The sequence below is a fragment of the Ambystoma mexicanum genome, chromosome 7p (genome assembly GCF_040938575.1).
Source record: "Ambystoma mexicanum isolate Mex_15411 chromosome 7p, UKY_AmexF1_1, whole genome shotgun sequence".
Taxonomy (NCBI): domain Eukaryota; kingdom Metazoa; phylum Chordata; class Amphibia; order Caudata; family Ambystomatidae; genus Ambystoma; species Ambystoma mexicanum.
Genome location: NC_090939.1, coordinates 617,082,492 through 617,154,580, shown reverse-complemented (window position 1 = coordinate 617,154,580; position 72,089 = coordinate 617,082,492).

Genomic DNA, 72,089 nt, shown 5'->3' with positions numbered 1-72,089 from the left:
AGATTGGGCGTTGGGGGTTTGAACAACCTTGAAAAAGTATATTGTGCATGAATACCATCTGATAGTGAACTTTGGCCTAAGCACATTCACATTGCACTGTAAATCGCATTTGAATGAACCTGAAATAGGCTAACTATGCCGCCATTTTAAGTTATTCGCCATTTTGATTAACTCCTGTTTCCTGTCCCATGTTAGAATTTGTGTTTTCGGCTCCAGCAGAGCAAAATTAACTTTGTACTGTGTCAACGTAGATAAGCATGCTAAAGCTGGTAAGGTGGATTGTTTGTCCTGCACTAAGGAAACCTTGGAGCTAAAACAAGAGCCATGCTAATCAGTAATTCAGATGCCATCTGTACCAACAGTCCCCGTTCAAATAGCAAAACAGAATGATGAATAGCTGCACGTGTGCTTTTGCAGAAATCTTTGTTTTCGGTCCTTGAAACTTAGCTGACTTTAAACTTAAGAACACATGGTAGACAAATATAAGTAAATGAAATAAGGACTGTTACCTTTGTGTCCAATGCTTGAAAAACATATGAAGTGTTTAACAGAAAACAACCAGCTATTCAAGGATGTTTTAACATGTATTAGTTTTATGGAAAGGCTATTTACCCTAGGTAAATGTGTTACATGAATACAGGCTGAACGATGTGTGAGAACACTGTATAAATACTCATGTTTTTGAAATGTCCAGCACTCTCTCATCTCACAGTGTCTGCTTGCACACATTGTGGGGTGTTGAGAGCCAGACAGCTGTTCTGTTAAAATAAAGTGTACTTGTACCTTAGTAGTCGTGACTGGCGTATTTCTATTATGTGGTATTAAGCCTCGATATTCTTTTAATCTATTAACGTGGCATCTTGAATTCTGAGATGATTCTGTGCAGTTCCTTGCTTGGGTTGCGGGAGTTCAGGATTCGGTTCCCATAAAAGTTTTTTTTTTTGCTTTTTCAAATTTTTGACCGGTAGGCCCTTGTCAGTTTAGAAAAAGTCTGCTCCAGTCAGTGTTTAAGAATTTTGATTGATTTGAGGTAGGTTGCGTACTATTTGGGGCTGGGGCCCAGTCTCTGAGGGGTATGTTTTGTTGGAGTGAGGGGGATGAGGTCGCTGGAGAGCTAGTGATGAAAGATTTTGATGGGGGGGAGGGCCTTTCTGGAGTGAGAGTGCTGGGAGTGAGTTGAGGAGGTGGGTGTCGGAGGGAGTGGTTTGTGATGTCAGGAAGGGGAGCTGGGAGGGGGCTCGATGAGTTATATCTTGGCTAAGAAATTTGTATTCAGCCAGCAGGACACAGGATCAAATCCCTTACAATACAATATAATAACAGCAATAATCATTTTAGTAGATCATAAAACATAGAATAATAGGTGTATTTGTAGAGCCCACTTTCACCCCTCAACTGTCCACTTTCTGGTGATCTAAATTCTCATTAATATATTTTCTTTATTGTATGTTAATTAATATAGTTTCATTATTGATATGATTAATTTATGGATAGAATTATTATCATTGATATCATCATGATAACCAAAATATGGAAATTATACTGTTATGAATTAACGTTTATATGAATGTTATCTATGGATGTCTAGGTTGAGAGTTTCCTCACTGAGCCACCTGTGTGTTGTAGCCTGAAACAGTAGAATTGCTCACTTAAGAAATAACCTTGGCTCTGGCAAAACAGCAATGGAAACAACTTTATTCCCCATTCACCCCGCTGTGCTCTGGCCTTGTCAGGGCAGGATGAAAGTCTTCCATTACAAAGCCAAGGAGCGCAGACACTGTGCAACTTTGGTTCCTGAGTCCTGCAAAAAATAGACCTTGTTAGCCGCCAATGCATATGAATCAATGAGCTTTAGGTTCTTCACCGATTTAAACACCATGCACACTAACCAACTGAGCTATGCTAGTCAGATTTTTCTGTGAATTTAACACTTTCTGATGTGATTCGTTTTTAAACTGCAGTTAACGAGTTTGGAACATGTCAAGGAAAACTCAGTCTTCGTCATTCTGGGATTGTTTGATTTAGTATCATTTATATTGTGTAATAGTAACATAAGTAATGTATTGTGTTAAAAAACAGCAAAAACTGCAGCAGCAAATAGTGTATAAAAGGCCAGTGGCGGCTTGTACATAATGAGTGATGGGGCTAACTAAAAAAATTAAGCACTCCCTCAAATCACTTCAGGTCGAAGTATAAACTTAAACTGGTGTTAGAAAAGGTTCACTAAAATTTAGCTACAATTTAACTAAATATGCTTTCTTAATATGTTTCAACTCCAAAGAGGTAATTATAGTATCAGATGCTTCTCCTAAATGAGTTAGGCCCCAACAGCCTAACTGGCTTCTATTGTGATTAAACCAGACGAAAGATGTGGCACCTTTCAGGGCTAACACTTATTGCAAATTGATGGTATTACCTGTGTCGATGTCGGCAATCCGAATTGTATCCCACAACAAAACCCACAACAAGGCAGGTGTAAACTCTACGATATTGCTCCTTAAACTCAGGCTTAACTCCTCATGCACTGAAATAGTAAAGGAAAACAAAGGGATTATTAATAATGTATTGATGCAAGTATGTATGCAAGTAGTTTCAGCTGTTTGAAGGCGCTCTACCTTTTCCTGCACCCATGGTTTAATAGTGCTAAAGCAAAGGCCATTTGAAGGGGCTGTAGCCTTAAAGCCTTACATGGTGCAAAAAAAGAATAGTGCCAAAACTTTAATTAAAACACAGGTTGCCCAATGAGGAAAATCATATCCCCAGATAGTTATACTACTGAGCCACTTTCAGTGGTGTCCCCGCCTAAACTATCTTCGGAGCATGTTTTGTCGCCAAGACAATCGGTTGGTTCTTGGAGCTAAAAATCTCTGGTCCTTTGCTGCACTTTACTATTCAAAGCTGCCCAAAACTTGATAAAACCATTTTGTGCTTGTGAGAGAAGCATATCATTCTCCTCAAACAGAAGGATGGGAAACTTAACGATGCCTATCACAGGAACATCAGAGCAGGCTTCCTGCAGGCATGCATCTAAATTGTTGATGAACAGATTAAGCAGAATGGTGGCTAAAAGGTTTGAGGGGGTTTGATCATATGAAAAGTGATCGTGGCAAACTGATGGAAAAAAAACAGCCTGCATGCGATCACTTTTCATATGAGCAAACACGCTTAAACCAACCCACCCGCCCCCTCGACCCACCACCCCCCTTCCCTTCTTACCTCTTTCCTGCCTGCCTGGTGTACTTCAACCCTGCAGCGTCAGATCTGTCCCTCTAACGTGGGTCAGATCCAATGCAGCGGGTCCCTTTTTCTTTTTTTTTCTTTCTTTTTTTTCAATATTAAGGAAGCGAGGCACACCCCCACAAACCCCCAAAGCGAATACATACCGAACATAGGGAGCAGGGGACACCCACGCAAACCCTGCTCCACATGCTCTGTATTTATTAGGGTAATTGTTCGGTTTAATTCGATCAAATGTTATTGACCACATTCGGTCAAATGTAACATTCGGTCAAATAAAACCAAACAATTATACTAATACCGGGTAAAACACACTCCTAGTCTACTGTCTTCTTGACTGAAAACTTCCCCCAAACCATATCTTACTCGGTCCTTGGTAGTTTCATGAAAGGCCAAAATAAAGTATAGTTTAAATGAGCCCTTATTTAAACTCAATTTAGCTGAGCCTACGGAGCTTAAGGTCTTCACCACTGTCCCCACTTCCTTTCCTTACCTACTCTGCAACTATGAAAGACAACAATCATCCACCAAAGTCTCCTTAAATGGATAAACTTGCAGAATATTTTTGTTACAACAAAAAGGAGTTTCCAGATTTGCTCCAATCACACTTTTAAATATGGCAGGTGCTTCTTCCAAAAGAGGGAGGGGTAGGTTTAGACTTAACTTTAATACTGCCATCGCTGCTTACTTTAATCACTGCTAAAAGCAGGCGTTAAAGTGTGAATCAGGCGTTAAGGGCGCCGTTAAACCATTAACGCCTGACTTGTAATGAGGGCCATGGTCTCTTCTTTTTAAATGATTAGGTGTTAAATTGTCTCTCATTTATTTACCTTTCTTATAAGTGATTGAAACATTTCAATGTAATAAAGATTTTAAATCAATATTGGTTTGAAATATGTGCCATTGATTATTGAAGATATTTCTAAGCTTACAGATTTAACAGTATATGTAGCAATACATCTGATTTTTTCCAACTGATTTCAGAAGGTGATTTACTAAAAGGGCAATCCTATTCATCTTAATGATGCTTCCTGTCACAGACAGTATTTGCTGACTTTCTACTTTGTAAAAATGAATTCTCATTTTTACATCAGTTATATCTAAAAAGGATGTATTATTCATATAGGATACTCCATTTAAAGTGTTTGCAGTGACTGTTGTGTGCATCCAACACAGAATAGTAGTAGTGCTTCTTTTGTACAAAGTACTATTTAATTTGCCCTTTTCAATATATTTCTTTAGATGTTTTCAAAAAAGGATATTGGTAGAAGTTTATTCCATAATACATTTCAAATTCAATTTATTGGGGATCAAAATGGTCACAATTTGTTTCAAATTCTTCTCCATTTTGCAATATAATGAACAAGTCATCAATATATTTTAACCAAAGGACAATCTCATCAGTGTATATTTTGTCTCAGAAATTCATACCTATTCTACATCACACCAACCAAGCAATAACTTCACATATGCTTGTGCAATGTTACTGCCTCTTGCTATGTCCTTCTGTTAGATATGGATGTTGCTATCGTTCAATATTAACCACAATCTTAACATTTGTATTATGATAGGCAAATGTTGTAATGTAATCATGAGTCTTGTTTTAAAAAATATTTTAATTCTTTTATCCCACCCTAATGTCTGATAATCAGATGCAGTGCTTCCACAGCCATCATAACCAAAGTGTAATCATTATACCACCTAATTTCATCAATGTGTGCCCATATTTTTTTGTGTCCCTTTCACAAAGATAAACAGAAATTGGTCAATATGCTTGATGCATTCTCAAACAATGACCCAATAGAGACCACAATAGTTCTGCTGGTTGTCCAAGACTGGTTTTGTGAAACTTTGGTAATAAATAGATTACTGGAGTAATTGTATAATCTAACTTTAAGGACTTTAATTCTTCAACAATAATTAACCCTCTCATTAACCATTTTTGGTGCTTGGCAACCACATATCTTTTAATATCAATTGTTGGCTCTATGTCTACCTTTAGGTAGCAGGAACGATCTCTTAAAGGTCTTTTTGGTTCTATTATATAGTCTTTAGAATCTAGAACAACTGTGTGGACCACTTTACTAGAGGGCTTAAGGAAAATACTATTGTCCATAATAGTGTATACAACGGGTTACTCACTGCATCTACATGTTATGCAAAAAGGTTCTTCTTAATGTTTTTTTAAACAATTCTTTAAAAATGTCACATTTATTATTCAGGAGAGGATTACATGTAGTTTTTCCTCTATGACCACTCAGTACAATTTCACTTTCAATTCCATAATGGTCTTTCATATTATGATTATGCTAGCATAATCAAATCAATATTATCATAAACATCACTAGAAATGTGACTTTTGGGATCAATGTTGTCCTCTAACTCAGATGATACTCGAAGAGTAGGAACATCAGCAATCTGTAAAGTACTGCAAGTGGGTACTGGTTTGAACGCATACTGTTACAGAAAACATTCGATAACATGCTTTTTCAACCTTAATTTCAAAGCAAAAAGCTGTAAATCAGTTCTTGTTTGGGCATAATCAAATTCATTTGTTGAACAAAAAAAGTAAAACTAATATTATAATATAAAGATGTTCATTTCTAGATCACTCAATGACAGTACAGATGATCAATAATATTAATGTCCTCGGTTAGCAGATTTGAGGGAACTTTTTTGCACTGTCTCTTTAATTTCATTTGTTTTTGCCAAGGACTTAATGTCCGGCTGATTACATAATAAGGGCTTTGGCTGATTCTTCTGAACCCTTACTGCAATAAATCTATTTAGCAACTGTATATACATGCCCCATCTAATAAGCTTAAACTACACACATATATGTTATCTGGTGGTGGTCACTGCCCTATAGTCAAGATACATGTGCATTGACTTTTCCCAAAATTCTATTTTTCATAACCTTTGAATCATAGGACGGATCAGGCTGACAGTTTTCCCAAACATATATGGCCAAGGTCGCCTCCAAATTGGACAATTACAAAAACGCTGCTAAATAGTTCAAAATGTATTAACCTAAGAATAAACAGCCCCTTTTGGCCTTCTGCCATTAATTTTCCCGTAGTGAAAAATAGGATTACATTGAACACATGCAATGCAAAAAACCCTGGATTGATTTGTGACAAATAATAAAAGATAAGAAACAAGCTGGGCATCACAGATATTTTAATTTGGTGTAGATTTTTCCAGTAGTTATTAAAATTATGATAGAGAAGGGGCTGCCCGGTCCTAAAAAATCTTTATATATTTCCCATGATGCAGTACACCACTGAGGCTTTAAGAAATGAAAAGCTGTATTTTATTTTGTTCACTGCTGGGGATTCTGATGGTAATCCCACCAGAAGCTGAAACAGACCCAGGCATTCTGCCCTCTTTTGTGCAGTGTGAACATTCTGGTTGACAAGAGAGGAGTCTTCTCCTATAAGTCAACATATGTAAACAATTAGCACAATAATGAGAGGCAGTGGGGCCAGACTTCCTTCCAGCCTCTCATTATTGCGACCTACATTTTTTTTGGCTGAGCCCTTCAGGTTCCGTATCACAAAACAAAATATTTAGCAGTGAGTTGTACCCTTACTTGTGGGCAGGCAGCACTGTTCCACATCTAAATAAAGCACCAGGTGGACTGCTCTACCTGACATTCAAGCAAAGGGGAGACACCCCTTCACCCATATACAGGAGATGCCAAGAATCTATTTTCAGTCAGATCATTTTTGTCTTAATTCTGCAATCCCACAGAATTCTTGCAGGATTTGCATGGCGATACAGAAAGATGCAGCCGGTAAATAGAAGTTGTGTCATGGGAAAGAGCCAGAGGAATTGAATAATAGGAGATGGTCATGATGGATATAAGAAGTGGGTTGGGAAATGGGGCCACCTAAAATGGAGGTCAGGTACACATGGAGAGAGAGGCAGTGGAGATGGGGAACATATTTTAATTTTCAACCGTGTATGCATTACATGGAAAATGCTGCATGAATACGGAAATGGTTATCTGGGCAAAACAACTTGTCGTTAGGGTGATCACAGGTATCTTAACACAGGAAATCAAAGAATGGAGTACAAGGGGGGCATGGGGCAATGGCCAGTACCATGGTCAGAGGTCCCTGGCCATTTGACCTAATTGTGGCAATAGGGACAGAAGCCAATAGTCATGGTGAGTGGGATTTGATTATTTACTAATGAGGAAGGAGCATGTGGGCCATGACCAGAGCCTGTTCTTTTATACTAATTGTAGCAATGTCAACAGTGGAGACACCAACCATGGCCATGGCCAGTGGGATCTGATTAATTGGTGCAACGCTTACATTGGCCATAGCCAAAGGCCCTTGATACTTGGCCCTTGCGGAATGACAAAGCCTGTGGGATCAGGCTATTTGCTCACGAGTGCGAGAGAGAGCTGAAGGCCATGGCCAATGTGTATGGCCAGTATGCCACATTCTTTTTGTCCTAATGATTGCAGAGTGGACAGTGGGCAGGCCAGGGTCCTCGGCCAGTGGGCCCTGGCAAAAATGTAGCATAACCAAAACCCTTGAAATTTTGTGAAATAATTTAGTTTTGAGAAAGGTAAGATGATACAATTTATTGAAACAAAAGCCATGAAATTCGGCTGGTGTGGGAGACGATGACAATGGTAACTTGGAGTCACCCCACCCACATAGTCAACACATGAGCACATACATGACATCATAACAGGGAACAACTGTGAGATCCAAAATGGCATCATGGGTGACATCTACAGGAGAGACTTTGAGTCAAGATTGTTGTCACCTCTCACACCCACTGATTTGCATGGGTGTTGTTGCAATGCATTGGATCATCTTTTTTAGTTTGGGAGGATCCATTACAGACAATTGTTTTAAAATGTTTGTGGCAGATCCAGGCAACATGTTAAAGGTTATTAGCTACTGAATGTTCACAAAATTCCATGATTCATAGCTTTTATCCTAACTATAGGGTGGTGACCACTGGCCTATAACTTCTGCATATCTTACAGTGCAGTGGTTGCTTAATAACTTTTGATCTTTGGATGAATGTTCCCAAAAATATTCAGTATGGGAGGACCAGTGGCAGGCAAAGGTTTTCAGACATTTCAGCCAGATTCATGCCATGCAGCATGTTAAAAGTAATTAGCAAAAGTCAATGGATCATAATAACATATAAATATATATTACACGGCCACGGTAGTGGCCGTGGTGTTATGGTTAAGTTGCTGTTTCCATAGGAAGAGCACTTTTTGGGTGGCTTATAACTTCCCTGGACGAATCCTCACCAAACATTGCAGAAAAAGTATATCGCCCACTCTGAATTGTTTTGCAAAGTTTGGTGAGGTTTGGTCCAGGGGGGGCAAAGTTATAGGGGGGGTCACAAAATGTCTTTTTTTCCCATAGACTGAATGGGGAAAAAACTTTGCTCACGCCTACAGCCCAAACCGCTGGATGGATTTTCACCAAATTTGCAGCAGGAGCAGCTGCTTGGTCCCGAAAGCGTGCTTTTGTAAATTTGATGAAAATCCGTCCAATAGTCTTTTTAAAAATGACCAAAAAGTAGGTCACAAAAGATTAGTGATATCTATGTCCGGTCCGCGGACACACTTCCCTGTTCGGTCCACGGACAGTGTCTGATTGGTTAATCGGCTTGCGTCATGTCCGCGGACATGCAACGTGTTCGCTGATTGGATGGTGAGGAGCGTGAAGTGCGTCAGATTTTTGGAAACGCCCACCATCTTGGATTCGCGGACAGCGGCCGATATCCGCGGACATTGCAGTAAAAACATATGCAAAAATACAGCATTCCACTTGTCAAACTTATCAAATAATCTCTGGGAGGTGAGGGGTGATGAGGATGGGATGGGATATGGCTGCAAGAAGCAAAAAATACGGGTGTTCTTTGCCGCGAAAGTCCGCAAACAGTTCGGATGTTCACGAACAGTCCTGTGAAAGTTCGCGAACACCTTAGCATTACAGGGTTGGTGAAATGCAGTTCTTGGATGGCTTATAACTTTGGCGCCATTTAATAGAACTGCATGAAATTTTGCATGTATATTCCTGGGCTGATTCTAAGCGGCTATGCAGGGATTGGTGGGATGTTTGTGATGTCATCTTTGATGTCCTGGGTGTTAGTCTTAGCAGTGCACAGTGGTGGCGCTAGTTATGGTTGCTTAGCTTACCATAACTGGCAAATTTCAGGGGGTTTTCGGTTTTACTTGGAACCATAACGTCTGTTTAACAATGTTTTTTCGTTGAATTTCATAGGTTTTTATTAGTCCAACTTAATCATAACGTCCCTTTAACAAAGTTTTTTCAGTGAATTTCAAAGGTTTTTATTAGTGTAACTTAACCATAATGTCCCTTTAACAAAGTTTTTTCATTGAATATATGTATATATATATAACACAGCCTGCAGTAGCAGCAGTGTAGTTATGTTTAAGTTGCTCAACTCATAGGAAGAGCACTTTTTGGGTGGCTTATAACTTTGCTCCCCGTGGACGAATCCTCACCAAATCTTGTAGTTGGCCCACTTTGAATTGTATTGCCAAGTCTGGTGAGGTTTCATTAACAGGGGGCAAAGTTGTAGGGGGGGGTCTCAAAATTGTTTTTTTTCCCATAGACATAATGGGGTAAAACTTTGCTCTAGCCAAGCCTACAGCCCAAACCACTGACAGATTTTCACCACATTTGCGGCAGGAGTGGCGGCTTGGTCCCAAAAGCGTACTTTTCTTAATTTGGTGTACATCCGTTCAGTAGTTTTTAAAAAAAAATACCAAAAAGTAAGTCAAAGAATTTAGTGATATCAGTGTCCGGTCCGCAGACTCATTTCCCTCTTCGGTCTGCGGACCGGACTCTGATTGGCTTAGAAGGCAACGTGGTGTCCGCGGACATCGGACACGCCCACTGATTGGATGGTGAAAAGCGTGAAGTGCGTCAGATTTTTGGAAACACCAATCAATTTGGATTTGCGAACAGCAAAAAAAAAAGGTGGTTTTTGCCGCAATAGTCTGCGAACAGTTCAGATGTTCGCGAACAGTCCTGTGAAGTTCGTGGTCACTCCAGATGTTCAGGGGCAGTTATTGGATGGCTTATAACTTTGGCACCACTCAAGGAAACTGTATGAGATTTTGGAACTCTATTCTAGACCTAGTACCGAAAGTTTGGTGGGATTCTTTAAAGTGGGGGCGAAATTAGAGGAGGGTCCCAAAATAATGTAAAGGCTTATAAATGTGGTGCCATTTGACAAATCTGCACAAAAGTTTGCAAAACTATTTTAAATCTAGATATAAAAGTTTTTGTAAAGTTTGGTGGGATTTTCTCAAGAGGAGGCTAAATTACAGTGGCCCTCATTACGACCCAGGCGGTAAGGGGTTTACGCCGGCGTAAACTTCACCGACCCTTACCGCCTGAGTACGAGTTCCCGTAGCGCCATGGTGATTTTAACGCCTGCTTTTTGCAGGCGTTAAAATCCATGGCGCTAAGGGACCTTGTTGTTAATTACGCCACCGTAATTTACGGTGGCGTAATTAACGCCTTCCCCACTCCCATTATGCCCTATGGGGCAAAAATGGGAATGGGGAAGGGTAAATGGGGATTGGGGACTTACCGCCCCGCCAAGGTCGGAATGGGGCGGTAAGTCCGCCAACCACCATGGCGGAGTTGGCAACTTAGCGCCATGGACCATGGTGCTAATAGCACCATGGTTCTCCGCCAAGGTCGTAATGAGGGCCAGTGTGTCTCAACATTCTTAGATGGCTTATAACTTTGTTGCCGCTTTATGAATGTGGACAAACGTTTTCAGAATGATTATAGACCCCACCTTGAATGTTTGTGTAAAGTCCAAATAGATTTTGTCAAGTTGGAGGATAAGTTATATGACTAATGTATGTATATACATTTTCACACTTTTGAAGAAAAAAACATGGGTGGATTTCAAGCAAGTTCGTGTAAGAGCATTGGCAAGGACCTGAAATCATGGTTTTGCAAACGTGCCTGTTTTTTATTCATAATGTAGGTATAAAGAATTGTGATGTACCTTTGGTGACTGAGGGATAACCTGTGGCCATGGGCAGTGGCCAGATTGTCCGGGTCAAGGTATAAGGTCATGACCCAGACAATTTGGCTACTGGCCTTGACAGCGAGGGATGAAAAATGGTGTTAAAGTGGCCATGTCCACCTGGGACCGGCTATGTGATAAAGTTATTCGAAAGTAGGATGATTTGAAAGGGAAAAAAAATATGCACGTTGTAATATGGTCATAGGGTACTGACTTCGCCTTCTGCAGGCTGCCATGGAAAGGGAAGAGGGGCTCTGTACTGAGCCCCACCTTCTCTTTCCATGGTAGCCATCTTGGAAAAAAGATTTTCCTTCCTACAGCGGGATGCCTATGGCGTTCCGCTGTAGGAAGAAAAATCTATTTTTAGCACCCCAGGTTCTCTCTTTGGGAACCAGAGGTGCTAATGGCCTTTATCCACCATTGCAGGGGCTGCAATGGAGGATAATGGTCTGGAGCCCTCGTTATTTATTTATTTATAATGCACCGAAGGCCGCAGGCATCAGGGCTCACACAGACACACTTCGCTTGGGCCGATAACTTGGGTTGCCAGTCCGTTATCACAAGTTCCAGTCCCTCGAACAGGGGATGAACAACACGTTATTCCCATTAGCATAACAAAAAATGCTAATGGAAATGTTGGAAAAATATATTGAGTCTATGTATGGTCACGTGGCACTGTCCGGAAGGTCCACAGTGACGTCAGACATTTGCAAACGAGGACGGACCAGAAACAGTGGAAAAAGTATAGAAATGTTAATAATGATGCTAGAAGGTGGGAAATGGCAGAGTTTTAAGGTGAAATGTTGTAAATTGGATACAAATGTTGCTATATTGGGGTAAGTATGATATTAGTAAGTTGTAAGAAAATAGCATGCACTGGTAAAAACCCATGGAGTTCTCTGAAAATAACTTTGTTAAAGAGACGCTATGGTTAAGTTGCACCAATAAAAAACTATGAAATTCAATGAAAAACCTTTGTTAAACACAGTCACCAACAGTCACCAAGGGACCGGTCATAAAACAAGTGGCTTGAAGCACGGGACAGGACATTTCGGTGCAACCAGTTAGGCGCATGCAATTATCGTGCAACCGTTTCACCGCAGGACACGTTTGGCACGTCTAGTTAGACGCAGTCAATTGGGCACAGGGACCTCTCGGAGCAAGGATGTTTTGGCATGGGAGGTCGCAATTGGCGTGGCATGAACCTGTAGGCACTTTGCATTTTGTAATATGGAGTAAACGTGAAAAACATTTATTTACTGCAACATCATAAAGCAGGATGGGACATGAATTACACCGTTGTTGCAGAATTGAACACGTATTAAACATGAAACACATTTATCTACTGTACATTATAAAACAGAACGAAACATGTATTACACCGTCTCTGGGCAACATTATAAAACTTAAAACACAAAATAAAAACACATTTGTACTGAACGCTGCCTTCAAGAACCCTGCCCTGCAGGAGTTCAAGATGCAGCAGTTAATCATTATGCTACAATTACATTATTGTTTGGATTCTCACAAGTTTAGCCTTTTACAATTGGATGTATTAAATTATAATCTAAATATGAAATGTAGGCACTATGAAGCACTAAGCCATTGTGGCATAGTGGTTGAACGCTGGTCCTTGAACGCTGGCAGACCAGGATTCAAGAATAAAAAAATAAAAAAAATAAAACACTATGGGCCTCATTAGGACTCCGGCGCTAATCCATGGTGCTATTAGCACCATGGTCCATGCCGGAATCCGCCATGGCAGAATGGGGAATTACCACCCCATTCCGAGGTTGGTGGACAGTAATTCCCCATGCCGCTATGGCCCTTCACCATTCCCATTTTTGACCCATAGGGCTCAATGGGAATGGGGAAGGCGCTAATTACGGTACCGCAAATTGCGGTACCGTAATTAGCACTAAGGTCCCTTTGCGGGTCCCTACTTTAACGGCTGGTAAAACCAGCCGTTAAGGTTGGGTCCTGCAAAGGGACCTCGTAATTAGGCGCTAGGTGTTTAATGGCGCCGCAGCCTTTTACGGCGCCGTTAAACACTTAGCGCCTGGGTCATAATAAGGCCCTATGTTTTGGTAAAACCTCTGTGTTCTGGACTATGTAGTCTCAAAAGGCATTCCTTTGATCAATGTGGCCTCCTTCATGAAAACATTCACCCAATCAATGCATGATTTTAAGAAGGTCTTTTGACCTGCACTACCAATGAGTTAATAATAGTTGTGCCTCTTCCATTTTATGTGAGGCAGTGCAAACAATGCTTTCTTTGCAGCTCAACGGAGGGGCTTGCCACAAAGTCCCATTATTCCCTTAATATATTGCACTACTTTTAAACTTTGAAAATGACAGGGGCAAGTAGACACCACTCCTCTCCAGCCCCTTATTCTCACTTTCCCGAGCTGAAAAAAACATATTTTACTTTTTCCCACTCCTGTAATTCTACACTACGTATCTCCTACTTCGACAACTTACAGATCTCCTACTGCCATTCAATCCAAACAAATAGAGGTGCAGGAGAAATCATGATTATAGCCAAGTTACATGTTTTATATGTATTGTCATATGCCACACATCCCTTGGTATTTGGAAGATTATCATTCAGATTTCCTGTTTACTTTGCATTTTGGGACTTGTAGTAGAGGACACTTGATGGACAAACCAAAACTACAAGTCACAAAATGCACACAAAAAAACAAGAACTGGATGGGCATCTTCTGAATTATATGGTGACATGCACACACACATACACCAACACTGAAACTGAAAACTCACAGTCGACATGTCACAATGCTCACATTACCAAATGGGTACACATGTGTGTGCACACACTAACACTCGCATTCACGGAGCAAATGCACACTGCATGCAAGATCCCTTGCATACATATTCACACCATGTACACACATGCACACGCTCACATAAAAAAATACACACATTGCATGCACACCCTCTCAGGCGACATCCACCCTCACACCACACATTCCCACTTACACTGTGGCAACATTATAAAACCGAAAAAATGAAATAGAAAAAGCACATTTATGCTGAACGCTGTCATCAGTGAGCCCTGGCCTGCAGGAGTTTGAGATGCAGCGCTTAACCATTATGCTACAATGATGCTATTGTTTGGATTCTCACAAATTTCATACCTTGTGTTTTAGCATTGAACATATTAAATTCTAGGCTAAGTATGACATGTATGCCCTGTAAAGCAGCAAGCCATTGTGGCCTAGCAGTTAAATACTGGGCCTTGAACTCTGGCTGACCAGGGCTCAAGCCTGTATATTTCTTTTTTATTTAACTAATTTAATTTAATTAAAAGAAAAGCAACACTGAGAGGTGGTAAGGTTTGATGCAGTGCAGTTCTGCAATCTTATTTTGCACGAGGGAGTTTAGACATGGCTGCATTTTCAGTCACATCCAAACATCCCTCAGTCCAAAATAAAAGGGCTGTAATGGCTTCACCCAAGGTGCCAAAAAGTGGGTGGGGAAATGGACGCTGAAGTGCAATGGGCATGCCAAAACAGCACTCAGCAAAATGATGGCGCTGAAAAGGGGTGTACCGCTTGGAGCACGCTGCTTGACCAAAGTATGTAATGCATGGCAAATGATTTAATCTCACTGTGCATTGCCTAAAACATTGGGGTGGTTGTCCCTTCGCCTCAGTGGCAGGGGGCCGCTCTACCTGCCACTGGGGCGATAGATGAGATTAGAGATACTGGGAGCATTTATTTATTGCAGGGGGGTACAGAGGAAGATGAGGAGGGTGTGGTCTAATGTAGAACCTACACCAAGTTAAGGCTGAAGGATATGAGAGAAGGGAAGGAAAAGAGTGAGGAGCTCATGTTTTTGAAAATCGTAATTTAATGGCTGGGAGCTTTGACATATTTATATACACGTAGGCTGCTCCAAGCCTCCACATTTTTGTCATTTGCAAGGCAGAGTGCAAAGGTGCAGGTCAAAAGGCGGTATATACGTGTGGGTGCCACCTTTTGCACTGCACCTTTGCACTCCACCTGGCAGGTTTGAATTTCAATTGTGAACATGATTTATCATGCGTGCATGCTAAGCAGTTTTTACAATCACAATTACATTTCCGGTAGGGTTTAATTGCAATTGTACATGCTGCCTGCCACCCGTGTGAACCCTTATGGCCCTTTAAATGAGGTAGCACTTTATTAGATCAATGGGGATGCAAAATGTACTGTTACACCAAATAATAGAAATGACTCAGGAAGTTGGTAAAACAAATCTGTTTTAATCTCAATTGTCTAAAACAGGGAGTACAACAGACATCAACGGACGTCGCACAGCATAATCTCGAAGCATCACATGAAAAAATACACTTTTATACTAAAAACTTGTCATCTGTGATGTCATACTACGTGTTAAACTAAGAATACCTACTTTGGATTGTGATTTGTCTATGTGGAACATCTAGGTATACTTTCTATAAGGAATTGGATGGTGATTGGATCTCTAAAGTCAGGTGGACAACTATGCCCAACCCTAGTGCAAATCATCTTTATAGTCATCAAACACACAACATTTCATTGGCTCTCAAAGTACAGGGTGCTTTGCTACGTGGCCCCCTATAATTGATTGGCACTCTAGTACCCTTCTGGAATATTCCACTCGCTAGCAGCACGAGAGCTGGTATGCCAGGTGTCAGTGGGTGGATTTGACCATGTCTTGCCACCCAATTAGCCCATCATCCATCATCCCTCATGCCTTCTCCCACTTTAATTGTCTTTGAACTTGGCCTTGCAAAGTATCACTGCTCCTGAGAATAGAAGGGGGTGCGAGCATGTTCTTATCTTCAAGTCTCGGTGCAGCTTGCCCATTTTCTATTCTCGCGCCTTGAAACACTTGTGTATAGGCGCGTTACAAATGCCATATCATATCATATCATATCATATCCACACCATGTGACAGGAGACCGTGTTTGAGCTCCTTTTTTCCTTTAAATGAATAATACTTGCCACTCATGATGTCTTTTCTTCACACCTTAACAGGGGCTTGCCTACTCTTCACTTTCTCTGTATCTTTCCAAGATAGATAACCAATTCTCAGCTGCCCCAACCCTTAACACTGGGCCAGGCAGCCTTCTCAATTCTTCCATGATCCTCAGTTGTTTTCCTTCTGCTGTGCCACACTTTTAGCCATTCTCTTCATGGGCCCTGGCTTGCTAAAGTTGCGGAATTGAATATCCAGATTCTATATAATGGGCGGCACAGGCTGCAGTCTATTCACTACGTATATCCAGCATTCATGATTACTTAGTCTACTTTCATTACAGCCTCTGTATATTTATAAAATGGCTTTCATTTTCTTCAGTGCTTTTTATATGTGACATCTTCATTCTGTGTGCTAAAGTCTTCGCAATTCTTTACATCATCATTAGTTTCTATAAGGTCTATATATTCTCTCCTTCGATCACTCTTCTTAGTGCGTCATCCTTACTCTATGTGACATCACCAATCTTCTCTTTCACTCATCTTTACATGTCTTCAGGAATCTCCCCTAAGAGACGGTCAGCTCTCAGAGGATACATGAAATAAGGTTTTCTCAATGGATACCTTGTCTCAAAGGCTTTCTGTGATATAGGCATAATTACCGGTGTTTTACTTGTCACAATTTCACATTCCCAACATATAGGCAAAATGGGTTGGGACTTCTGGTAGAGGCATTTGGCTCCTCCTCTACACTCTCCCCTCTGGTTGATTCATCGAGCGGTCCTTCATCAGTCTTTACATCTAGACATCCTATCCTGAAGAAGTGTTTCTTTGGAGTCCATGGGCCTCATTCCGAGATTGGAGGTAGCCATGGTGCTAATAGCGCCATGGTTGCCTCCAATAACGGTACTGAGTCTGCCCTCATTCAATGGGGACTTACCGGTCTAGTCGGACCTTTGCGGGACCGGTAAGTCCCCATTGAAAATGCCATTCCCCATTCCCATCTGAGCCCCCATAGGGCTCAATGGGAATGGGGAAGGTGCAAATAACGGTACCGCAATTTGTGGTACCGTTATTTGCTCCCTGGACCCTTTGCGGCTCCCGCTAAGGCCGCCTGGTAAAACCAGGCGGCCTTATCAGGACCCCGGAATAGGGCGCAAAGGGATTACCGGCACCGGTGTCCTTACTGATGCCCTTAATCCCTTTGCGCCAGCCTCGGAATGAGGCCCCATATCTTCATTACTCCTTTCAATGATCCTTCTGATTTTACTTGATCATCAATGCACCATGTCATGTGGCTGCACTGTCCATTCAAATTACAGTAGATCCATCATCCCACATACTTCTTGTGGTTCCTTGGATACAGGAACTTCATTCCCTCAGGTGCTAGAATACTGGTTTCCATGTGTTTTCTGTCATCTCCTTGGGTCTGAACCCTGACTCAACATCGATTATGACCTGCATTCCTACTACCTTCTTTGCTGTCTTCTTACATTGCATGATTATTATCCTGATCATACAGAATCCAAACATGATCATCACTAATTGTGCTCCAAGAAACTTGAAGATATTCGCCATCCATTGTGGAACCCTTGAGAAAGTTGATGCAAACCAGCTGTCGTCTGCAATGTATTCTACTTCATCTTACATTTTGTTGTGCATGTTTGTCAGCAACGTTATGCCTCTGTGAAAGCCCCATTCTCGTCATTGTGAGAAGGTATAAACGTGCAACATGATGGCCCGAGTTTGGCGCAAACACCTCCTTCAATAGCTGTGATCATGTCAAGGACTTATCTGTTCTGGAGAGTCATCAATCTTATGGCTCTCAATTCTTCCTTGATTGCATTGAATCCCTTTATGGTACTGTAAATGGTCTGCAGAAGCTCCCATCTGGTGATCTGCAACCATTTTGCATTCGCCATCATCTGGATCCCTGGCATGAAGATAGTAGTGAATATTGCTGACATCTGATTGAACAACCGGTGTTCATACGGAATAGCATCAAAGGCTTCTATTGATTTACCTGAAAAGTAATTCTCCCTTCTTGTTCGATTGAGAAATCCAAATGATCTCTTCTTTCTCATGTGAGCATCTGCTTTCAGAAACTCTCCAATGTTCAGGTCACTCTTCGGAATTACTAAAGCTGGACATGAACGATTACTATGGAACATGTCACTCCACAATCTTCGGGCAACTTCATATAGGCTCTGGATCCACAGGCCCAATTTTGATCCATTAGTACTGCTGTCCCTGCTCCCATCTTAGAGACATCAACTGTAGTATTGCACCCTACAGTAGCTCCCATGTGTCTTTTTCCTTTTCTCTGAAAGCATAATGTTGCATTTTCCAATGGAACCACCATCATTGGACCTGATTCATCTTCCACCCATGACAGCAGTTTAGCATGTTCGGCCCACGACTTCAAGCACTCATTATTCACCTTTTGCACTTCTCGCACGTATTCTGACTTTAATAGATGCGATGCACAGGACATCAGCCCTTGTTCCCATCCCTTCTTGGTGTTCACTTGTCCATAGACAAACATCTGAGATTGTTCCCAACATTCATGTGCCCACGGTTTTTCTTCCCTGTCAGGACCATTCGTTCTCTTCATTTCCTCTGTGACTACTTCATCTTGTCCTGTCCTAGGATACGTGAGCATCTTGCTTTTCCATGCTGGCTCCTTTTCCATCTGCAGTTTTGATATAATCGCCCTGGAACAGAAATGACCATACATCGCAAAGTGGACCAGCTCCTTTGAAACTAGCCTCTTGTCATGCATGCAGCAAGATGAACAAGACATCTGGCATCGTATTCTGGAATTTCTCTGGTAATGAAAGTTCAGGCAGCATTCATAGCATAAGGTTTGAGAGCACAAACCTAGCAACTTTCTTTAGATGTTCTCTCTCCTAACTTTTTCATGTGTTGATGCCACATTTTTTGACCCAAATGTGCTGTGCTGTCTAGATAATTATTTATCCCATTGCTGTCTTCCTCTGCACTCCTCTTGTGTCTCCCTAATGCACGATCTACATTATACTCATGTAGCATATCAAAAATAGTTCTCTTTGTGGGAATAACCATAGAAACATTTATCTCAGCAATAGGCAACTCTACGCTTGTCACTCGAATGGGGAGAATCAAAGGGACTGTTGAACCATGAGAACAAGGATGGATGCTAAGCATGCATATATTATTCACCAGTGCATTAACCAACACCATTTACGATTCTCTGGACGTCGTTGAGCTAGCTCTTTTTCCAAAACTGTGCCACTTTCCACATTCCTCATTTTGCCTGTGTACTGTTTTAAGGAAGGAAAAAACCTTTTTAATTAGGCAAGTCTGACAAATTAGGTAGCTGCAGGATCTCCTTAACTATTGCCACCAGTAGCCTCCTTATCGCATGGCCATTTTTAGAATCATGCAAAAAAGTAAGTATGTCAACACTGCGCCGATCAAGAGCAGGATAAGCTCTAAGAATAAAGATGAAAACAGCGAGCAAGAGCCTATGGGCATCATCATCTGTCAAAAGCATAGACTCAACCAAACAGGTATGTTGTAAAGAAAGAATCAGCATACTGCTTGTGCTTCCAGTTTCTGATCACGTGTTGTAGTTAAAACATACTGATAGGATACCAACAAGTTCCTAAAGTTAATTTTCAAGAGATTCCCGTGGCTCAAGAACTGAGTTGCACTCCTGCTATAATCTCTATAAGGAGTGTCCAGGAAGAGACAGAGTTCAAATGCAAATTTGCATTTATTTAAACAGAAACCTTATCGTCCTTCTTCCTCATCATCGATGGACTCTGCACACGCTGAACTTCTTCTTCTTGTCTTGCTTCTGAATCGATCGTTAGGGGTGCGCCGGCCTCACCAGTATAGAGTTTGACGTCATTAAGATTTATCCAAGCTCTCCTTCCCTGGACTTTTACTGCTGAAGGAGTAACGTTCTCCACAATGTAAGGTCCAACAAATCGCTCCTCCTGCCACTTCCTAGTAAAATTCAGAATCAATATTGTATCTCCACCAAAAAGTCTAGGTACAGGTAATAGTTCAGAAATTCCAGTTGCTGAATGCTCTCCATCTGTGTTCTGAGACCGACCCCACTGATGCTTGAGTTGCTCTGAAATTACAGAGATACTAGTGTCCATACATGACAAATGATCACATAACTAATTTCCTGACATTTATGCAGTCTTCTGGGCATCACTTCAGCTCCTCCTCATTCATCTCCCTGTCACTAGCTCGTAGGGCGTGAGGTGATGGTCCGATTCGGGCTGATTGCTTAATGCATACAAGGCTAGGGACAGGCATTATAGCCATCCCTTTTCAGTGTCAATTTAAGCTTTCCGATCCTCTCTTTAAGAAGACTGTTGAGGCTCTCATATATCCCATTCACTTACAGGTGATAAGCAGAAGAAAACATATGGTTAATATTCAATAATAGACTAATCGGTTCAGATACTTCATTAACAAAATGGGGCCCATTATAGTATCTCAGCACCACACATACTCCCCATCTTGTAAATATTTTTCGTACTAAAAACTTTGCTGCGCAAGTGTCATAATGGTGTGTCGATCCACCTGGAAAAGGGACACATCACCACTATCATACACCTGTATCCATTACACACTTGCAACATGTCAACATAATTGGTATGTAAATGCTGAAAAGGACCAATCGGTTGATAAATCACTCCTTTGATTGTTCGCAGTGTAAGGCCAGTGGTAAACTTTTGACATTTGATGTAGTTTACTACATAAAATGAAACGTGTTCTAGCAGGTTCGGTACGAACCAGTCCTTTGCAATATTTGCATGCAGACTCTTCCTAGTTATATGTGCAGGGTAGTGCAGTTGTTCAGTCGCTACCCTTAACAATGGTACGGGTATCACCAGCTTTCCGGTACTGTCCTGTTGCCACAATGCTTCCCTGGGGGACAAGGAGCACGCCCTTTGTTTCCATAATTCCTGCTCTTCTTGTGGTGCACTGCCTTGAATTTCCATCAACTGTGTCCTCGGTAAATGATTAAACCCTTCATTTACTATAATAAGCATGTCTACTTTCTATTTAACATCTGGAGTATACACACTTGAAATATCTGGTAAACATGCAACCCTTTTGGCTTCTTCGTCTGCGGCTTCGTTCCCACGTAAGTGCTTAGTATATGCTGTGCATTTAACTATTGCTATTGCTACTGGGAGTTGTAGTGCCTTAATCAGCCTGTCCAATAATACTGTGTATTGCACTGGAGTGCTGTCCACTGGGAGGTAGCCCCTCCTTTTCCAATGTGCTAACCCTGCATGTACCCTGCATGTACGGTTCATATCACCTAAGCAGAGTCACTGTACACCATCACTTCCTGCTCTGCACGATTTTCAAGAGCAACCATAAGTGCTACCAATTCTGCTGCTTGAGCTGAAAAGTGAGACGTAGGGCCTCATCACGAGTTTGGAGGTAGCCATGTCCTTAATAGGGCATGGCTACCTCCAAACTCGGGTCCGGGTCCCACAAAAGGGGATTTACCAAGCCATTCCGACCTTGGAGGGCCCGGTAAATCCCTTTCGCAGGACCCGGACCCAGTACATCCCCATTCCCATTTGAGCCCCTATAGGGCTCAATGGGAATAGGGAGGATGCTAACAACGGGCCCGTTAATGACGAACCCGTTGTTAGCATCCTGGTCAGCTTGCGGGTCCTGCTAAGGATGCCTGGTCTGACCAGACGTCCTCAGTGGGACCCGCTGCAGACCTCGTAATGTGGCGACCTGGAATGAACGGTGCCGGTCCCTTACCGGCACTGTTCATTACGCAGCCGCCACACTCCTAATGAGGCCGTAGTCTTGCACTTGCTACAACCTCGAATTACCCATTTTCTCTATGTCTCACTACAGCTGCACCAGAATGCCTTTCTCCACTTGTTTGATCAATTTACAAAGAACTATCAATAAAGACAATTTCCCATCCTGACAATGCATTCCCTTTTGCGCGTGGTATGTCATCATAGAATTCTTCGTAGTTTGCACAGTCGTGTACATGATTGCCATCTGCCACAGGATCAGCTACAAACGTGCCAGGCTTCACTATTTTACACCTGACTATTTTAATCGCTGGGTTTGATATGATCACCTCATAAGCAGAAGCTCTCTGGGATGTCAGTGTACCCTTAGGTTTTTCCAAAATAGCAAACAATGCATGCTCCACGAAAAGTGTCATAGAACAACCCATTACAATACTGGTAGACTTCTCAATTGCGAAATTGGCTGCTGCCAATGACTGTTCGCAAGGAAAGTGTTCTTTCATAACTGGGTCTAGAATCCTACTGTAATATGCCAGAGGATTATACCCTAATGTATGCACTGCTGTAAGCACTGCTGTCATGACTGTCCCATTTGTGTGTGAAAAAAAGAATAATTCTTCAGCATAATTGGGAATGCCCAAAACAGGAGCTGTAAAAATTGCTTTCTTTAGTTCTTCAAACCCTTTTTCCATTTCCTCAGTCCATTCTATTTCTTCCTTATTCACTTGTGCTTTCTTTAGAGCCTGCAAAAGGGGTCTTGTGTACGAACTATAATCAGACACCCATGATCTAACATAGTTGCATAGTCCCAAAAACTGCTGCATTCGGTTTACCGTGTGCGGTTTTGCTGTTTTCATAATCGCATCAGCCCTTTCAGGTGTAACCCTCTTTCCCTCGTGTGAGATCAACTGACCTATGTACAACACCTCTTCTTGAAAATACTGTAACTTTATCTACCTTGTATCCCTTGCCTGCTAGGATAGCCATTAACTGAATCAAGTCTTGCCTGCACTCATCTTCTGTTGTGCTACAAATCAAAATGTCATTGATGTACTGTATCATGACACTCTTCAAATTAATATTAGCTTGGTCCATCTGGAGGACTCTATTAAAGATCGATGGAGACTCACAGTACCCTTGGGTCAAATTCAAATTAGTACTTTTCAATCTGGTTTGGCAAAACGTAAATTACGTCAAGTCTTGTGAGTCCTTATGCATGGGATTGAGAAAAACGCATGTTTCAAGTCAATCACCGTGAAATATTGTGCTTCTACTTGAATGCTGCACAATATTGTCACCGGATTAGGAACTAAAGGAAACTCTGCCTCTACAATCTGGTTAATCGGTCTCATGTCTTGTATGAATATCCACGACCCTCCTTTTGATTTTTTCACAGGGTTCAATGCGGTATTGCACAATGATTCTGACAGTACTAGAATACATTGTTCCATCAGTGCTGAAATAGTCTTAAAAAAACCTTCATCTGCCTGGACATGGGGTATTGTCTTGCTTGAGGTAAAATTGCTCCTGGCATCAGCTTTATCTTAACCTCCATTACCCCCTTCAATAGGCCTATGTCATAGGGGACTGTAGTCCATAAAGCACTTGCCACCTTTTCTAAATCCTCGTCAAAAATGCTGGACGCATTATCATAATTCGCTGTGGGATCTCTCTTTTCTCTATCTTGATCCAATATGTAATACTCATCTCAAATATTACTCCATCATCTGATGGGTCATCTCTAAACATGTCATCGTCAGTGACGTCAGTCAGTCTGCACCCTTCCACAATGGCAATCACTGTTCTACATGGCCTGCCCTCGTCATCTGTTCCTTTGAACATTGCCATTTACCCTCATACTATGGCTGCATCTAACTCTATTGGGAATAGTCTGTCCCCCCTCTTCATCCAATGGTATCTTTGGCCTAAATAAGAACTCATCAGGTATCCTCATAGTCTTTCCCACTAAGCCAGGTAGCCATGTTAACAGAATGCTCACCCCATAAAGAAAAACATCTGGTTCCATTGACACTCCTCGCAGAGCCATTTGCCCTGTAAATGCCAATATAAATTTGCTGACATTAATATAATGTATCCCAGGAGTGGAGCACACTATGCCTTCATCATTAAAAGAAATCATCATGTTAATCTTCGTCATTAAATCTCCTCCCAGAACATTAACTGGTGTCTGCCGTGAATACAATAATGGAACAGACATGTCAAACTCTCCTATAGAGACTGGTAATTTGTTAGTAAAAGGAACTCGGCTAATAGCTCCAGAGAATCCCTAAGCATTAATGGCAATTCCCGACATTGGGTACTTTCCCTCTCGTATACATGAGAGAGTTACACCAGTGTCTACTAAAAAATTAAAAGATTTGCCTCCTATCGTCACGTCAACCCTTGGGGTTCTGGTGTCACTCACAGTACTGAACACATGAAGTCGCCCTGTGAGCTGTCCTATTGAGGATACATACATATCCCTGTACCAGTAAAAGGACTTCCTCCCACCACAGTGACACCCCCTACTCTAGGTGTCAATAATTGTTCCATGTTTGCGTTCTGTTGTATCTGCATGGGTGCATGATGTGACTGTCCTTGTGGTGGATTCAACGGTGCTTGCTGTGGTTGCAATGCCTGCTGCATTTGCTGTGATTGTGTTTGATACACTGTCTGATCTTGGACAAACCTATCCCTAGCTTTTGAGCTAAATGCTGGAGGATAAGCTACCCCCCTCTTGAGAATTGCCCATTTTGCACATAACCATGGCTCCCGCATGTGTGTGCAATGTGCCCTGTCATCCCACATGTCCAACGTATAGGAGGAGCTCTTCTGACTAGCCCCCATTGATTAAATCCTCCTTGTGCATTTTGATTACCATTCTGCATATTCACCTTGGTTAATCTGAAACCACCCTTTCCTCTGTAGCCCATTCCTCTGCCTCGTGGCATAAACCCATTCCCTCTTTGGTCCTTCTGGCACTGATTATTTGCCTGCGATATACCCACTGCTTGTTGTATTCCTAGTCCTTCTCCGCTTGTCAATACCGTCGCTTATATGGCGTATTTTGATAATTTCTTATGGACTAACTTGGCTTCCTCAATTTTTCTTTGTCTTCTTTCATCTTACGTGCCATGATTGCACCTCTGTCTGATGTGTTAGGATACTGCACCCTGAGAGCTCTCCAGACATCTGCTCTTCAATTATTAAATGACTCTCTATCATGCGCTGTGTTTTGTGCTGTGACACTCAAATAACCTGCTCTTGTCCAAATGTCATCAGCTCTTTTCCCAAGAATGGATGCTAGGAGACCCTTAATGTCCCCTATTGCCAGAGTATTTACCCCTGTCATTTCATCTAGCTCATAGATCCATTTTCCCGCACCCGCTGTTAAACTGGGAAGTTTACATCTTAAATTATCATTATCCATCTGTGGCCATGGAATATACTGTGGTCTTGCTCCTTCTTTTTCCAATAAAGGAAACTGCGTAAATCTCAACCTGCAATCGGCTCCCAGCGTCTGCCTATCCATAGTGGGTACAATGGTTCCTGATCATTTTATACCTGGCAACGACTTTAATCTGTTCACATATGGCAGTAAATCACCCTTTTCTCTGTGTGGTGCTCTGGATACGCCATGGGATCTGGTGTTCTATCTTTAGGCTGCTCTAGATCAGACTATCTTACTTCCTTGTCTGTCTGCAGGCATCCCTTGGGCCGCATGTGCTTCTCCCCTCCTCCCACGGAAATATTCTCTCTCTTCGTCTGACATATCTAGCCCCCAGCTGGTGTGACTCTCATCCCCTTCACCCTTGTTTATGTCAACTGTTCTAAAGACAGTGCTCTATGCTTGAGACTGAATAGGTCTCTCTCTCCGCTCTGTGGCTGGAGGACCAGGGATTGATCCCCCTTCCCTTGGTTTCCTAATTTACTACCTTCCCTTATGTCTTGGTAGGCCTTATCGATCCTATCGCTGATGCTCCCTATGCCACAATTCTCTTCCAGGGCTACCCTAGATAACCCTGGTGTTGCCTCCTTCAATGGAAGAACCTCCTCTATATTGCCCCATTGTATTACTGGATTCAGTTCCATTAGTTCCTTTTGAATGCGGTCAATATCGCGTTCCCCCTGTCTCCTTTTTCATTCTTCGTCTAATTCTCTTCTCTTTTTCGCATCCCATGTAACTCTTTCCTCTTCTTGGCTTCGCTCCTCTCTCCTTTCCCCTACTCTTCGTTCTTCTTCATCCTTTTGTCTTTGCATCCTTTTATACCTTAATCTCTGCACTTCCTCCTCTTCTTGCTTCCTCTCTTGTCCATCTCGTTCTTCGATTCTCTGCCTGTTGTCATACTTTCTTTACTCTTCCGCCATTTCTTCCTTTCTTTTTATTTTACCCATTTAGCTTAAGTAATATCTGTCCTCTCATCCATTTGTTCTGTACAAGCGCTATCTCGTCAACTCTATCTTTTTCTCCTTTCCATCTCTTGATCTCTTGTTCAATGTCTGTTTTTACATTCAATCCTTAATTTTTCTCCTCTTTATTCTGCAGGATCTTAAAAATCTCCTCCTTTCTCTTGCCTTCTTTTGGGCTATCATCACTGCTATAAGCAGGTGGTTCATATATCAGATTACTATACCATGTCACCGCTTTTAGTTCCTTTAACGGATACAGTCCTACATCTTGCATATTATCGCTGTTTACTTCTGGCGAGGTAAGGATTGCAGAAGGCTTGACACCTTCCTCCCTGCACTGGTTAAGCATCCACTCTTCAGGTGGCGGATCCTCTCTCTCTTCTTGGTACATAGTCCAAAGTCCTAAAATAGCTAGCCTCTTCTCCAATTTCTTCCCCGTGTACACAACATGCAAATATGTGGTCATGTGTTGCAATACCGCTTTTGGCAACGATCCCCCTTGTGGCCATGAGATGAAAATGTTATCTGTTGTGCTTTTACCCATTCTGCACTATACTAATTGAGCTTAGGCATATGTTTTGGCAATGTCTTTCATAAATGCATTAGAGGAGGTACCTCTCCCATTGTGACAAGTCTCAATTGACTGTCAATATTTACCAGTATTTACACAGATACATTTTAAGATAAAAACAAATATGAACACGCACCAACAATCGTCGCTCAAAACCTCTATTTTCACTAATCTCAATTTACTTTTAGGTTGGCGCCAATAATTACCCTAGAAAAGTGATAGCATTTTGTCTTTAATTTCAACCTTTACACATCTTATTTGTGTCGCTCTCCAACACCTTCTTATCAATACACAACACACAGACAGACAAACTAGTAGACTCTTTTAACATTAAACAGTGATACTCCTTTTCATCTCGCCCCTAAAAATACCCAGACTAGGCTGTATTTCATTTCCTAACGTGAACCTTTTCACACGCAGCCTGTTTTCCTCTCATCGGCGTGTGAGATGACCTCTTCTGAGCTCTCTTGAGCTAGGAAACCGGGCTCTCACTTCTCTCGTCTTACTTTTACTAAACAACGCTCTTCATTTTTTCTAAACGACTCCCGCTACTTTTCTAAACACCCTTGTTATTTTTACAATCACCACAATCCCAACCCCTCAGTGTGCCATTCCCCTTAGTCTACTCACCATTTGTTCGTTCAGCTCAAGGCCTTCGGTATCGTCTCTCACCTCCAATCGACCACTTTTGCCTTCTGTCTGCAATGTGCCTGTAGAAATCAGGAGTGATTTTGTCCAAGAGGGACCTGTCCCACCGTCTCAATTTTCTTGCAAGAATTCAATGTCGGCCGCTCTCTACAGGAAACCTCACAATCTTCCGGCTAGGCGGCAGAGGGTGTCCGATCGTCTGAAACTCTCTAGAGACCGCCTAGTCGATGGGTTCTAAACCATCCTCTCTCTGCTACCACTTGAACCCTTATGGCGCTTTAAAAGAGGTAGCGCTTTATTAGATGGATGGGGATGCAGAATTTACTCTTACGTCAAATAATAGAACTGACTCAGGAAGCTGGCTAAACAAATCTGTTTTCATCTCAATTGTCTAAAACAGGGAGTACAACGAACATCAATGGACGTCGAACAGCTTAATCTTGAATCATCACTTGAAAAAATACACTTTTATACTAAACACTTGTCATTGGTGACGTCCTACTACGTGGCAAACTAACAAAACCTGCTTTGGATTGTTATTTGTCTAAGTGGAACATCTCGGTATACTTTCTATAAGGGATTGGATTGTGATTGGATCTCTAAAGTCAGGTGGAAAACTATGCCCACCTCTAGGCAAGTCATCTTTACAGTCATCAAATGCACGACACCTCATTGGCAAACTATAGGGCTCTTTGCTACGTGGCCGTCAATAATTGGTTGGCATGCTTGTACACTTCTGGAATATTCCACTCGCTAGCAGCACTCAAGCTGGTACCCCAGGTGTTAGTGGCTGGACTTGACCATGTCTTCCCACCCAATTAGCCATCATCCATCATCACTCATGCCTTCTACCAATTGAATTGTCTTTGAACTTGGTCTTGCAATGTATCACTACTCCTGAGAAAGGAAGGGAGTGCGAGCATGTTCTTATCTTCAAGTCTCGGTGTAGCTTGCCCATTTTCTATTTTCATCCACCCCATGTAACAGGAGACCGTGTTTGAGCTCCTTTTTTGCATTTAATAATATTAAATGAATAAGACTTGGCACTCATGATGTCTTTTCTTCGCACCTTAACAGGTCATCAAACACACAACATTTCATTGGCTCTCAAAGTACAGGGTGCTTTGCTACGTGGCCCTCTATAATTGATTGGCACTCTAGTACCCTTCTGGAATATTCCACTCGCTAGCAGCACGAGAGCTGGTATGCCAGGTGTCAGTGGGTGGATTTGACCATGGGCCTCATTACACGGACGGCGGTAAGGGTTAACGGTCACCGTTAATGGCAACGGTGACCGTTAACCCTTACCGCCGTACTACGAGGTCCCTTTGCGGGTTGGAGGATTTAACGCCTGCTTCTTGCAGGCGTTAAAATCCAACCCGCTAAGGGACCTCGGAGCTAATTACGGCACCGCAAAATTGCGGTGGCGTAATTAGCGCCTTCCCCATTTTCATAGAGCCCTATGGGGCAGAAATGGGAATGGGGAAGGGCAATGGCGGAAAGGGGATTTACCGCCCCTCCAACCTTGGAATGGGGCAGTAAATCCCCTTTCCGCCAAGGCGGTGCCGGTATTTTACCGGCATGAGCCATGGCGCTAATAGCACCATGGCTCACCGCCTACCGTGTAATGAGGCCCCATGTCTTCCCACCCAATTAGCCCATCATCCATCATCCATCATCCCTCATGCCTTCTCCCAATTTAATTGTCTTTGAACTTGGCCTTGCAAAGTATCACTGCTCCTGAGAATAGAAGGGAGTGCAAGCATGTTCTTATCTTCAAGTCTCGGTGCAGCTTGCCCATTTTATATTTTCATACACACCATGTGACAGGAGACCGTGTTTGAGCTCCTTTTTTCCTTTAAATGAATAATACTTGCCACTCATGATGTCTTTTCTTCACACCTTAACAGGGGCTTGCCTACTCTTCACTTTCTCTGTATCTTTCCAAGATAGATAACCAGTTCACAGCTGTCCCAACCCTTGACACTGGGCCAGACAGCCTTTTCAATTCTTCAACGATCCACAGCTGTTTTCCTTCTGCTGAGCCACACTTTTAGCCTTTATCTTCACGGGTCCTGGCTTGCTAAAGTTGCAACATCGAATATCCTGATTCTGTATAATGGCGGCACCGCTGGCAGTCTATTCACTACGTATAGCCAGCCTTCATGATTACTTAGTCTACTTGCGTTACAACATCTGTACATTTAAAAAAACGGCTTGCATTTTCTTAAGTGCTTTTTACATGTGCAATCTTCATTCTGTGTGCAAAAGTCTTTGCAATTCTTTGCATCATCATTAGTTACTATAAGGTCTATGGGTCTCATTACACGGAAGGCGGTAAGGGTTAACGGTCACCGGTAATACCAGTGACCGTTAACCCTTACCGTCTTACTACGAGGTCCCTTTGCGTGTTGCTACTTTAACGCCTACTCTTTAGAAACCAACCCGCAAAGTGACCAGGTTGCTAATTGATAATTTGCACCTTCCCCATTCCCATTATGCCCTATGGGTCAAAAATGGGAATGGGGAAGGGCAATGGGGGAAGGGGGAATTACCGCCCCGCCAACCTTGGAATAGGGTGGTAATTCCCCTTTCCTCCAAGGCGGTGCCAGTATTTTACTGGCATGGACCAAGGTGCTAATAGCACCTTGGTCCACCGCCTACCGTGTAATGAGGCCCTATATATTCTCTCCTTCGATCACTCTTCTTCGTGTGTCATCCTTACTTCGTGTGACATCACCAATCTTCTCTTTCACTCATCTTTACACGTCTTCAGGGATCTCCTTTAAGAGACCGTCAGCTCTATGAGGATTCATGAAATAAGGTTTCCTTAATGGATACCTTGTGCTTTCTGTGAAATAGGCATCATTACTATTGTTTTACTTGTCACAATTTCTGGTTCCCAACATATAGGCAAAATGGGGGCGGGACTTCCGGTAGAGGCATTTGGCTCATCCTCTACACTAGCATGGCAGGCAACCTTTACAATGGGCCTCTTTATGATCCAGGCGCTAATGGGTTAACGGCGCCGTAAAAGGCTGCGGCGCCGTTAACCTATTAGCGCCTAATTACGAGGTCCCTTTGCGGGACCCGACCTTAACGGCTGGTTAAGACCAGCCGTTAAAGTAGGGACCCGCAAAGGGACCTTGGTGCTAATTACGGTGCCGGAATTTGCGGCACCGTACTTGGCGCCTTCCCCATTCCCATTGAGCCCTATGGGGAACAAATGGGAATGGGAAGGGCCATGGAGGAAGGGGGAATTACCGCCCCGCCAACCTTGTAATGGGGTGGTAATTCCCCCTTTCTCCATGGCTGAGTCGGTAACTTACCGGCATGGACCATGGTGCTAATAGCACCATGGTCTTCCGCCAGGGTCGTAATGAGGCCCAATGTATCACTATGGGATTGTCTGCAGATGGAGGACCCCATACGGATCTCCAGCGTTTGCATCAGCATGAAAATCCATACCAGTGCAAATGCTGGAGTATTTGTATGGAAGAGAGGAAGCGAGGTGGTCGAAAAGCAAGTCACATTCTGCCCCAGCTCGCCACCATACACATGATGGAAAATTAGCAGTAATGTAAATGAATGGCGTAAGACCGTGAAGAAAGACTGCAGCCAGGCTGGACGGGCCCACCAGGACACCAGGAGTTTCGCTGATAGGCCTTGGGGCTATAGGGCCTCTTTTCTTGAGGGAACGATACATGGGGACTCAAACTAGCACTCAGAGACATTCATGATCCATCCAGGCCAACCTGAACGCTGAACCTCAAACAGCATGGATGTAGTTCGTGCTGGCATCACTGCATGATTTGTCTGCCCGCCCGGCCCAGCCCAGCCCCCACCAATGGATTTTGGAACTTGCAGCCTCACGCTCGCCTGGGCATTGAAGCTGCACATGCCCTAGTGTGCTCCGTGCAGTCATGCACAGGTGTGGCTAGGCACGTGATTGAACATGGCAACCGAGAGATGCTGCGTCTGCTGAATGACAGTACAAGTGCCCGTGCCATGCCCAAATGCCATGTGCTCCGTGAGACGAGCTGTACTGCATCCATGGCTGCCCATCTCGGCTGTATTTGTCTCAATGGGAGTGGGGGGGCAACCATCAGGTTGAGAATGGGCACCCAAACCCCTTCATTTGGGACAGCCTCCTCCAAATGGTGCAGGTCATGAGAGTCACAGAATAACATAATTTGTGTCTAGCACATTCATGTGAATTGTGGAAGCTGGATATTAGCAGCCAGGACCTACGGTCTCCCGGGAGGTGGCCTGGGAGTCGGTCTCCCGGGAGGTGGCCTGGGAGTCGGAAGCCCTCCTCTAGCAGAAGTGCCTAACTGGCCGCATGGCGGTTTGTAAAGCAGGGACTATCCTCTGCTCCTTGCAAATAGGCAGCACCATTTGCACAGCAAACTCATACCCACGAGACTACATATGGTGTTGACGCGTTAAGCATTACATTAGTGCACACACAGGCAATACATCTCGACAAGTGGCAATTTTCTCGCTGATAGCCAGATTTACTCGAAATACATCTCAATATCAGTCGTTGTCCCGTGTTATTTTGTATCTTTGGACATCTTTCACAACTATGGGTCAAATGAATTACCAAGGTTTTGTGTATACAAAAATAGAACAACAGCACATTGGCTTGTTTTGTAAACACAAAACAAATCAATGTTCGCAACGTACCAAAGCAAAATTGCAATGCTCGATCAGGAATTCTACCCTTAATTGTGCAACTGCAAAGCACTGGACGGTGGCCGACTGCACTGGACAGGTGGGAAGCTTGATATTAGCAGCCAGGACCCAAGGTCTCCCGGAGGTGGGCTGGAAGTCGGAAGGCCTCCTCTAACAGTAGTGACTTACTGGCCATATGGTCGCTTGTAAAGAGGGGAATGTCCTCTGGGTCTTGCAAATAGCCAGCACCGTTTGCGTAGCCAGCTAACTCCCACAAGTTACAGCAGGAATAATACCAAATGTTGCCCCAAAAATTGCAACTTGTTCATTAATGCGCTTTTGCGCAGTAATAACATGTCAACCCCACTACACCGACTAATGGGACAGGGGGCTTTGGGGGCGTCCCCCACTCCACTTTGTCAACGTTTATTTTAATAAGCCCCCCTGCGATGCCAGTTCAGACCCACGCTAGTGGGTGAGAACTGACGCTGCAGGGTCGGAGGAGAAACTGCGGCATACTTTATGGTGTGCCGCAGAAAAGTTAAGTGAATAGGTGGGAGGCAGTTATGGGGATGCAGGGCACAGTGATCTACGTGATCATAATGGGAGTCAGCAATTTAATAGTAGACATTATGGGCGGCACAGTGATCACATAGATTCGTGCCAGCGTTACTGCAGAGTCCATAAGGCAGGAGTGACAGGTGTACGTCACCAGAATGGAATGATGGAGGAGAGCCAGGGCTTCATCCAAGAAGATTGAGGTTGCGTGCTTGGAGAGGACACCATTGAACTCTACCAGAGACAGGGTGAGTGAACATTTCACCATTAGAGGATGCAAATCGAAGGTCTAGGACAGAGAACTCAGCTCTTGCAAGCTAGTGGTAACATTCTCAGGTGGTAGAGGCTTAACACATGAGCTACATTTCGGGGGGCTAACCCATCAAATGCTGGGAGAGGTGCTAAGTTCAGAGGAAGTGGGGGAGTGGCAAACATATTTGTGTGAGGGCATCTAACGTCTTTACACATTTTAATGAGTCTATTCTAGTGGAGCTCCAATGTTACAAGCAGTTAACTCTCTCCTTTAAGTCTGGAAGCACCCCCTTAACAACTGCTGTGAGAACGAGCTGTCCCCTGCTGACTCTAACTGTCACCCTATGCTGTAAAACCTTGAACCATGCACATAATATTCTCTCGCCATGCTGTGATGTTCTCCCTGTGTTGATATCCTGCATGAACGTGCTGAACATTTCGCTCACTATGATGCCATGGACTAAAATATTCTCCACCTCTGCTGCAATGTGTTCATTCTGTGCTGTAATAGTTTATCCAAAGTCGTGTAATATGTTTTCCATAGGCTCTAACATTCCCCTCCCTGTGCTTTAATGTTCCCTGTCTGAGCCATACTGGAAAATACCACCCTGTTTACCTAATATCATGTCCTTGTGCTGTGATTCCCCGGCCCCATGCTGAGAATGACCCCCTTGTGCTGAAACATTTACTCTGTTCTGTAACTTTCTCAATGGGGTAGTGTGCTCTCTCAGTTCTGTACTCCTCCAGCCATGTGCTGTAATATTCTCACTGTCTGCTGCATGATCCACTTCCCGCTGTAACATTGCCCTCTTCTGCTGCCTGGAACAGTGACTTACTATGGTGTGCACTTCTCTTCCTGCTCTTATTCTTATGCCCACCCTGTGTGCTGTAATATATCCATCCATGTGGCGTGATTTCCCTAAACCATCTTCACTAAATCTCTCCTCAGCTCCATGCTGTAATAGTCATTCCACATAAGAAAAATCCCCATACATATTATGTAATCCCATAGCCCTGCATAATGCCAGCCCTGTGCTGTAGCGTTACCTACCCATCATGGTATATGTACTTGCACCATATTCTTCCAGACCTGTGCTGTAATATTTCTCCCTCTGCTTTAACCATCACCTTTACCATCACACACCCACATGCCGTGCGATTCCTGTGCTGTAATATTCACTTAAAGCTCTCTTATCCACATCTCTCTGCTGTATTTTAATTTGTTTGGTCTATTAGATGGCGCTTGTGCCTCCTATAAACTAAAACTATTGCATTCAAGTACAGTTGGGAGAAATGGGAAATGAGGATGGACACCCAGCTTGTAGGTGTTGTTTGGTTATTTGCCCACCCGGTGACTGCCCATGGTAATTCCAATGGCCATTCCCACCGGTTCCTTTCCCTCCCCACCCACAACACCTCCTCTGGGGAACTCTTTGACTTCGCTTTAATGAAGCCTTACCATCAAACTTTGCTTTCGAGGTGCCTGCCAGGGTTGTTTCAAACAAATCTTCTGACAGATAATGACTTAATTGGAGCTTAAATGGCATTACTGGTGTAATAAAAATGTCAACCACATCTGCCTTCAGCCACTCGATTAATAAGCACTATGCCTGTGCTTCAATGAAGTCCTGCTATAAACAAACATTGACAAAGCCAACAGTTTATGCTAGTGTATCACTATTAGGCATTCACACGGGGGTACTATTACATGCCCAGGTACCCTCATCACTTTGCAGCTGCTACCATCAATGGACAGTTAATACCACTATGGCAGTGTCTGGCAAATGCCTTTCCCATGGCCACACAAAAAACAAAACTGTTTGCCTTACAATGCTAGTTAAGAATGCCTTTTTATCTGTGTGCCATTACCAGCATGGGAATAGGATGAAATGGATTAGGGATGCATCTGCATTGACTAATTTTATTCAACATTTTCTTGTGGGATACTCCCAATACCTTCATAGAAGGTTTGGGCTCAAGCTCTGTGCTCACTCGTTCAGCGAAATATGGGGCCACTTTGAACAAAATGTCCATGGCCACTTTTGGTTCCCAATCCACCCCTGGCTACAGCCCAAGAGGGAGGGTAGGTCGTTAAGTGGCAAGGGGCAGGTGGCTGGCTGAAAAGAAACAGGTGTACGCTCTGAGTTGGGCTAGAATGGGGCTTTAGGTTGGCAAATGACAGTTAACAGACCCAAAGCGACAATACATAGTAATATCTAGTCAGTAGGACTATCAGCTTAAAGTTCATGTTGTATGACAATTTATTGTCTGTGCTAAAACCTGTAGATACATAATTGCCCATATCTAAAAATGTCAAATGTTCATGTTTGTTGCAAATATTTGGGGTACAAAAGTGCATCAATAGACATTTAACTAAGCACTTTGGACAGCAACCAGCACATGTGTACTACTGTGTACTACTGTGCCACAGCTTCATCCTTTAGTGGAAATCATGCAGATTTATCTTAGCAAAACGTGTTTGTGTTGTTTTTTAATTATTTGATATTAAGTGCCTGATTCATGGAATTATTTGCGTGGAGAATCGGGACTTTGCATCTATTTCTGTGCACAAAACCCTGTTAGGGACTTTTCTGGGACTTGCAGGGACTCAGCTCAGGCCGGCACATCTTTGCGAGCACTAGAGCGCCTTGCGCAAGACTCCTCGTAGAGTGTGGGCTGGGCCTACGCAGAGACCCAAAGGGGGGGCAGAACATGCAGAATGAGGAAGAACAAGGGAAAATGTGGGTGTGTTGAGGGACGATCCATGCCAAGCAATTGCATGCCCAACGTGGAAACTCGTGCCGGGAAAAGGCACTCGCATACCCCATGATCCATCCACCACATAATAGCAGGCGTTAAGTTGAACGCGCATAGGAACCAATGAGTATGAAGCACGCAATGCACACCAAACTAACATCCACAGCTATGATCAACCCAGCAATAGCAGGAGTCATCGTCCATGGATACTGGAGGAGTAGGAGGATTCCTTGAGCCCTGATTTTTGCACAATATGCCATGCTTTTCGGGAAATGCTGGGTAGCAGTCCCCCTATGTAATCCTAGACCTTGTCAGGAAGTGGGAAAGTGACCTAGCATCACCCATTATCTGCTCACAGGCCCTTAACCCCGTTGAGAAAGTGCTGACTGCACTCCATTTCATTGCTTCTGGTTCCTTCCAGCGAACCACAGCAATAATTAGTGGGATGTAGTAGGCCACACAATCCTGCAGTGGCATGTTTAACAGCACTGCTATGTGTGCACAGGCCATATATATGCCCCGAACACTGGAGGAAAGGCAGAGTGTGTGCCAGGAATTCTATGCAGTAGCACACTTCCCACGAGTACTAGGTGCTATTGACTGTACACATGTTGCACTACTGCCTCCCGGTTTGACGGAGCACATCTACCACAATTGCAAGCACTGGAACTCTATTAATGTGCAGGTATGTGTGACGCTAATGGACTGATCATGGAAATGTATGCCAATTTCCCTGGCAGCAGGCATGATAGCTACTTGTACTGCCAGTCATTACTTCACTGGGCCCTGGCATCTGGAAAATATGGCAAAACATGGCTCATATGTGAGTATGAACTGTCACACATTCACACATGTGACACACTGAACAACAGACCATGACAAAAAATGCCAATATCAACCATGCACACATTTGCAGGGGACTGTACCTACCCGCTGTCACCATACATGATGAAGCTGTACCAGAATCCTGCCACACCAGCTGAGGTAATGATATGATATGATAAGTCATTTATAAAGAGCCTGTACACAAATGTTTCTAGGTGCAACAAGACAAGGAAGGGTAGACAAAGGGAGGACAAAACTATCTTACTATGCATTGTGTCATTCAGATCGTGCAAGTCTGAGGGGGAGAGAAGAGGAGAAGTGCCGGGAGAGGGCGGAGTATAGTAGCAAAAAATGTGGTAACTGCTGCCAGGGTGGTGGGACATTTCAGCACATGTAGCCACTAGGGCCATAGTGGAGCGCACATTCGGCGTGCTATAGTCACGTTCCACTCCCTTGACCACTCTGGTGGGGTTTTGCTATATGTCCCACCATTAGTCTGTAAAATCATAGTGGCAGATGTGTACTGCAGACTGCCACCACACGGCGTGCCGTACCATGGAAATGCAGATGGGACACCACCCTCACCCACAGGCACCACCCCTGACATTGGCTGACCAAAGCGCATGTGCATAGGGCCTATTTCACATAAAAACCTGCCGCTGTGGAGCACACAGAGCAAGGCCACAACCCAGGGGCCATTCTCTAATGAATTGCGGCCTATCCTCCGTGCCCATGACAACACCCAGAGAATTTGTGTCTGTGAGAGGCAAAATGTGTGCGTCCATTAGACATAAAATAACATGCACAAACAGTGCTCCAGATAAGATTTGCAAGTGGGAGTATTGTACTCCCAATTTCACAAGTAGGGAGAAAAAGGATTTCATAGGGGGTAAAATTGTAAGTCAAATTCCCAATGAGAGTAATGCAGAAGCGAGCAAAAATATGTCGCAACTGAAAAGGTGCAATTATTTGGAAAGATACATTCTTTTGCACGTAGTCATATATGCACATCCACTACACAGATACATGTTTACTTCTTCCATTCAGGCAGTTGAAATAGTAATGGACACCTGTGCTACTACGTACACCACTGGGCCCAACGTATCCATGTCTTTGTGAGGGTGAAAGCAGGGGTGTAAGATTTCTCCTGCCTTGTTGCATAAATATTTTTGGGGGGACTGTTTCCACTCCTTTTTATTATTTTACGTGAGTAGATGCCCATTTCTATAGAGTGGAAGTGGCTGATATACCACTAATCTGTAGGGCTGTGTACAAATGACCAACACAGTCATAGCGCCTGGAGACAGCAGTGTCCATGTATTACACCCAAAAGCACACAACACAAACAAAACCATTGTCATATTGACACCAACCTCTATACTGCACATAGCCCCCAAATTACATATACAAGAACACAAGTAGGAAGGCACAGTACAAAATGTAAATTAGCAACCAACACATGTGAGGAGTGCCCTGGACTCCCTATGTATATTCCACAACAATATCCATGTCGAGTGGCCAACCCATTCCCTGACAACAAGTATGCACACAATACACATTCACATCAAAAAAGTCATGCAGACTTTGAAAAATGCAACGGCACTGCAAGAAAGATGTGTGGAATAAAATGAGGAGCCTGGATTGTAATCATTAGAAGAATCATAAGACCCATTGGTAGAGAACTATTGTTTAGTATTATCCCCTTTAGGAATCCAGTTATTATCCATTATTGCAGCTTGCCTAGTAGTACATTATTGAAGTAGACGCTATCCACATTATTAGACTGCCACCTTTGTATGCATTTGCAATTTAGAGAAACATGCTAGACACTTTACCATTTGCAATAGAATGACACTTGCACATATTTGCAGTGCCATGATTGTGCTTTAGAGACACGGTATATTTGCATCATGATTTGCTATGTATTTATGTTTGCATTAGAAATAGCGCTTAGGCTGAGAGAAATGTATTGTTTGCACTACACACACAGGCATATTTGAAATGACATGAAGAGCCATTTAGTACACATTGTTATGCTTTGTACAGACACATGAAGAGACACACATGTATGTATGTATGTATGTATGTTGAGTATGCACTTAGAATGAGTTTTCATTATGTAGGTAGTGTTTGCATTGTTAGAGAAATCGTAAACGCTAGGAATCATTTAACACGAGGCCTATGAGCCATTTGCTGATGGAGACACACAGAAGTTGTTCGCACTGGGCTCAGCGCGAAGATTGTTATGGAACACTGAAAGATAAGAAGTCACCCTTGTCCGAGAAGGGAGCCTAATCAGCTTGAGCTCTGAGCTTCGCGGAGACAACACAAGGGTTGGGGCCATGGAGGGAGCGCGACATGGAGTGGGTAGAGAGAGGAGAGGGAAGCCTTTTTCACACAAGGAGTTGCTTTGAAAACGGGGACTAAAAGAGCATTTCGTAATGCAGAGAGAGACAACAGTGAAATAGATGGAAATAGATGGTGTTTTGCACTGCAGACTCAGATGGCCATGGGAGAGATATGAGGTCCAAATGTCACGCTTATAGCACACGCAGTGACAGGACACGAAAGGAACACGAAAACACAGACTGGCAGGCATTTTGCTAAACGCTGACAAACATTCTTAGTTTATAGAATGTGAGTAACCATAGAAATGTGTGCGTCATTGGAGAGTATAACCAAAGGGGAGAGGGGACTGTCTAGGGAGAGCTACCGAGAGTTGCAGGGAGTTCCAGGAGTTGTTGGTGCTTAAGATGGAGTTCGAGAGAGTTGCTGAAGGAGTTGGCTGGAGTTGTTGCTGAGAGAGATGGTGCAAGACGAGATGCGATGAGAGGTGTCTTGGTGAAGTAGACTGATAAGGCCTTAATGAGATCGATCTGGCAGAGAGAGAGCTTGGCAGTTGGCAGTTACCAGAATTGAGGCCTGCCACTGACTGGATGATTGCAGAGTCATGCATAGAGGCAAAGACAGAGCTGGAAACACATGCACAATGGGAAGTATGGTTTTGGCCTAGTCTAAACTGATCGATTAGAACAGACACACACACACACAAAGAGCTTTGGGTGAAGGGGAAATCCGACAGGGATTGTTTAGAGTGAGAGTGTGAAGATGGTGTGGATTGGTGTGGATTGATTTTGCATGAAGGAGCGCTTGCATTAGACTGTATTAGAACCACAGCCTTGCACTACAGGCTTGTATTAGAGACCTGAAAGGCTTATAGTTATTGCATGGTCTCTTTGCACCAGAAGCATAAAAAGTGCAAATTCGAGAGTAGCTAGAGTTTTAGCATTGCCTGCATTATTATGCTCTGCATTCTGTGTGATCATAAATAAATGTATTCCGCTGTGATAATTTAATTGATTCATGTGTTATCTTTGTGTTGTGTTTTATGTTAATTATGCCCACAAGTAGTAAGATAGGAGTAACACAGTGCACATAGGGCCTAAGATACGAATGCAGCAGGGGGGTATAGTGATCTATAACCCCCTAGGGGATTGTCAAGGATTGTCCGAGACCGGAGCATGCTTGCCCGGGGGGGGGAGCAAGACAATGGTTAGGGTTTTGATTTTTTTCAGACTAACAGATGCACATCTCACCTCACACCTTTTACCTTGTGTACCTGCACTAGCTGCACCCTGGACTGCACAGATGTCTCCCTCTGTGGGCCTGCAAACCACCCAACTCTGATGATGTGTCCTGTACACGCATACAACAGCATTGTACCCTTCAATTGCAGCAACCATATTCCCCCAGCAAAATGCCTCTGTAGAGAAACACAACACAAGGTAAGCACAGGCAACACATCCATGCACACAATTACACACCAATATGTGCCCCCTGAATGCCATGCAACAAATGCAAACAAGAACTCCCCAGCCACCCATCACCATGCGTCCCTTCACCAATGCAACCATATCCACCCACCTCATGGTAATGCAATGCAAAGAACCCACACAGTGACACTTTACCCACCCACAACACCTACACTGCCTACCCCCAAGAGAGGCATGCAGTGAAGGATAAGATACCACTTACCCCTTGTCATGGTGATGGGACACAGTGAACACTCAGATCCGGCAACAGTGAGTATGACACTGAGAGGACTCCCAAAAAGAAATAAATGAGAGGTTGGAAACCCAGGATCTCCTTGGAAGTACTCCCAATGCCAAGATATGGCATCCCCTGATTATCATGGCAGCGGGACAGTGCAGAAAACACTGGCAGAGGAGCCAATGATGTACAGCCCAAGACATTGGGATGCAAATGTATCAGCAATTCAAACCAAGGCAGGATCTGGCAGAAGGCAGCTGTTCACAGAGGCAGCAGTCAGAAAGGAATGCAGGGCACACATGTAACTGGTATGAAAGAGACAAGGAAACATGAGAAAGGAATGAGAAACAGAGGCCAAGGACCCTGCCACATGAAAGGGAGCAGGCAACACGCAAGAGGAAGGGAAGGGAGACTTCACAGGGACTGGATTGAATGGGCACCAATGTGCTTGGAACTAAAGGGAGCATGGACATACACTGAGCAGCTGTCAATAGGCTGCAAAATATCTGCCGGTGTACCTTGCATGGTGCATGTTCATCATGGCAAACAACAACAACTGGCCATCACCACTGTGCTGTGTGTGGATTTGTCTCGGGACAGGACCACCAGAAGGGGTAGAAGGACCAGGAGTGGACTGCCTGCATGTGTACACATGACTAGATAAGCTCAGTAAACGGGTTGCCATACAACAGGCAAAACACATGCAAAAAATGCAAGGAAACACTTGCCATCACTCCCATCACCATTTGTCCCAGCACACATACAGCTGGACCCGCCACCCTCATGACAACTGACCAACAAAGGCCCTACAGTGACAGCTTCCTTCACAACAATCACCACACAACCAGTGCCACCCTTATTGTCTTGATAAAACAGCATGCATAGACACACCAGCCTACCATCTCCATGTGTCACATGCACCCATGAAGCTGGACCCACTAACCGCAGTACAAGGAAAAGAAAAATAACCCCACAAAATGCCAAACCCCCTGCCACCAATGACATCACAAGTGCCACCCTGAGTGCCTTTGACTTACCTGCACATGGTATCTACTGTAACCCACCTGAAAAAACATTTGTAACTTGCAAAGACATGTATTGCATCAACATAAAGATACTGGACAGCCATGGCAACTCCCGTATGGAACAAGGAAATGGGCAAGGACCACCCAGTGTCAACATCTGGAAGTACAAACAACATAGTGTGAGCAACCATCAATATCACAACAGCAAAACTGAACAACAGAGACATCATTGGCAGCAAAGCAAACAGATTAGCAACACGGCACAACATGCAACCTGGAAACAGGTGTCACTCAGTCCAGGGAGGCATGCCCAAGTGGGGACATTGATCGCAGGTATATAAGTTCTGCACACCCACTGTCATGTCTCGTGTGTGCCTGTGGGTCAACCATGGATGCAGGGTAGGAAAAGGACACCAAGTGAGGAGGTGATGTCCCGGGAGTGGAAGAACAAGTATGGTAGCTAATGAGCTATGACGTAAGGTAAGAGGGAGGCATGACACAGAGTGATGATTGCCTAGCAGTGGAGTGGAGAGAGAGAGAGAGAGAGAGAGAGTGATAGGGGAAAAGCAGTGCAAGTAGGTGACTGACTGGTCAGGTGATGAGGATGGATATATCTGACATCACAGTGGGTGAGGGCAGAGAGAAGGTGGGCAAGAGAGGAAGACAGAGACATGGACACTTGTGAAAGGAGCACCCTGGTCAGAGAGCCTGGAAGGCACATAGATGGAAATGTACCACATGTAGTGGGCGATGAAGGACAAAAGTGGGTGATGGAGAAGCACACACTGGCAAATAAAGGCCAACTGTGAAAGGTCAATCAGCAACTTCACATCAAAGAAACAGCATACGCAACCCACCATGGCATGCAAAGCAGAAAGAGACCCCTGTACCCAACATCCCCACAAAGAAGAGCCTTCAACCACATATCCATACCCTGCACCAACCACAAATCCCCCTGTTGGACACCACTGTAAATGGACCTCAGGACAAAATGCAGCTGTTCACTCACCCTCCAACAGACCACACACCCAGTACAAGACAGTCTCAGTAAGTGTGCATGGATCCCAAGGTGCACTGACAACTCCTACAGGGACAAAAGATGAAGACAAGCTGGGGAGAGTGGATGATGTACCACATGCATGGGCCCACAATGTGCACATACACTGTGCAGTCACTCACAATGCTGAATTAGATAAATAAGTAATGTAAACAAACAATCATGCAATACATTCATGTGTTGAGAGCATACAGAAACGAACAATGTACAGCAAGTCACCTGATAGGGGAATACAGGAGCAGTCCGTTAGGGGTACACATGCACATATCTGTACAATCTTATATGCAACAAATGTGTAAAACCTGTCCTGTGGAGTCAATGTACACAAATGCCAAGAACTCTGTCACCAGATGCAATGCCATGAAGCGGAGCAGCTGAGGATGAGTAGACCTGATAATGGATGTGTGTGTTACATGTGGAATAGTGGCAGGGCAGGTCATGTCAGAAGATAAGGGAGTGTATTGGCAGCTGCACAGATCCAAGAGTAGTGTGGACAGGGAGTACACCTGCAGAGCCCCATAGGAAACATGGGGCAGGGGCAGTGGAAGGGTGGCAGGAAGGAGACATCATCACGGTCAGTGAGGCAAGTGTTGGAAAACTAAAATACACAGAGTACAGATGCACAGAGAAAGCATGTTGTCAATTAGCATATGCATCCAGAATGTTGGAAATACTGCCATTGTCAAAAGTGTGATAAGTGCTGCACAATCCCTCTTATTATTTGCGTCAATTGGGAAAGCGCATCCTCCAAAACAATGCATAAGCATCAAGGTGTAAGTGCACATACACACACATGCATGTGGACAGACACACATCTGCAGTGACATTTACTGTGGCTCAAGGATTACACCCCCAGCTAGCAAATATGTGGTAAGCATTCAAAGACCATGGTGACCAATAATACAGACATAACATGAGAGGCAGTGGACATGCTTACCTGCTGACAGAGCTGGCATGATGTGATTCCCTCATCACCTCCGCCGGAAACTGTACCTCCAAATACGTTAAAGGAGGACCAGTGCGTGGCAGAGGGCATGGGGACAAGGGACCTGAAAGGGTGCAGGGTAGACCTCCCATAGTGTGCAGTCACCAGATGAATCAGGATCACTGCAACAACATGGGACATTGTATGTCACCAGCCATAGTCGCTAATCATGCATGCAGCACATGTGTGTCAATATTCCGTTGACCCATTGTTACCTGCACACATGCCGTCCTGTTGTCCTCAAGGCAACCATGGCAGTTGACACCACTTTGCATGGCTGCTTGGCCGCTACTGCACTCATGATGCCTTTGAAAGGGCAACAGAACATTTCTCAAGGAAATAACAATGAAATTAAAATGAGTCCATCTCGGATTGGGTGAAAAAACAACAGATGCCTCCATCCTTGACAGGGGTATTAAAAAAGAAGAAAAAGGGTCCATGGCGATTAAGGGGTCAAAAAAATAAAACATCAGCCACATTGGTCACATAAAAAAAAAACATGTCCATCCTGGACTGGGGGGTGGGAGTAGCAGGGGGAAATCCACCGTGGAGGGGGAAGAAGGAGGGTGCATGTCAACATCCACATTAGTGGAAAAAACAATATTAAAAAAAGAAAAATTGCCTCCATTGGCTCATGAACATCACAGCAATGGTGCTTCAGGAAGCGTGGGTGTGCAGTGCCCCCATCCTGTGGCTAATCTGCTGGATTTTGTGGTTGTAGGTCCAATCCACGCATTGCCAAGGCCTGGTTTTATTGGACAGGGGCAGCCATGACATGGTTGCATGCACCAGCACACCAATGCCGTTAAGGTTTCCATGCACTTCCTCATGCATGGCCAGAGAGTCTGTATGCGCACTCACTTGTGTGGCATCGAGTTGCTGGCACACTGTCTGTCTCAATGCATCCATCTCCTTGTGGAGCAGTGTCCTTGTGGCTGAGAGTTCATCATGTAGGGCCGTCCTCAAGCTCTCCATCTCATGGTGATGCAAACTACGAGATGCCTCCATCTCCATCTCATGCCTCAGGGCCTCTCTATGTGCCTGGGCATCAGCATGCAGGGATTCCTGCAGTCACCTCAGATTAGACTGTCGGCCCTTGATATTGGCCTCCATGCCCAGTCTTAGGGAGTGGCTTGAGGACCTCATGACCTTCAGCCGTTGATCTTCCTGGGCCGCTGGTGGTGGGATCATGTTCTTGGCCATTTGATCCATGCCCTCTGCAATTCTGTCCAACACATTGACATGTCAGATGGTGGCATGCAACATTTGCTATTCCCACACTGTCTCTCCAGCCTGCATTCATCCCCCCACGGGGGCCTGATGCAAGGGACCATGCCCATTGCTGCAGTGCCCCTGTCATTAGCTGCAGGTCTGCAACCCTCCATTGGACATCAGCCCCAGAACCTGACACCAACTCATGGGAGGGTGTCCTTGCAGCCGTAACCACTGCAGACATGGGGCCCACCACTGACTGGCCTTGTGAAGCCAGCTGCACAGCCGCAGACTCAATGGCCCCATCTGAATTTGCCCATTGGGGCACTCACCTTCTTGCTCTGTGATGCTAACACTTCTGTTTCTGCATCCAAATCAGGTGAGTCAGAAGAGTCTGAAGAGGCTGCGGCATGACTGATGATTGTCTGTAGCACCAATGGGATTTCATGCCGAACGACATCATGGCCTCCACTGGTGGTGTGATAAACCAATGGCATCCTCCTCTGCACCTGGTGCATCCTCACCTGCACAAAGGCAGAGAATGACATATCGAGTCTTGTACCTCCAGACAAAATCGCACATGTGCATCAAAGTGCAGACAGACAGACACACAATTTTAGTCATGCCATCACATAACCCAGGGACAAGTACTGCACACAGAGCATTGCAATGGTGAAGGCAATCACATGGCATATGTCAGCCACCCAAGTCGCCGGATGCTACTGCAATCAAAACATGTCAGACAAAACAAGATGTTAACTGAGAAGTGGACAACCATGTCCAGTCAATACACATATGTACGCTGTTCAACCATTTTGTACCATAAATTCATAAACTGCATACCTGAGATGGTAGACTGTCATATCCTCTGAAAAGTGTTCCTGTGGATGCATTGGGACACAGCACACATGCATTCTCTCTTCATTGACATCCACTCCATCCACCCAACATCACAACCATTGCCACATGTGACCGTCATGTAATCATGCACCCTGACCAGGTGTCACGTTCCGTCACCGCCGCTCCCGGGCATGGCAGTTACATGCATATAAGTCGCTATGGCAGTGATATGCAGGACGTCGGCCCTTCCGAAGACTGTGCTGACATCCGGCATCACTCTGCATGAAGACGCAGACATCCAAGTTGGCGTGTTGCATCAGGAGGTTAGGAACACCAGTGTTCGGGTAAGTGGTGTGTCACAATCAGCTTCCTGCACCCGATTGCCGTGGTGCTTGTTTCCTGGTCCTGCATCCCTGTTTCCCCCGCTCTCTCTTCCCCATTACTCTTGTCCATTCACTCGCCTCAACCCTGGCTTCAGTGCCCTTTTCCCATGTTCCTCCTGTTGCCCGGTTGCTTAGGAGCCTTCCTTTGCATTAGCCTCTTGTTTTCCTGCCAGTATATCCTTGTCTTCTCGGGACCCTGCCTGCCTGTATTTTCCAAAATACACTGCCTGGGAATTTCAATCTTCTGAACCATCTGCTTCTCCTGTTGGAGATTTCTTCCCCTTTTGTTTTTTTTCCCTATTTTGGGACTGCCTTCTTGGATGGCCTCTTGGCTGTTCTGTTTGATATCAGACAGCAGCATGGCTACCTGTAGAGACAGCCCTTACCTCTTCGATAACAAGCCATGCAAGACATCCAAGGTAAAGCCTGCTACTGATAAATTGCGATGCCCAAAACCTGCTGAAGACATGGAGCAGATGCAAAATTAGTGGCTGCAGTTCAGGGGCTCACAGTTGAGGTGCAAATCCTCAAGCAGAAAATGTTGCATTGAAACAGGCAATGACTCAAAGAGACCTCTCATTGCAGGCAGCCTCATATCGAGGTATTTCACTAGAAAAATACACTGGGGTCCCCAAGAAATATAGAGACATTTTGGATGCTGGTACATTAGTCTTTGCTTTTCGACAAACCATATTCACCACAGACAGATCCAAGGTATGATTTATAATTTCCCATCTATCAGGTAGTGCCCTTTCATGGGTCACATCACTCGTGGTAGCCAATAATTCGATTTTGGGTGACTACAGAGCATTTGTATCCTTGTTTGCCTGAATGTTTCACAGACCAGAGTTGTCATACATGAGACAGGACTCCTTTTTAGACCTGACTCAAGGGAGTTGTGACCTGTTGGCCTACATCACCAAGTTCAAACAACTGGCACAACAAACACACTGACCAGAGGGGGCCTGTTTTACCCTCTGCAGGAGAGGATTGTCAGAAGAGTTGAAAGATGAATTAACGCAAGTGCACTGACCTTCCTCATTCGAAAGAGCTGATAAGACTAAAAATCCAAATAGATTACAGAAAACAAAAACGCAAGACCGAACACAAAAGAACGCACTATATTTTCAGCAGACGTCTAGTTCCCACACCAACTACTTAAGAATCCTCTGTAGGCGAACCTATGCAGATAGGGGCCTGCTTTCATAAGAAGAAAGACAGCATTGCAGAAACAAGGGTTTATGCATGTTTTGTGGATCTTCTAGTCATCTTGTTCATTTATGTCCCTTGGCTCCTCCGTGTAAGGTGGGAAACGCCAGCTCCCACATATATAAGGGACTCATATATGGGAGGAAATTTTGAGTCCCTGTCTTAATGGCTCTTTGGCTTCCTCAAAAGACAAAGCTGTGCTCTTATTAGGCTTAAGAGTTCAATTGTCCTTACCCGATGTATTCAAAATCAAAACAGCAGCTATGGTTGACTCTGGCACTGCAGGAGTATTCATGGACAAGATATGGGAACAAAAAATGGGGAGTCCTATTGAACAAAAAGAACAAGCCCTGGCCGTCGAAGAAGTGGACGGCTTACCACTGACCTGTTGCCCCGTTTAGTGAACAAACAGATCAGCTGATAATGTCTGTACCCCAACATAGGGAGAAGATCTCCTTTGACCTGGTAACAGCAGCCCATTATCTGGTTATGTAGGGCATTCCGTGACTGGAGAGGCATAATCCTTTCATAAATTGGAAAGCAAGATCACTATTTATAGGTTCAGAACAATGTGTGACTACATGCCTGGAAAAGATCATTCTCAGAGAAACATTCTCCTTGACTGTACCCACCACTACAACTTCCTTTGTTGTATCCAATTTAGTTCCAAAAAAGTACCATCAACATCAAGACGTCTTTTTGGAGGAACAAGAGAAAACTTTGCCTTCCATAGAATAGATGATTGGGCTACTGATTTGGTTCCCTATGCTACAGTGCCTCTCAGTAGAATGTTCATCCTTTCCCAGAATGAGAAGATTGCCTTACATGCCCATTTGGATGAAAACGTAAAGAAAGGATTAATCACAGAGTCCAAGGGCCTCATTATGACCATGCAGTCTGGAAACAAGGGTATTATTTAAAAAAAAAACTAGCTCATTATTCACCCCTACGGCCTTGGAGATGAGTAAGGTTTTCATCAGAGATGTTTTCAGGTTACTCAATATACCTCATAGTTCTGGTCAACAGTCTGCAAACATTTGGCCATAAAGAAGGCTTTGTCATCTGGTTACCATTCTGAAACCAACAGCCAAACTGAGTGGTTAAATAAAACCCTAGAGTAATATCTTCGTTGTACACTAATCAAGCTCAGGATAATTGGCCACCAGTAGCAGAGCTCTGCTATAACAATGCAAAACATTCTGCAACTAGAAACAGTCCTTTCTATTGCACTTATGGATACCATCCATGGTGGTTACACAAACTTCCATCATGTATTTCTACTGTTCCCATGGCAGAAGAAATGATTCAGACCATACGTCAAATTCATTAACAAACGTCCGTAGTTTTACAGCACTCTCTAAGGAGTAACAAGATCTTTTGCAGACAGAAAGAGAACAGAGGCTCCAGTATTTTGAAAAGGAGACCGAGTATGTTTTTCTGCCAAATATCTCCCTCACAGATTAACACCAGGGAAAATTGCTCCCAAGCATTTCAGACCCTTTTCCGTCCTAAAGGCTATAATTCCTGTGGCATATAAGATACGTTTGCCTCATTCATGACACTGTATCCATCCGGTGGTTTCTCGTTTCTTTACTTAAACCTTTTTTGGGCACCCTTCAGAAGTCTCCTACACTACCGACTCTTCATGACGAGGAATATGAAGTTGAGAAGATATGTGGTTCACAGTATTTTTATGGTGTGTTACAGTACCTATTTAATTGGAAGGGATATTCAGTGGCAGAGAGATCATGGGAAACTTACTCTCACGTGCAGTCCCCTTTGTGCCTTTGGACGGGGGCATGATGTCACGTTCTGTCAACGCGCGCTCCTGGGCATGGCAGTTACAAGCATATATGTCGCTATGGCAATGATATGCAGGACCTCAGCCATTCCCAATATATCGCTGACATCTGGCGTCACTCTGTGTGATGACGCAGATATCCAAGATGTCACGCTGCATTGGGAGGTTAAGAACAACGGTATTCTGGTAAGTAGTGCGTCACAATCAGCTTCCTGAACCTGATTGCCGTGGCACTTGTTTCCTGGTCCTGCTTCCCTGTTTCTCCTGCTCTCTCTTCCCTCATTACTCTTGTCCTTTTGTTCGGTACACCCCTGGCTTCAGTACCCTTTTCCCATTTTCCTCCTATTGCCCGGTTGCTTTAGCCTCTTGTTTTGCTGCCAACATATCCTTGTCCTCTCAAGACCCTGCCTGCCTGTATTCTGCGTAATTCACTGCGTGGGAATTTCAACCTTCTGAACCATCTTCTGCTCCTGTTGGAGTTTGTTTTGCCCTTTTGTTTTCTTTCCTCTTTTGAGACTGCTTCTCGGGTGGTCTCTTAGCTGTTCTGTTTTATATCAGACAGCAGCGTGACTACCAAAGGAGACAGGCCTTTCCTCTTTGTTTACAAACCATGCAAGATATCCAGGTAAGTCCTGCTCCTCATACCAGGACAGCATGACACATTGCATTGTTGTGCACAGCATAGTCCATGTACAATGAGCAATGGGATATGTATGCATCAGAGTTGTGTGCACTGTTAAAGTCACACACCTCTCAGTGTAGGGCTCCCTTTGTTTGACAGAAAAGTGATCACACATATGACTGTTACCGTGTGCTGTGTCTCATCAATGTCAACACCAGGTCTCCCAGCACCCTGTGTGTGGCTCCATGTCGGCGTGAGTCCCCTGCTGTATGCCTGCCAGTAGTCAGGGATATGCATTGTAAACTGACATTGTGTGTGATGACAGTACCAATCAGGCAATGGGTGCTATGAGTGAGTGACCAACAGTTATAGACTTTTGTTTTTGATGACACTGTCAGACAATGGCCACTCTCATGGGGTCTGGCAATCTGTGCATGCTCTTGGCATTGATACCCTGCATGCATGTACTGTCACTGCAGTGTAGGCCAGCAGACGGCGATGAGCACACTGCAGTGTAGGCCAGCAGACGGCGATGAGCACAGTTACACAAACATGTGCCACACTTATCCACCTTAGAGGTGACTGCCAGGATTAAGGCCATGTGACATGAGTCTAAATGTTACCAAACATGCATTACCCAAGGATGTTATACAATTGCAGGCAGAAGTACCTCTACACATATATGGGGTGTCTTACATGATTGACGGAACATACTATGCACAAGAAATGCCACTCACCAGATGTGTCCTCATAGTTCTCCAGAACTCCCACACTGTGTACCTGCTCAAGGGTGATGAATTGACGTATGGCCTCTTCATGCAGTGTCAGCTGCTCCTCCTCTGCTGGCCTCCCTCCAGTGCCCAGTGCAGAGGCCAGGTGTACACTGAGCTTGTGCTTGGTCATACGTGTGAGATCATTCCACTGCTTCTGAACCTGTTCAACAGTGTGCATCTCCATTCCTAAGGCGTTGATCTGGTCTGTAACCCACTGCCAATGCACCATTCGTTGTGCAGGTGTATGGGTGCTAACTGCATACTGGCACATCTCATGATAGTGATCAGTTAGGTCGTCAATGGGGATCTGTAGCTCCTCATCAGTGAAGCACCTCCTCCTCAGCAGACCAATCTCAAGTGCTGTGTCTTGGATTGAAGCCTCTTCTTGCTATGCAGGGGGTCCCTTCTTGGCCCGAGGGGTGGTGGTGCTTCACCTGTCTGTTTGCGACCATATTGGCATCCAGGTGCTGAGTCACATGTGGCATGAGACCCTCCACGTCCTCCTGCGGCTGTGGCAGATGTGTCCTCACTACATCCACGACCCCGACACAGCTGCACCCTTTCCCTCTTAGGGCTTTTCCACTCATATTTCAGGAGTAAAGGATGAATGGAAGGCACACCAAGCTATTGTTCTGTGCAATATACCGAATGGAACAGTCTGTGATGTGCGACATAAATGTCTGGTCCAGCAAGGCTCCAATGTACCCCAAAAGCAAAAAATTATAGTAAAAGATGCACAGAGGCACCCCTAAACTTAAACATTGCGTACACTATAGTGAAAATCTTCCGAAATGCAAACAATGCTGCACATGATAAGGAGGGGCCCGAGACTCAAAAATTGTGTACGCGGTAGCGGAAGGCTCCAGAAATGCACAAAATGCTGTACGTGAGATGCAAAAGCATCCTGAGACTCAAAATGTGCATATGCAACACATCGTAGACCCAGAAAAGTACAGAAATCCATGCACGTGTGGACAGAGGCAACCCCCCCAAACAATTATGCGGTATGCGTTACTTGAAGGAAACGGCTTGTACAGCACCCCCAAATATGTATGCAATACTAGTCGGGATCGTACCTTCACATGCACAACCAGTGATGTGCGTTTTGCGCCTTATATTACAGCATAATTGCATTGAACTGCGAAGGCATGCCGCGTAGGCACACTGCGTCCCGGTGCGTAGGACGTAACCTAAATGTTAAGGGCTTTTACTCTGTTAGCAGCTGCTATGGATGCAAGATGCACACCGCAGTTCCTCCTGCCTGCAAACTACTGTTTTTGCATCTAGGGCTGGAGAAGTCATCTGGAATCTGCCGGAGAGTACCCATACGGCGCGATGCTCTACTGCGTATGTGTGGCATGCATGATTGCACATGCCACATCCTGTTTGTAGCTTGTGTGTGGTGTGAGACCAAGCAGCTTGCTGCCTCATGCCAATTCTGGGCATATGTGGCGTCAGACATTGTATAATGGCATTTGCATGGGTATTGGAAGACTCCTCAGCAACAACTTGTTGTACTCGAGCACATTCTGTGTGAGTTCATGGGCCAAGTGCTGGGACAGTATGGATGCAGATATGCTATTTTGTGGCCATGTGAGGGAAGTGCATGATGGACTACTCCATGTGTATGGATGTCTGTGTATGTCAAGTTGATGCATTGACATCTCCGGGGCAGGGATGTGACATTTTATCCCACTGCATTTGGAGCACACTTGTATGTGTGTACATGCAATATATGTATGCTGGGTCACATTGCATGTGCAATTTGTTCCCAGATAGTTGTGGCGGTACATGTTTCTTGCTTAGATTGTCATGCTGTCGCATGTGCATGTTGGTGACTGTGTTTTTGTGGGCAGGTGCCCTAGTGATGTTCCCATGCCCATGGCTGCATGTCATACTTGTGATGATTGCTCATTGATATGGTTGTGTTGTATGTTTTTGGTGATGTGTTGGTGGCCACTCAAAAGTGTGTTAGGTTGACATGTGCATGTGTCATGACTGTGATCCAGTCTTCACACTACACTCATGCAGCAGTTTACATTTAGTTTGCATGGGCACCTACACGTGTGTGCATTGTGTTTGTGTCAGTTCATGGCTGAGATATGCTGCATGTTTGGTGATGTTAATGTTGTGTATAACACACATGCATTGACGACGATTACTGATGTGAATGTGTTTTGTCCCATTTTCCACAGTTGCTGCAGCATGCAAGAGAGCGGAGGCATCACTTTGGAGCAGAAAAGCAGGGACAGAGCCAACAGACCAAAGTGCATACCCTAGCCAGCCACCATTGACACTACCTCATCTGAGTGAGAGTTGGCTGGAGGAGCTCAAGGAACATCAGGGAGAAATGCTTGGGGTACGTCCCAGGAGGTTGCTGTGGTGGGCACTCCTCCTTGGCTGTGGGCAAGGGTAAGCAAACAGAGGGGCCATCCAGGGAGTAAGGCACTCTGGAGTCATCCATGGAGAGGGAAGTGGTGCTGGAGGAGAAGGCAGATGAAGACCAGCACACAGGGTCTATTGGGGGCATCCAGGACGGTGTTCAGCTGCACACCTGGGCCAGGGACAGGAGGATGTGCAGTGCACCGTGGAGGGAGCTGCCCAACCTTCTGGCTGGTATTGCAAGGCGGTCAGCCACGATTCGTGATGATGTGAGAGCTATTTGTTCCAAGCTCTCACAGTATCACAACTCAATGTGCCTCTACCTGGGCCAGCTGGTATTGTGCTACTCTCGGCTGGTCTCTGTGCGCTGGCACATTCAGTTGCTCCCTCCTCTACTGCCTCATCTGTGCCCTAGTAGTCCTTCGGGGGTCTTCCTTGCCAGTTCCCTTCACAGCCCCCTCTACTCCAATCCCACCCACACCACCCAGTCTGGTGGTGAGCATGTCGCTGCCTGCGGTGGAAGTCCTGTAAACTACAGAAAATATGGTCACTGTTCCTGCCCAGGCACCAACACAGGAGCAGGCATCAGTGGGACAGCTGGCACCTCAGGACAGTGCTGGTACTGTATCCCCAAAGTGCAACATCCAGACGGCTGTGGTACCTGCACAGTATACGCTCGGCCAGGCAGAAGCAGAGGCAATCCTCACAGGGCCCAACAACGAGGAGGCAAGGCAGGCAGCACCATTCAGTCACCTGGCAGGAGGAATAAAGGAGATTCAGGCAAATGGCGTTCATCCAGATGGACTTCAGAATGCAGCTGATGGCAGAGAGGCAGCCGGCTAGGATGGCACAGGTTGCTATGGCCTGTGCAGAGGTGGTGGAGAGAAGGACAATGAGGTGGGCTGCTATCCTGCAGGAGGCTTGCAGAGACAGGGAGGATGAGGAGCAGAGGAGGTTGATGGAGAGCCTGCAAGCCATCCAGGATAGAACGGTGGTCTGCCCTCATGTGGAGGACGGTGAATGCGACTCTGCCCTGGAGGTCATGATGTTGTTTTAGTACAGACATGGGATGAGAGACTATTGAGCCTGCTGCCTGTGTATATAGTTAATTGTGTGGATGTTCTTTTTTGACTTTTCTTCATTTTTGCCCTTGGACATTTCCCCCTTCCTCTTAGTAGTTTTTCATATTGTAAATATTGATATTACAGATTTCTGTTTCTTCATCACACAGTTGTTGTCTCTTTGTTCATGTGCTGCATTTGGATTCCTTTGGTTTTGGTATGCATTTGTTTGCCATGTGGGTTGGGGGCCTCACTGTGGATGTGTGGCATACGTTCATCACTTGTGCAGTTGTTGTTTGGTAGGTGTGTCCTTCCTGATGCATCGCAACCCACCTAAGCATATCAGCTACCACCACGTGGATGTTGTCATGTGATGCTGCACATCTGCCACTGAAATGCTTCATTTTCACATGTGAATTTATTAAATCTGGCTGGACACCTCATCCATCTCCTTGGCTCACACACTCTCAGTCTTCCTTTGCATCACCTGAACACATGCTTGTTCAACTTGTGTTATTTGCAGGGGATTTGACTGCTATGCTTTCCTACCTGACTCCATTTATACATTTATTTATGCATGCTACCATGAACACACATTACATGTGACTCCGTCCTATCAGTGATGTTTTGTACTTGTGTCCTCCTAGGTCATTCACCTACAGCATTTTGAGGCCATTGCAATGTTACATGGGCACAATTTTATATCACATTGCAGTACATTGCTTTAATATGTCTCATGCACATGGTGCATTCACAGTGCGGCTGCTACTAAATTCTGATGTCCTGTTGCTTGTCCACTGGATGTGATGTACCAGGGAGTGCTGGGATGAGCCATGGGCAAGGATACTGCATTAGTGCCCCCAGTTGTTCAGTCTAGGGGTGTATATGTGGCCAGTGTGCTTAATGTTGGTGGCGGGCCAGTGGAGTTGAGGTAAGTTGTTGATCAACTTTGGACTGGTAGGGGTGTAGGGTGGCTGGTGGCTGGTTTGAGGACCTGAGGGGCTGCTTGATGATGGTGTTAGAGGTGAAGGGGGCTGGTGGGTGGTGTGAGGACATGAGTGGCTGCCTGGGTTGGTGTTGGAGGTGAGGGGGACTGTTTGGTGGTGTGAGGACCTGAGGGGCTGCCTGGGGGTGGTGGTGGAGGTGAGGAGGTCTGGTGGGTGGTGTAGGAGCTGAGGGGCTGCCTGGGGCTTGTGTAGGGTGTGAGTGGGGCTACTGGGTGCTGTGAGGATTCAGGGGCTGCCTATGTGTGTGCCGCAGGTGAGGGAGGCTGGTGGGTGGTGTCTGGGCTTGAGAGAGTTGCCTGGGGGTAGTGTCAGAGGTGAGGGGAGCTGGGGTGTGGTGTGAGGACCTCAGAGGCTGCCTGGGGGTGGTCTCAGAGGTTAGGGGGGCTGGTGGGTAGTGTGAGGACCCAATGGGCTGCCTGGGGGTGGTGTCAGAGGTGATGGGGCTGGTGGATGGTGCGAGGAACTGGGAGGCTGTCTGGGGGCGGTGTTGGAGGTGAAGGGGGCTAGTGGGTGGTGTGAGGACTTGGTGGGCTGTCTGGGGATGGTTTCAGAGGTGAGGGGGGCTGGTGGGTGGTGTCTTGGCTTGAGGGAGCTGCCTGGGGGTGGTGTTAGGGGTGAGGGGCGCTGGTGGAAGCTGCCTGGGAGTGGTGGCAGAGGTGAGGGGGGCTGATGGGTGGTGTTTGGGCTGGAGGGAGCTGCTGTGCAGTACTGGTATATGGCAGCAGTTTGGGTGTTGGGAGTAGGGTGGAGGGTTATCAGGATCGCAGGGGTGCAGTCATTACTCAACAGGGAGCTTGTGCATATTGGTAGGGGTGAAGCTATCACTTACGGGGGACCTCACGCAGGATCACAGGGGTGCAGCCGTTACTTACGTGGGACTTCGCACAGATTGGCTGAGGTGAAGCCATTACTTATGGGGGAGCTTGCGCAGGTTTGCAGAGGTGCAGCTGTTCCTTACGTGGGACCTCACGCAGATTGGCTGTGGTGCAGCCGTTACTTACGGGGGACCTAGCGGAGATTGGCAGGGGTGCAGCCATTACATACACGGGTACTTGCGCAGATTGGCTGGGATGCAGCCATTAATTATGGGGGACCTCGCACAGGTTCGCCAGGGTGCTGGATGTTGGGTCACTGGTGGACGCGGAGGTTTGCGGAATGATTGGTTCATGTCTATGTTTTTGGTTTGCGTGGGGGCGTGCTTTCAGCGTTGCTCATGCTGCTCGGTTTTCTTTGCGGGATGGGTTGAAATGCGAGTTTGAATCCATGAATGCAAGCAGCGGGCATTGCAACCTTTGCGCGTGGGGCCATGCAGAGTCATTTGCATCGCGAAGACTTTGTGCGATAAATACACGCTTTCACATGAATCAGGGCCTAAATGCCTTTAATAGGGGAAAATCAGAATTCTCACTATCTCAATCAAGGCAAGGGAAGCAGACAAGAACACAATTCCAGTCATGTTCAGACTTCAAAATGGGCGCTCTAAGAACTTGCCTTCCTGCTAAATACATTAGCGTGGACGGAGACATGTTTCCCATGCTCAAAATAATGAAATAAACCTGTGCGAAGGAGCAAAATAAAATGTGTAAGAACTCAGTGCACAAACGCTTCAGTCCCAAACAGTTAGCAGTGCTTTGTGGTTCATCCAGGAAGAAAAATACTGATTGAAGTCAGATACTTCCAGCCTCCCCCTGTAACTTACATTTCAGTGTGTACTCAGATAAACAAGAAGTGGCAGAAACTGGGCCCACGCTCTGCACATGTGTGGAAAGGGAAAGTGGGATTCTCGGGTCAAACGCTGTGCTTCTCCATGTGGCACTAAATAGGTTTTATATTAAGAAGAAGCACGCTGAATGAAAGGGAGCTGGCGACTTGCATTGGCCACAATATGAAAGAAACTTAGCCTAACCCCCTATTTTTGTGGGAGAGTAGCGCAAAACAGACACCTGACTACGACCGTTATTGATCAAAGTTGCATTTACTGGAGTTAGTTAAAATCACAAATACTTTGCATCATCTGCCACATCACCTTATAAACTAAACATGGCCTAAACAGCAACCGATCCATCAGATTCAGTCATCATCTCCCCCCTGCCCCAGTTCACAGGCGCCTTCTCTCCAGGCACCCTCCCTCCTCTGTTCTTTCAGAGGTCCTAGCAGCCAAGTCTCGTGGACAGTTCACTTGGGTTCTCAATCAGTTCTCAGAGGAACCCACTATTTTGTTTGGCTCACAGTCCTCTTTCCTGACCAACCGTTTCCTGTGACACTGTCTGCACGTGGGCACTGCTGAACTCCTCACACTCTCGTTCGTCCAAAAAAGCTTGAATGACCAATTTCCCATCTGACAATGCTTTCTGTACGCTCTCCGAATTATAGTGTGCAGACAGCCCCGTCAGGCTTCTCAAATAATGGCATGCAATTTCTTTTTTTATGCCCAGTCACTGCTCCAGCAGAAACTCTTGTTCTTGCCCCCACAAGTAGACACCTTTTTCCACAGACATAACAGGCTGTTGGCCATGCATCACACCCTGAGGTGTGTTGCACAAAGACTGTGGCCTAGCACTATTTGTCACTCAGTCATACAATCTTGAGTGGGACATGCCCTTGTTAGATTGTATGCTATGCTGGCCATCATCCACAATGGCTGTATTGGCAGAAGTGGTGGACTCCCACATACAATCTTGAGTGGGGCATGCCCTAGTTAGATTGTATGCTATGCTGGCCATCATCCACAATGGCTGTATTGGCAGAAGTGGTGGACTCCCACATACAATCTTGAGTGGGGCATGCCCTAGTTAGATTGTATGCTATGCTGGCCATCATCCACAATGGCTGTATTGGCAGAAGTGGTGGACTCCCATATCCAATTTTGAGTGGGGCATGCCCTAGTTAGATTGTATGCTATGCTGGCCATCATCCACAATGGCTAATTGGCAGAACTGGTGGACTCCCTTCCCCCTTTTGGAGTCTGACCTAGAATCAGACAGAGAAGGTAGGTGTTCCCATCTAACAGGATTTACTATATGTATTTCATCAAAGCGTTCTATTAAGAGACCTCTGCAATGTGCCTGACAACTACAACTTTAAGAAAGCATAAATTAGTATGCCATTAAAGTTACAAGAAGAGGGAGTGTACAAAATGATTCCTCTTTGTTCGTTACCCATAAATATCTATATTTGGAAGACTCAGAGGATGGGCAATGGGAATTGACTTGGTGTCTTCAATAAATAAACGTAATTCATTGCATCACGCTACTTAGGAAAATCGGCATGAGTCTGAAAATAAAAACAACCCAGAACATGGGTAACACATTCAACCTGGTACTCGTTTTCCTCTGCAAACATCCCCTGTTTCATCCCGCAGCCCTACATTGGACTGACCATTCCGCCACCCATAGCAACCCTTGACAGAAGAAGCCAAGACACCACACTGTGCTTTCATGAGCTTCCCTCTAGAACCAATAGATGCCAACATAATCTCCTAAGAAGCCACCCTCGTCCCATCAGCAAACAAACCACTGGCTCAGAATATTTAACACCACCATGACAGACACCCACCCACCATACTTGCCCGACTAAAACCATGTCGCGTCACACTAAATACATCTGCACCATACTACTATCATGAACTAACGCACTGCAAATAATCTATCTGCAAGCAAGACATATTATGTTGGAATTCACAGCGACAAGCAGACCACAGCAATCTTACATTCCTCTCTAAAGAATGTAGCATACCTAACTATGCAACCAAACCGAGTTTCTATTCTTCTACTATTGAAAAGGCATCCAACCAAAGCACTTCAGAAACCCCCTACCACACCGTACAATTACTTCATTCATAAACCATGCAATTCCATCAACAAGATCGCCATGGGCAACATAGAGAAGATCAGACATAACATCGACAGCCCCAACTGCTCCACAAACCATCCTCTCATTTCACCATGCAGCACTTCTACTGGATCGAGTTCAGCAACATCACCATGGAAGACCCGACCAACACTTGCTGTCCCCTCAATGCAAACTCTTACAAAGACATAATCCTCCTTACCTCCATGATGAAAACCATCACACTTTAAGCACTTGTATCTCTCTTACTCAGATATGTTCACTACTGCACAGCACGCGCTGACACCAGAGTACCTGGTAAACTATTGTCTCAAGTAATTACGCATCTCCCAATAATTGGCAAAATCACATACAAAGCAGTTCACCTCCAGTGACATAAAGTGATTGCAGAATGTCACCTTCTTGAAGAATTTCATCCTGATTCAGGCAACGATGCAGCACCAAAAATAGTGCCTATCCAAGTCATCAACATTGTTTTTTGGATCATTGACAAAGCAGATGCCATCCTGATGGAGTTGCTTAAAGTTCCACCACCTTTGACACAATTGACCATGCAGCATTCCCCAAAATCTGCATTCGTAGTTTGACAAAACGGTCTTCCTATGGTTTGCTTCCTTCCTGTCCAAGCGACACCAGGTTATCTGACTGAAAACCAACAGATACCTCAGATGAACCCTACACCTAAGGATCCGTCCTTTTCTCTGTCAACTTCAATCTTTCCACATGGGGGGAAATCCTGGGTAGCCTACCATCAATCTACACCATTGCAGATCACCCACGATTGTACCCGAAGATCAACTGTTTTACGGATATGCCCCACTGAAAAAAACACCCTTTCAGTCATGCAGGCCTGATTTTCAGGTACCTAGCACAAGTTTAAACTCATGACGCCCAAAGTCATTCTGCTTGAAAGCTCTTATAAGCACACCAAAGTTAAGAACTGGATAAGAGAAATGAAGCTTCAGAGATTGTGGCAAAATGACTACTGTTCTGCAGCAGTACTGAGAAGAGTAGTGGCTAAACCGTCTACTGAGCCCCACACTAATACTAACGCAGCAGTGATCCCAATCGTAAAAGTAAAACATACACAATCGAATACCTCTTTCCCTTTTGTGGTTGGATGGGCTAAGGACAGACTTTACTCTCAGGAGGGGTGTGAGGTAATAACTGTGGCAACCCAAACAGCATTAGTACACGGTCGCCAATATAAAAGACCATCAAATTAAGGTTCTTTTAATATATACATACTTAAAACCATTAAGAATGCAAATAACCGGCTAGAAAAACACAAGAAAAATTGTACCACTCTGAAAAAGAACACAGAAAATTCCGAACTGGTATAGAATAGCACTCTGGGTACTTGAGCAGGGGTGATGGGGCAAGTAATTGCAGTAATGGCACTGTTCAAAAATGATATGTCTTTCAAGAAAAGGATTTAAAAGTGGGCTTATAGGTCAGCAGGGTCCAAAAAGCGGTCCAGGAGACAGGACCTCTTAACAGTACCTTGTCCTAGTGCCTGGGTGGTTCGACAGGGTCAAAATAGGCTTCTATGGGCTTCCCTTGTGGTTGAACCGGCTCTATGAAGCAGCAAGTCATGTCAATCCAGATGTTGAGTCAGCATCAAGACACCACTGAGGTGGAATCCTCTGTTGTTCAAGTCGCCATTCGATGAAGTGTGGTTTAGAAGATCTGCAAAGTTGATTCATAAGTGACTGTTGGCTGTCGTGGCTGGAGGTGCTGTGCTGCGCTGAACTGGTGGTTTTACTTTCTTGGTCTTCGCTTTTGCGACTGCGACCTTGCTACGTTTCACCTGAACTTAATGAGTGGTTGGCTCCTCCTGCTCCCACCCACTTTCCCAGCCTGCCTACAACTGCCTTGTGAATGCGCTTCAGCACATGCTTCGCAAGTGATTCATAAGTGACTGTTGGCTGTCGTGGCTGGAGGTGCTGTGCTCCACTGAACTGGTGATTTTACTTTCTTGGTCTAGGCTTTTGCGTCTGCGACCTTGCTAGGTTTCACCTGGACTTAATGGTATGCTCCGCCTCCTATTGAGCCAGTGATGAACTTTTGGCTGCTCCACTGTTGAACTTTTGGTGCTATGTATGGCTAATTTACTGTTCTTTGCTTTTAGAGTGGTTGGCTCCTCCTGCTCCCGCGCACTTTCCCAGCCTGCCTACAACTCCCTTGTGAACGCGCTTCAGTGTGCGCTTCACAAGTGATTCATAAGTGACTGTTGGCTGTCGTGGCTGGAGGTGCTGTGCTGCGCTGAACTGGTGATTTTACTTTCTTGGTCTTTGCTTTTGCGGCTTCGACCTTGCTAGGTTTTACCTGGACTTAATGGTATGCTCTGCCTCCTATCGAGCCTGTGATGAACTTTTGGCTGCTCCACTGTTGAACTTTTGGTGCCGCGCACGGCTAATTTACAGTTCTTTGCTTTTAGAGTGGTTGGCTCCTCCTGCTCCTGCCCACTTTGCCAGCCTGTCTACAACTGCCTTGTGAATGAGCTTAGGCACACGCTTCGCAAGTGATTCATAAGTGACTGTTGGCTGTCGTGGCTGGAGGTGCTGTGCTGCGCTGAACTGGTGATTTTACTTTCTTGGTCTTTGCTTTTGCGGCTTCGACCTTGCTAGGTTTTACCTGGACTTAATGGTATGCTCTGCCTCCTATCGAGCCAGTGATGAAGGTTTGGCTGCTCCACTTTTGAACTTTTGGTGCCGCGCATGGCTAATTTACTGTTCTTTGCTTTTAGAGTGGTTGGCTCCTCCTGCTCCCGCCCACTTTCCCAGCCTGCCTACAACTGCCTTGTGAGCGCGCTTCAGCGCGCGCTTCACAAGTGATTCATAAGTCACTGTTGGCTGTCGTGGCTGGAGGTGCTGTGCTGCGCTGAACTGTTGATTTTACTTTCTTGGTCTTCGCTTTTGCTACTGCGACCTTGCTACATTTCACCTGGACTTAATAGTATGCTCCACCTCCTATCGAGCCCGTGAGGAACATTTGGCTGCTCAACTGTTGAACTTTTGGTGCCGCGCGCAGCTAATTTACTGTTCTTTGCTTTTGGAGTGGTTGGCTCCTCCTGTTCCCGTCCCACTTTCGCAGCCTGTCTACAACTGCCTTGTGAACGTGCTTCAGCGCGTGCTTCGCAAGTGAATCATAAGTGACTGTTGGCTGTTCGCTGTGCAGCGTTCAGCATTCAGCATTCACTGTCACTATTTACTACAGTTTCTACTATCATTATTATTGCTGGTGATGTTTTATTTAAGTTGCTTGTTACTCGAGCTGCAAATGCGACGCCGCATGTATTCCTTGAAGACAGACATGCCTGAGTCCGTGCCGCAGTCTTCACCCCTCGTTAATCCAAAAAAAAAAAAAAATGGGCAGTGCTCCACGTCCCCACCCTACCTCCAGTTTACGAGCGATGAAACCCAGTGGAATCAACTCGAAGGTAATGTCGCGTGACATCCAGCAGATGTTAAGCTCATTAGGCGCGAACTATAACGTACATAGTACGGCGCCTCCTTCAAACCATGCTGTTGTTCGTAGCTCTATACCATTTACTTTGCCTGGTTCCTCGCTTCCAACCTCTGATCTTACAATGCTTAAAGGCAGTGAAATGTGATTGTTACCAAAATTAGAACCTGTCTTTCCCTCTGGTCCCCATTATCAGACCGGAATGTCCTCCTTGTGTTAATAATTCTCTACCTATACCACAACTGGCCACCCTGAATGCCTCCATCCATGAGCAGGTTTGCCCTCCTAATGCTGCTAAACTACCTTTTGAAAGCACTCTGCTTCTCAAACTGTTCCTTGCACTCCATTTCCGGCCACACCGATTAAACCCCTTCCAGTTTGTCCAACGATTGGGGTTGCAAATGATCAAGCCGTAATTAAGCTCCACTCAAACTCGCCTTTTTCTGATGGCTACGATGGGTTCGAGGCCAATTATGACTTGCCAGAAATGTCCCATATTTACTCTGATGGCAATTCTATGTCAGTTTCCTCATATACCGCCCCTACCCTGCGACATATACAACCTGACCCAATTCCCATCACTGCTCCTTCCTACTCGCCCACTTTCCCCTTACCACGGCCCGCTTAGGCTATCTCATCTTCTATATTGGTTGAAACTACTTTGCATGCGATGAATCTCGCCATCTCCTCATTGTTTAAATTATACAAAACTTTAAACGCAAAGCTCCTAAAGCAAGACAAACAGCTTGTCAAACTAACACAATGGCAATCCCAATTATCTTCGCAAATGTATAAATCCTCCAAAAAACAGTATCCAGTCAGTTTGGCTCCTACTTCCCCGGTCCCAAACAGGCTCCCTTTTTTCTGTTAATAATACAGGAGGTATGTCCTCCTGAGCAGAATCCTGTTCCTGAGTGTTTACCGGTGGCCTCATCTGTCATCAATGGCCCCGAGGCTTGTTTACGTCCGCCAAAAGAACTCTACACAATATTTTCAGAAACTCACCCATCCAAACAAAACACCCATATAAACTCAATCCCTGTAAAAACAGAGAAGAAATGAAAAAAATGTACCAAGTCAATGGATTCCCCCTTCCATTGCTAAGTCTTTTCTAAAAGGTATTAAATTACTGACAAAAAAAAAATTCAATGACAGCCAAAGCGGTTCAAAATAAATATGTAAAACTTGTGGCCGAAAGGAAGCTAAAGGACATATCTACCGGGAAAATACCCGTAACATATTCCCCCTTGAGTGAGATAGTAGCATTAATTGAGAAGAAACCTGTGCCCTCTACCGACCCGCACGTTTTGACTAAACCGCCCACCCAAGAAGTAAATGATTTAGCAGTCGCTGAACTGTATTTGAAAAGCACTGCTCTTCGAAAAGAGATTGACTTGTATTTGCACTCTAAAGCTATTATGCCCATTGCATCAGACACCAATACTGCTAACCCTGTTGAATCAAAAAGCGTTGGTACTGAACTGTATCGAGTGTCGACCCCATTTACTCCTCCCCCGATCCCATCCTTAAATCCTTTACCTAACAAGGTAGAATCCCCATTGTCCAATCTCAAACCCCTGATTGCATCCAAGTCGTTGGATCAGTGTATTGCGGAAACTGCAATCCCCACTCTTGATCATATCATAACCTCGGCTATAGAACAATACATGACGAAATATAAACTAAACTCGGGCATTTTGGCTGGTCAATGTGATGAAGGTTCAGTCAAGCAATCTATGACTAACTCTGATCAGATACAAAAACGTATCTCTTTGCCCCTTTCTGAAAGCTGTCCTGTGTGGCCACTTCCATTGCCCGTTCCTCTTTACAACCATGGCATTAGGCAATTTGCCCTTAAGAAACCCGATCTAAAACACAATTTTCATTCCTTGATTATTAAATGCCGGCCTCTAACTTTTCCTAGATATGATCTGAATTGGTCTAGTATTCTAGCAATCTTTGTGGATATTTTTGTTCTTGAGGATATTAATACTTCTGATATTGAACAAGTGAAATTTCCATTTACTCATAATCTTTCTACTGCCAGAATCTGGCTACGCTCAAGAGTGATTTTGAGCACTCTATGTGCCGCCCGCTTCAAGTTATGGGAAATGGGATTTGAACTCTTGACTGACAACTTGAGATCAATTCCAAATTTGATTCCAACAAAGGGACAGAGCAATCAGCAGGTGACTCTACTAAGGCAGCCTCTATTCTCAAAAATTCCACAAAGAACACACCTCAGTGCAACTGCCGATGTCCAAACTCTCAATCTTAGCCTACCTACCGGTCAACTTCTTTCATTACTATGTTGGAATATCAGAGGTTTCAGACATCTTTTCTCTCCTGCCATTACTAAATTGAGAGACTATGACATCATTCTTTTACAAGAAAAGTGGTTAACCCATTGCCCCTCTTGGGATGGTTACCATATTATTCTAAACCCAGCCATTTCATCTGCCAAGGGCCATCCGATGTCTGGCCTGATGGTGCTGCTGAAAACATCTTCAAATGTTTCCTTTAGTTCACATGAAGCTCCAACCCCATACCTCCAGCTTGTGCAATTAACTATCACTGAGATTAACTATTTTATAATCAATATATGTTGGAATCCTGTGGCCCTGTCAACAGACTCATTCATGAAAACACTTGAGTCTTTGTGGGAAAAATTATATCAACTACCTATGCATAGCTATGTAATCTTAGCAGGGGATATAAACCTACATTGTTTGGATCACCCCAATTCGACCTCTACTGAACGATTACTACGCTGGAATACTTTTATCCACTCAAAAGATCTGATCATGGTAAATGGTACGTTTCCCGAAGACTGTCCGCCTCACTCTACTTGGAAGAGAGGAAATACTGCGGCAATTATTGATTTTATTTATGTCAGTCGACAATTGTTTCAATCTTTAAAAGGTTTTCATGTTTCTCTAACTACTAATAGTGATCATAATATGCTGAGTCTTAAATGGCTGTAATAACAGTAAGAACTCTAATTCCATTTCAGCCACAATGACAGGTGTGATACAGGTTAACTGCGGTCGGAACAGACTTCATTGGTCCAAACCTAAGTTACTACATTTTACGGTGAGGGTTAAGGCCATATTTACAGACTCCCGATCTACTATTGATTGTCCTTTTGATTATTCCAAATGAATGCATCAGTTCGCTTAAGTAATTAAGCTAACAAGACTTCGGACCACAGCTCATAGTTTTGATCCAAACATTCAGAACAGAAAAGCATTATATCGAAGAGAAAAGAAACTAGCACTGACCCTGCCAGTTGAGTTTTGATGGGCCTCCCTAAAATCTATCAAGACCCAATATAGGAATTGGAGAAGATCTTATCGATCTACTTTATTTAAGAAAGATGGTGAGTCCATGCTAGCCAAAGTCTTACCGAAGAATTCTGCAGGCTGTTGGGCGTTAATCACGGAAACTTATAATAACTCTCAGTGTGTTATGCAAATTAATGATGTCTCACCATCTGCATGGCAAACTCATTTCTCCCGTCTTTATGCTGCCCCTTCCTCTTATCTGTGATTAGCCCCTTTGCATCTTGAAGGTGTTTTTTTCACTTTCTTATACCATCGAAGACATCCTCTACTATATTCATAAAGCGAGTGGATCTAGAGCTACAGGCCCGGACGGGCTTTCCAATTTTAAGCTAAAGCAGTTTCCTGAACTATGGGCGGCAATACTGTTTGAAATATTCTCGCATGTTTTACTTATCCAGAAGATTCCCAGCTCTTGGTGCAGTTCACTAATTGTACCCATCTACAAAAAGGGCGATAGACATGACCCCATCAATTACTGGCCTATCGCCCTTTTGGACGCCCTGGGGAACATTTTTGCCTCTCTAATTCTTCGTGATCTGCATCAATGGATTGCTTCAACAAACATGCAGGATAGGTTTCAAACAGGCTTTGTCGCTGGTAAAGGTACTGTTATTAACATTGTCACTCTCGCATCTATCAAGGTGCTTTGTCGTCAGCAGAAGCAATCTCTCTATATAGCTTTTGATGACTTCAAAGAAGCTTTTGATTCTATCGATCAACATTTAATTTGACACAAACTGATGCTAATGAGCTGTCCATTTTCAGTGGTTAAACTGATCTCCATTCTTCACGAAAATACCTCAATCCGTGTCTGCCTAACCCTTGATGGTCAACTGACACTTCCGCTTTTGACATTCCGAGGCTTAAAGCAAGGATGCATTCTAGCTGCCACAATATTCAATTTGTTTATTATGAACATGGGCGAAACATTTAAAAACATCAATTCTGATGCCCCCAAAGTAGGCGTGGAGCAGATCCCATGGATCCTCTATGGCGATGATCTCATTCTGCTTTCAAAAACTCAGGCGGGTCTGCAAAGGATGATCAGTGGTCTGGCTGTTTATACATCTGAAAATGCAATGACTATTAATTTAACTAAAACACAAATTATGGTATGCCATAATTATAAATCCTCCAAAAACAATCAATTCAATTGGACCATAGATTATGACCGTATCTCTATCACTCCCTCATATAGATATATGGGAGTCATGATTAACTGTATTGTGAATGAAACTCTATTTCTATCTGATATCACCTCGAAATAACAGGCTCTGACATCCCAATCAAAGGCCATTCTTTATAAGTTTGGCAAATTTACATGTAATCAGTTATTGTCATTTTTTTCTATTACTTATGGTTCTGAATCTGTTACAATGCAATAACATACTTTTTGGGACCGATTAGAGGGCAAGTTCTGGTGCTCAGTTTTTAACCTACTTAATTGTGTATCTGTTGCACTGCTCCGGTTTGAATTAGGACTATTATCACTGTATAGCGCAGTTGCTTGGAAACTGATTGCTTTCTTGAGGAAGTGCATAATATCACTGCAATATAAGGATATATCTTGTATTTTGGGCCAATATTTACTATATTCAGTACATCAATACCCAAAAAATTGGCGAAATGCAGCCTTAAACATTCTTACTGATGTCGATATTTCAATAGACACTCTCCTCAATAATCCTAATCAGGCTAAAATTAAACTGTATCGAGGAGACTGGATTTACACCCTCGAAACATGTCAGCGTTTTGAAGATTGGAACGTATCCCAGTTCGGACAGAAGAGGTTTAGTTTTACAGAAACATACCTCACCAAATATCCGTCCCCAAATTTAGAGACAAGCATATGCGATTTTGTTTTAATCTCTGGCCCATTAAAGACATATTGTGCAGGCGAAAAATATTGCATTGCAGTGAGAATGTTTGCAGGTTCTGCAAAAATAATGAAATTAAGGAAACTTTAAAACATGTTATTGCATATTGTCCAGCATTGTATGCTTTACGTTGTAAATACTTTGCACAATGTTTTAATGACCACGCAATAATTGATAGAGAAGAACTATGGCTGCAAATCTTTGGTGCAAGACGTATGTCGCTCAAATTAGAAACGATTGGTTTCCTAAATTAATTAGATTTAAAACAAAATTAGAATATAACTCTTTTAATAATTTTAACTATGAGACTGCATTTTACTGTTTTATTCTTAATATGTATGATGAAATTGATATTATGTATTTTGAATCTATTCTATGTATTCATGTTAAATTGAATGATAAATTCTTCTTTTTAACAGGTTGTTTCTACAGCCAAACAATAAAATAAAAAAGATTTAAAAAAAAAAAAAAAAAGGTCTGCGAAGGATTGCCATGTGCAAGCGTGTTGAAGCGCTAGATTTTTTGATTTTTAGTCATAAAAAAAATGATTCGGGTAATTATTGGCTCTAGAGTAGATTACTGCAACGCCCTACTATCTGGAACGTCATGCAAAAAGCTCTCTAAACTGCAAATAGCGCAAAACAATGCCCTCAGGGCAGCCACTGGGACGTCAAGGAAAGATCACATCTCTGAAATCAGGAGACAAGTCCATTGGCTCCCAGTCAGAGAATCACGTTCAAAACTCTTTCACTGGCACACAAATGCCTCCACAATACTTCCCCTCCATACCTTGTTCAAAGGATTGTCAAACACACGGCCGTAAAACCCCTTAGCTTAGGGAGGGTTATTCCAACCTTATCCAGGTGCCCAAAACCAAAAAAATCCACGCAGGAGGATCTAGCTTCCCTACGATAGCTGCCTCACAGTGGAATGCCCTCCCGCCTAGCCTCAGAATGATTCAATCCCACCTTGCATTCCACAAAGCACTCAAAACACATCTCTTCACTTAACCAACATAACATGCTATGTTTTCTGTGTTTTGTATGCTCAAAGAAAATGTTTACTAACTGTATCCTGTAACTAAGAGACCTTCTGGTCATATGTAACCACACCAATGAAAATTCTTTGCAAATTCTTGTAACAAGCGCCACGATGCCCTTGGGCTGTACGTGTGCTCTACAAATGCGAATAAATAAATAAATAAATTGTATCTCAGAAATGTTGGTTTGCTAACCCAACCTCCTTTTTTTATCAAATTCCATGCCAAAATCAATGCATCAGTATCCTGATCTGCAGTTCCTGCTCTCCAATGGCACAGAGCAGGTTCAGAGGTCACAGGTGCCCTCTTGGCATCCGGGGTGACAGCAAAGTTGCTTCAGCATAGAAGTTGCATTTAAAATATGCATCTCTGGTCCAAAACAACTTAATTATGATGAATTACCATCCTGGCGGCAATTTTATTTATTCATTTATTTGATCAATTGTATAGCGCACCAAGTTCGGGCACTTTTCTTAAGTGGTTGGTTACAATGGTTGTTTGCTGGGGTGCTAGGTTACAAACATACTGCAAAACATACATAGGTGTTCAGTTACTTACAGGTTACCATAGACAATTGAATTACTTTCATATAATACAGCAATTTCATACGTTGCAGTGGATGCAAGGTTAAGCGGGTGCAGATCGGAAACGCTTTTAGCCGTCTTGAGCAAAGAGCCAGGTTTTAAGGCCTTTGTGGAAGGACCAGAGTGATAAGTCCGCTCTAAGAGCTAGGGCATGGAATTCCAATGTTTGGCCGCGATCATGGGAAACTGCAACATCCAGCTTTTTTCAGTTTAAATCTGGGGATGGTGAGAAGGTGTGAGTAGGCTGATCGGTGGGTCTAATCGACTGGGCTCTAGAGATTTGGTTGGCAAGGTAGTTTGGGGCACTGTTGGAGAGGCATTTGTGTGTTAATGAGAGAACTTTGAATTTGATACGATCACATACCGATAACCAGTGAAGTTTACACCTGGCTGAGGAGATATGGTCCTTTTTGGGGATCTTGAGGGCGGCTCTGATTGCATTGTTTTGAATTATTTGCAATTTACTGATGTTTTGGGTGTTTGTGCCTGCAAAGAGGGAGTTGCATTAGTTGATTCTTGGTAGGATAAGTGCTCTGGCCAGGGTTATGCAACTGTCTGTCATTAGAAAGGGTCTACTAGCAATGATCAGTTTGGAGGTGTAGGCTGCTGCTGAAGCAGTGGCGTAGACTTGTCTTGTACGTGACAGCAATGAGTCCAGATAGACTCCTTGGGTTTTTACCTCCTTAGCCACTGTGATGATGTTACCGTCAATGTTGAAGGATTTGTAGGATTGAGGTAGTGTGTTTAGCCCAGAGTGGTTGCCAAGATGAGTAATTTGTTTTTTCATAATTCAGATAGAGCTCATGTTGTACCATCCAAGCTTGGATAGTCAGGTACATCTTAATAAGTAATTTGGAATCAGTGTCGAAGTTTACTGTGATGGGTAGGAGTATTTGGGTGTCATCAGCATAGTTGGTGCACATGATGCCCAGTTTGTCGAGGAGGTCGAAAAGAGGCTTGGTGACCACGATGTATAGTGTTGGATAGACACAGTATCCTTGGGGGACTTAATCTTCAAACATAAGTCATACCTCAGTTTGGAGTATGGTGGCTGGTATTTCCTATAATTATGAAAGCTGCATTTGAGCTGTATCATACATATGTCATCCCTGTGAGCCAAGGCCAGCCATGGGAAGGGTGTGTGTATTATCCCTAGTCTAGCTGTCTTAGCTGCCCCCAATGGGACCGGAGCCAGTGAGAAGCCTCTCTTTTGATTCTTTGTGAGGACAGAAAAAGCTCTCTCCAGCAAGATAGCTCCTTAGCAGGAGCTGCCTGGGAAACAAGAATCAAAGAGCACAGATTAAACAAAAAGACAGACCTCACACAGGATGTTGCATAACAAAGTGCCTTTGTATCCATGACATGGATTGAACCTCTTAAAGCAGGCTTGCTTTCATCCAATCCTATGGGGCCTTTTCTTCTAAAAAAGGGGGTCTCCCAACCTTAAGTATATATTTTTTGGACAATCCAGGACATAAGCAAGTATTCATTTGGACCACTTTTGGGAGCGTTTGATCTTTTCACTGCCCTCAGCCACTAAAGGTAAGAAGGAGTGTTCCAAGGCATGTTCTGCTCTCTAGTCACTCCCATGGCATGTTGGGGGTGACTCTTGAAGTGGACCAGGACCTGCCACTCTGCCCCACACCTCCATAGGCATGGAGAGCAGAACCTGAAAGGACACACCATGTTCTGAAGCCCATGCAGAAGGTCTCACATCATCTGCAAAAGCAGAACAGCCTATTTCTATAGAACATTGTTTGAACATTCCTTTATTTTGGAACAGTTTTACTTTGTGTTTTGAGCTTCTACTGGTTCACATTCACACCCTTTCTGCTTGTATAGCCTTCAATTAGCCCATGTTACCAAAAAAAGGCAAAGTAGGCATATCTCTTAGCTTTGCCTGTTTTATCTTTATGATTTAGATCACTGTTGGTTTGCAGAAATGAGAGGGCTCAGGAAGCAGTTAGGCCACTACTCATCCTTTTACTCCTGCAGAAATAATTACGCCACGTGGTTCCACAGGTTCAGATTAGCAGTTGAGTCAGTACGAGATGTTAACATCGGGTTAAGTCAGTGTGTGACACAATGGCTTCCAGGGGTTGAAATCTTTGATTGAGGCAGGTAAAGACGAGGTTCTGTTGATTCAATGAGGTGCTTGAAGAAGCAACAAGTCACAGGTGTATTTAGCGGTGAGCCAGTGTTCAAGTTGAAGCGGCAAAGGGTGTTACTAGTTTGCAGCAGCATTGATATGGTTTGTAGAAGTAGACAAGCAGTTTGAAGTTGTGAAGTGCTAAAAGCAGCACTGCAGGTCCTTTGTCAGCTTGAAGGGCATTGAACGCAGTTCTGATTTGGTTCAAAACTGCGCAAACAGAATTCCAGTTGCTCTTGGATTTCAGGTTGATGGGAGCCCCAATCCAGGCTGTCCAGGGCATGATTGGTCCTTTTATTCTGCACTCCCACTCCAGGCAGAATGGCTGGCAACTACAGGGGATCCTTCAGCTGCTGTGAGGATCCTGGCCCCAGTGCGGCTTGGTCCAGCAGCAGACACCTTCAAGGTTCCCTCTGGGTGGTTATGCTCTGCATAATATGACTTATATCTTCACCTCAAAGTTGGAGGACTTTGGAATGCACTACACTCACAACACAGGTCCATTAAATTCGTCCTGTTTTCTTAAAAGTCTAAAGATGAATCAAGGAAGAAGTGGGAGAACCCTTGCTTATGAAACCAAATTGCCATTGGGGATTGGGCAACAGCAAGCCTGC